Source organism: Maniola jurtina, chromosome 16 (genome assembly GCF_905333055.1).
Source record: "Maniola jurtina chromosome 16, ilManJurt1.1, whole genome shotgun sequence".
Lineage (NCBI taxonomy): Eukaryota > Metazoa > Arthropoda > Insecta > Lepidoptera > Nymphalidae > Maniola > Maniola jurtina.
Genome location: NC_060044.1, coordinates 8,826,934 through 8,899,022, shown reverse-complemented (window position 1 = coordinate 8,899,022; position 72,089 = coordinate 8,826,934). Strand labels below are relative to the sequence as shown.

Here is a 72,089-nt window from a genome sequence, read left to right as displayed (position 1 = left end):
CATTTCGTACTTATTATTATTTGTTCTTATAGCGGCAAAAATATCTATATATTTTGTGAAAATTTCAACTTATTAAGGTTCACGAGATACATGATAATGCTGCTAATATTTTTATGGAAGAGCAGTGTCTTCTGACACAGAAGTAGGTCTTCTACTCCTAAAAGGCTCCAAACTCTTATCTAGACACCTACTGTAAACATAAGTTACTACTTGAAATAAGTAATTTTTTTTCTTTAATTTATTTACTGATAGATAATATACAGACGGACGGACGGACAGCGGAAGCTTAATAATAGGGTTCCTTCGTGTACGGAACCCTAAAAAGACTGTCCGTTTAGAGTATAGCACTGTAGACTACAGTTAACGTATCCAATTTTTCATGGACCTGTGAGAGACATATATTGTGCTTTATGCGCTAGTTGCGAATGCACGTGATATCCATTTCAGCTTTTTGAAAAATGTTATGAAATGCCATACGCACGTCAACAAAATATGGCTTTGTGTTGGTCTGTGTTGACTGCATGGAGTTCACGTGTAGTGAGAGATAAGTAGGCACCTACTAACGTAACAGTAACATCAAGTGAGAGTACAAGCTGATGCCCGCGACTTCGTCCGCCTGGATTTAGCTTTTTCAATAATCCCGTGGGAACGTTTTGCTTTTCCGAAATAAAAAGTTGCCTATGTCAATTTCTAGGACGCAAGCTACCTCTGTAGGCCCCTTTCATATAAACCGGTTAAACGGATGGGCATTTAAGAACCCCGTGGGAACTCTTTAATTTTCCACGATAAAAAGTAGTCAATGTCCGTCCCCGGGATGTAAGCTAACTATGTAGGTACCAAATTTTATCAAAATCTGTAAAACTGTTGGGCCGTGAAAAGCTAGCAGACAGACAGACAGACAGACACCGTCGCATTTATAATATTAGTATGGAAGTATGGAGCTAATTATTTATTTTAAAACTTTTCTTAAACTTTTTTTGATTAAATAAAATCATAATTAGGCAATGGATACGATGAAGATATCCTTACTCACTAACAGAAAGATTAACTGGTAGAGTAGATATTAAGTTCACCTATGTAGGTAGTTAGATACATTCTATTTTTTAACCCCCGACCCAAAAAGAGGGGTGTTATAAGTTTGACGTGTGTATCTGTGTATCTGTGTGTCTGTGTATCTGTCTGTGGCACCGTAGCGCCTAAACTAATGAACTGATTTTAATTTAGTTTTTTTTGTTTGAAAGGTGGCTTGATCGAGAGTGTTCTTAGCTATAATCCAAGAAAATCGGTTCAGCCGTTTGAAAGTTATCAGCTCTTTTCTAGTTACTGTAAGCTTCACTTGTCGGGGGTGTTATAAATTTTTAATTTACACTTGTATATGGAATAAAGAATTCAAACAAAAACAAGACATGGACTGTCTTCCTGGTTGTGTAAAGCCATAGATGAATAATAAAAAAAATTGCTGTACTTATTCAACGCAAAGCCATCACCGCTGTATTAATTTAATTAACATATTGCTTTTGATGTACATTGTTGCCTTCATCGTAAAAATTAATAATCCACCGTTGTTTTAGCAACGTATTACTTTGAAAGGTTCACGACCGACTTTGTCAGCTCCAGTTAACAATATATAATACAAGTGTAAATTAAAAATTTTCAACACCCCCGACAAATCATTTTCAAATAAATAATTATGTATATCTAGGCAACGTCCATCTTGACAGCTTGACATTTGTCAATTGACACTTGAATATTATGAACCTAAGGGTTATCTAACCTTCTTTTCTACAAGAAAACTAGAAAATAGCTGATAACTTTTAAACGGCTGAACCAATTTTTTTGGATTATAGCTAAGAACACTCTCGATCAAGCCACCTTTCAAACAAAAAAAAAGTAAATTAAAATCGGTTCATTCATTTAGGCGCTACGATGCCACAGACAGATACACAGATACACAGACACACAGATACACAGATACACACGTCAAACTTATAACACCACTCTTTTTGGGTCGGGGGTTAAAAAGCAGTAAGTCTACCTACCTATCAACGAAAATACGGTGTAAGAGCTCAGTACGGGGAACAAAACATTTTGTATGTTCAACATAACAGCTAAAAGAAGCAGTCTGAATTCGTTGTGAAATGACTAACAAGGTCTTTACCATTGTTTTTTTAAAGTATTTTATTCAAAATGTTTTGGTCTGATACATCAGCATCATAAACCCATCGCCGACCAACTACTGAGCATGAGTTTAGGCCTTAGTCCACCATGCTCACCGAGTGTGGATTGGCAGACTTAATACACCTTTAAGAACAATAAGGGGAACTATCAGCCATGTGGTTTCCTCTTGAGTTTACCTCTACGCCTGAAGAAAGTAATATTTGAAAGAAAAGAAGAAAAGTTCGAGGTACATGCCTGGTATTGAACCCTGGAGCCCCACCCTCCCAATAAAAGGAACCTCCCAATAAAGAATTATTAATACCAATTTTCCATCCATCCATCCATCAGCCTGTAAGCGTCCACTGCTGGACATAGGCCTTTCCAAGAGCGCGCCACCAAACACGGTCCTCCGCCTTCCTCATCCACCCGCTCCCCGCCACCTTCTTCAGGTCATCGGTCCAGCGGGCTGGAGGTCGTCCTACACTGCGCTTACCGGTACGCGATCTCCACTCCAGAACACGTCTGCCCCAACGGCCGTCGGTTCTGCGACAGACATGGCCTGCCCATTGCCACTTCAGCTTGCTAATCCTTTGAGCTATGTCGGTCGCTTTTGTTCTCCTGCGAATTTCCTCGTTCCGGATTTTATCCCTGAGAGTAATACCCAACATAGCTCGCTCCATAGCGCGCTGAGCGACTTTTAGTTTGTGGACGAGGCCAACTGTCAGTGTCCACGTTTCAGCTCCATACGTCATCACAGGTAGGACACACTCATTAAAGACCTTAGTCTTAAGGCTTTGCGGTATCGACGTTTCGAAGACCTGACGTAACTTTGAAAATGCTGCCCAGCCCAGCTGGATTCTTCTGTCAGCCTCCTTGTCGAAGTTGTTTCTACCGAATTTTATAATCTGGCCGAGGTAGTTATATTCCTGAACAACTTCGATGCTGACATTGCCGACGGTGACGGGTCTTGAGGTAACGTGTTCGTTAAACATGACTTTCGTTATGTCTATATTCATCTCAAGACCTACTCGTCTGGAAGAACAGCTAAGCTCGATAAGCATTTCCTCAAGGTGTTGCAGCGATTCAGCCAGTATGACTATGTCATCCGCAAATGGCAAGTGTGAGATATTTTCGCCATTCACGTTTATGCCTCGACCATTCCAGTCCAATACCTTAAACACGTCTTCTAAAGCACAGGTGAAAAGTTTGGGAGATATTACATCTCCTTGCCTCACACCTCTCCGTATAGGGATCGGATTCGTTTGTTGGTCTTGAACTTGGACGGCCATGGTGGCGGAGTCATACAAACATCTCAACACTTGGATATAATGCCAGTCGACTTGGCATCGCTGTAATGAATCCAGAACAGCCCAGGTCTCGATGGAATCGAAGGCTTTCTCGTAGTCCACAAACGCTAGACTAAAATACCAATTTTGCTTTTGTTTAAATATTCCTGTATTAACAACTGTATTAGTAAGGAAAATGACTAAATACCCAATATACTTAGAAACATTCTGAATTGTGCTTGGGCCAAGGATCTTGCGGGAAATCGCGTACAAGAAACGCAGTCGGAATTCTTCCCGAACGTACGGACAAGATATGCTTTACTTCTCGGTTGACACAGTTTTGGCAACTTTTATTATTTTGGAACCAAATAACGTCGTAGAATGAAAACAGAATTCACGTCCAGATTTCTCATGTGGGTATCTAATGGTTGAAGCAAAATTTTATGCATGCCTATTTTGAAATCCATGTTAGGTACTTGGTAGTCATGCGTCTCGGTGACAAACAGCTCTGGATTCTGCAATAAAAATTATTATAATTATTGCTTTTATCTCAGCTTGCTAAATGTTTAGTAATTTGGCTTTTAGCTAATCATTTGAACTACATATTGTAGTTAGTTATACCTGTACTATTATGTATTCTGAGGCGTAAATTATTTAGAAGAATTATTATTGAAGTCGACAAAAGTGACATAATTTCGAAAACAAAGAGTAGCCGCGCAACTTTCATGGGAGTCAAAGCGAATTGGGAACAGCAAACAACACACCAAAATGAGGCATTAGCATTTATGCTAATGTACGAAATTGCTTAATATTTTACGTATTACGAACGGTTTTCCGTCTCGCGTTACATACTCGCTGTCATAAATATTAATTCAGCTTTACACTGGTTCAACTGAAGCTTTCTGTTTCGTTGCTTTGTTTAAATAGGAACGAATGTGTATTAAGTTTTAAGTAGTACTATTTTAGTATTGAAGCATTTAAATATCATTTGAAGGTGAAGGAAAACATCGTGAAGAAACCTATATGTCTGAGAATTCTTCATAATGTTGAGTTCTCATATTATGTGTGTGAAGTCCGCCGTTTTGCGCTTTGCCAAAACCCTTCTCATTCTGAGAGGAAACTCGTGCTCAGTAGTTGACCGGTGATGGGTTCATGATGTGTATTAAGTATATTTTGTGCTCACGTAGCTGACACTCAGCTATGACGGCTACCCTGGTTCTCCTCAGATCTCCTCATTTCTGATTTAATCACGTAGAGAAACTCTAAACATAGCTCTAAACTCCTTCGCCCGCAAAAGTGGCTCTGAGCTTTCTTATGAGACCCACAGATAAAGACTATGTCTCGGAACCATATGTTAACCAAACAAACACTAAACGAGTCGCAGGAAGCCGCTGGACCGTCCAGGGGGCGCAAGACAGCGGCGTGTAGAAGTCCCTTCAAAGGCCCTATGTCCAGTAGTGGATGTTGATGATGACGATGATCATGAGGTAGGTACATAATCAGGTAGCATACTTTTAAATTATTTTGTTCCTCTGGGAAGAGTTTAAAATTTGTTTCATTTTCACGCCTTTAACATTTTTATGAGATTAATGTTTTAACATTTCGGAGAAAGACGAATATTTTGGTCAAAATAAAAAAAAGGAAATCCGCTTGTTAAAGTAGAAAATGGAAAGTGCAATAATTTTACTTTAAACGAAAATCTGAGCTTTATTTTAACCAGAGAAACGTCATTTAAATGCAGCAGCATTTATTTTATTATTTTCTAGGATGAAATCTTTACAAAGAGCTTTTACCTACAACTTAATGTTGAACTAAAATATCAAAATGGTTTAAAAAGTAATCACTCAGCTCTATTTTTAACCCCCGACCCAAAAGAGGGGTGTTATAAGTTTGACGTGTGTATCTGTGTGTCTGTGTATCTGTCTGTGGCATCGTAGCGCCTAAACGAATTAACCGATTTTAATTTACATTTTTTTTGTTTGAAAGGTGGCTTGATCGAGAGTGTTCTTAGCTATAATCCAAAAAAATTGGTTCAGCCGTTTAAAAGTTATCAGCTCTTTTCTAGTTTTCTTGTAGAAAAGAAGGTTAGATAACCGTTAGGTTCATAATATTATGTCAATTGACAAATGTCAAGCTGTTAAGATGGACGTTGCCTAGATACATAATTATTTATTTGAAAATGATGTTTTGGAAAACTCAGATACCTACTTTGGATCGTAGGTGCGGAATAGTCCAAGAAAATCGGTTCAGCTGTTTGAAAGTTATCAGCTCTTTTCTAGTGACTGTAACCTTCACTTGTCGGGGGTGTTATAAATTTTTAATTTACACTTGTCTTAGGATAGGTATAGGTACCTGTCTGACTAAATAGTTAAATACGTTATATGACTGTATGTATAGTTACCGGCAATTAAATAATCGTCTCCGACCTGCGATGCGAGTGCAATCTCGTGCAGGCATTGTTCAACGCGCTCATGTATTGTGTACGGATGTAGCACTTACACTAATGCAGATGGCGAACGCAGGGTGCAGCGCGGCACGCGGTCTGGTGTGCAGTGTGCTTCTCTCCTTCATACGTTGCGCCCCACTAACGCCTAACAAATGCTATTGCGACGTGTCTTGCGGTTAAGTTTAGGGATGACTATTTATGTACTTACTTCTATAGGAGATTACAGCTATATAATTATTATGCATATAATATTATATAGCGTCGAATGATGCTAAGCGTTATCTATTAAAACAAAATGGCGTGATTTGATGAGTTTCCTTTAGGAGCTATCGGAAGACAAGCCCCTGCTATTTTCCAGCACTACTATCCTACGATGCTGCATGTATTTTCCTGCAAAATTTCAATGGACTCTAAATGCAATTTAGTCTAATTTTGGGACGCCACTAAATTTGAAACCATCGGTGTGGGAAATTATTCTAGTAGCTTGCTAATAATGCTATAACGGGCTGCTCTGTAGCTGCAATAGTACATAATATATTATAATTATTAATTAGAGTTGTGTGACCTACATTATACAATACAGTGCAAATTATTTTTAGAAAGTACCTTAGATCCATTATTCTGATACAGTATTTCCGTATAGTATTTATAAGATGAGTAATAAAACTGTTTTTCAGAAAGTGTCCTGGAGTTTTCCAAATTACAAAGAACTTAACAGGGCTCTCTCCGTCACTCGTTTCATACAATCGTAGTTCCAATTTCATTTGAATATTAAGCAACCAAAGTCCATGAAATTTTGCAGACATATTCTAGAAACTAATATCTGTGTCTGTGGTGTTTTAGATTTTTCTAAAAACCACTCGATTCAACTAGCCTACTTCTTCAATCTCACTTTTATGTATTTTCTTAGTCGAAATTCGATTGAAATAGTCTTCTTTCCATCACAGTTTCCATCAGAGTAGCCAGTGAATTTCTGCAGTATAATAATACTGATGGCTTCACAAAATTATTAAATTTACCTCACCGTTCAAAAAACATAGGGGCCTAAATGAAATGACCAAACAAACTTAAAAATGTTTACAAAATGTATCCCCTGTCCAAACTAAAACATAGCTACGAGTACTGTACGTGCGTAAATTGCAGTTCCCCGAACCATAACCACCGCTGATGAGGCAATAAACGTGGAGGGCTGAAAAAATAAAAGCATTTCGTGATTGTAGTACCAGGGGAGCAGAGCCGACCACCGCCCCTTCAATGCGTACTAACATCTGACCACAGAGTACAGACTCATGTGTACGCTCTCGACGGCAAAGTAGGATAGATTGCATCATTAGATTTTCAAAAGAAACTATCTTATTGTTATCATGAACGTACAGTTCAAACCACTGCATATAATAACTTGAGGTTTTGCATGTAGGTTCTCTCTATGACGTAGTTCATCAATTAGAATTAATTTTGAGAAATCCCAACAGGATTTTAAATAAAACTAAAATCCACCGAGTCGCGAGACTAAGCTACTTGGTCGTATAACTTGGCTAATGTCCTCCACTTTGTTCGCGTGGATTTAGTATTTTAAAAATCTCGCGAAAACACTTTATTTTTCCGTGATGAAAAGCCTATTTCCGTCTCCGGGATGCAAGCAATCTCTGTACCAACATTCTGTCAAATTGTTTAAACAAATAGGTCGTGAAAAGGTAACTGATAGACAAACATACACTTTCGCACTTGTAATATTAGTATTTAAGTACTAGATGATGTCCGAGACTTCGTCCGCGTGGATTTAGGTTTTTCAAAATCCCGTGGGAACTCTTTGATTTTCCGGGATAAAAAGTAGCCTATGTGCTAAGCCTGGATATCATCTATCCCCATTCCAAATTTCAGCCAAATCCGTCCAGTAGTTTTTGCGTGAAAGAGTAACAAACATACACATATACACACAAACTTTCGCCTTTATAATATTGATGATGATGATTGATGATGATGATGTGTGTGATGTGATTATAGTGTGATAATAATATTTAACGGTTATAGGCTTACGAGCAAAGCAGTGGTGAATTGTTTAACAGGGCTCTCTCCGTCACTCGTTTCCACTCGTTTCATACAATCGTAGTTCCAATTTCATTTGAATATTAAGCAACCAAAGTCCATGAAATTTTGCAGACATATTCTAGAAACTAATATCTGTGTCTGTGGTGTTTTAGATTTTTCTAAAAATATGTAGTTTTAAAATTACAGGGGCTCAAAGATTTGTATGAAATTTTTAAGACCGCGTAACTTTAAAACCGAATATTTTAACAGAAATCTGGAAAACCACAGACATAGATATTAGTTTCTAGAATATGTCTGCAAAATTTCATGGACTTTGGTTGCTTAATATTCAAATGAAATTGGAACTACGAATGTATGAAACGAGTGGAAACGAGTGACGGAGAGAGCCCTCTTAAGGATTTACGTGATTAAATGAATTTTAATCCAACCTTTATTTAAATGTTTTCTTCGATTAAGTAAAGCAAAGGAAGGGCCGCAATTAGCAAAATGAGCTAAGTTGAATTAAATATCCGCCTCATCAATATGCGAGCGGTGTAGCGACAAATCAACGTTTCACTCCACATTGTCTATTCGGTGCGCGTATCAACCCTTTCTTCTTTACAGTTCATTTCTTTGTCGGCCTGATTTTATTCTACTCCCCCCTGAACGCAATAAAAGATCAATGAAATGCCCCTCACTACAAAAATAGAATTTGTTTTATTACTTTACCACATACAAGGTTATGCCCGCGACTTTGACCGCGTGAACTACACTAATCTCAAACACCTATTTTAGTCCCTTACTGGTCGCTGCTTAGCGGTTTAATATTCAAAAATCCTTTAGCGGATGTCTACGTTATAATAGGCTATTTGCATGCCAAATTTTAGCCAGATCCATTCAGTTTGAGCTATGCGTTGATAGATCAGTCAGTCAGTCATTTTATATTTAAATTATGATGCGTTTAAACTTTGTATGATCTAGTAGGTATAGGTGCCTACAGATTTATTTGACTTTTTGGCGATCACCACTGTGGATCGTTTTTGTCGATCCATAAATCAACCAGTTGTTGGATAAGCAGGCATCACTTTGCGAAATTCCTTGATATACAAGGAACTACAAGATTGTGCCATGATCCGCCAAAACAGAAAAATCTGTCAACGTTCCATGCGATAAGCACCGCCCGCCATATCACTATACTACTAAAGAAGTAGGAAAAGCAAGCACTACCAACACACAATACCACAGATCTTCACCCTCAACGTACGTTTAACTCCGACGCCGAAGCTTCCTTAGGAGACGTACACTCCACAGTGCACAATTGCCAATCTTTGCAACTACGTTGGCGAACAATATGGAGAACTTGCAGGTTTCCTCATAATGTTTTCCTTCACTGTCAAAGCATTCACTAGATAAAAACACATTTCAGAAATTATTCAGTCTTCATTATTTACATAAACAAAATCCGTTATGACAGATAATGAAATGCGGTATTCGGGCGGGTTTCCCAATGCGCCCGTTTGGGGTTAATTATGAAGACGCAGACACGGGGTCGATCCGACCCCAGCATCCCACCGTCAGTTGCATTCGCTTGTGTCCCGTCCGTTGAAATGTACAGGCTTTATTATTCGTGAACGCTGACCCTATTGTGAAGAGATGGATTTAAACTAAGCCTTTCTGTAGAAACATATTGAAGGTAGTTAGATGCCTACGATACCTATCTTGAAATTTTGTAAGTAATTTAGTTTACAATCACGTCATCTCAGGTAACTATTTAATTTCTTATTAAAATCTACAGTAATCCAACCTACTGCCGCACGGGTCTCCTCTCAGAAAGCGAAACACTAGTCCACCACGCTGTGCGGGTTGGCAAATTTAACGTTTGACAACTTTATACAAACTTTCTTCCTTTCCATACGAAGTTATCCTTCACTGTTTAAGCATGTGATATTAAATTACGTAAAACGCACAAAACTCTGAGAAGTTAAAGGTGCCTTCCCGGGATCGAGTTCTGGAGTCTGGACCTTTAAATAGGAGGACTACATCCTAACTCCCAACCACTAAGCTAACAACTAGCAAAGTCTACGATAGGTACTTAGCTATAATTTTACATGCTATTTATGTTATAATAAATAATTTCCTACCCACGTATAACTTGCTATGGTATGGTCAAATCACATTTACATACATATTTACATATAAATGCAGCAAAGCCACTATTCAGTACAATAAATATCATATTAATAGAACCACAAATCATCGTATTCATCTAATCATATTGAAATGGAGGCATAATCATAATACTTGCATATAATGACGGTGGCTGCTCACCACAGTTATCAAGCGTCGACCGCAGTGTACTGTGTTCGTAGAGCCGGCCTATTGTTTGCAGCTAGTGTTATTTGGACTATTGTGGATAGTAATTAATTCACACTAATGACGGCCCATTATTAAAATACGACCTTCCTAGTGCTGAGTGATGTGGCCCTATTAGAGCGAGAGACAGAGTTTAATTCCTGGCAAAGGCTGTTTGAAATGATTTCTAAATTGTCTCTGGTCTGGTCGGACGCTTCTGTTATCATCCTACCGCCAAATAAGCTCAAAAAACTCAAACGTGTATGTCAAGATCATAATTGTGTGAAACTTTGTAAACATTCTTTTATTTAGGTAAATCGGAGTTGGTTCAAAGAATAGAGGTTTCTCAAAAGAGGTTTCATTTACTTTAATTGTAATCTAAAACTAACAAAAATCTAAAACACCACAGACACAGTTTCTAGAATATGTCTGCAAAATTTCATGGACTTTGGTTGCTTAATATTCAAATGAAATTGGAACTACTACGATTGTATGGAGTAAGTGACGGAGAGAGCCCTGTTAATAATTGATGTAGAGAAATCACTCGGTATAGTTTAAATGCTTTAAAATGTACGTACTAATTATTGATTATTTATCGTTATCTCGCATTATGTAAAAGCGCAGATACATTGTAGCTAGCAACATAATGGGCACGTGCGATCGCATGCAATTTGCCAGTATTGGAGATGATCGTGAGAGGTGGGACGTGCCTCCTGAGCTTTATCTGTCAGCTCTTGTGACTCGCTGCATCAGCCTATTAGTTCCTTAAATCATTTATTTGTAACTAGATAATGGCCGCGACATCGTCCGCGTGGATTTAGGTTTCTCAAAAATCCCGTAAGAACTCTTTGATTTTCCGGGGTAAAAGATTATGTCCAATTACCGGGATGCAAGCTACCTTTGTACTAATTTTAATATAAATCGGTTAAACCTACTAATCTGTTTCAATTCTTCTTAATTCCAATTTTTTCGCGTATTGTATTATCAATCTACACGCCAAAATTAATTCTGAAAATTGAAATACTTGAATGTTTCTGTAGCGATGAAACTAAATTGGATAAGACAATATTGAAGCAAGAAATGGCGGTTCTCGCGGTAATTGACCTAATATTATTATGGGTCAAGAATAATTTTAAGGCTAAAATAAAGAAGAATTTATAATAATATTATTCTGTGAAAATGAGTTTTACTTTTATTAAGAGCTTGTATCACCCCAACTTTGTGTCCCGAATTCTTTAATAATATCGACATCATATTTTTATTTAGAGATGTTGTATTTAAGGAATTATTTAAAGTTTCTTAGAAATGTTATCAATGTTGGCGTACAAAATATTATTTACAAAAATATTATTTTAGAAAAAGTAGTATTAATATTTACAATTTTTTTACATGTAACACAGAGCTTGTATTAATTATTAAGATTTTAAATTATTTTTCATCGAATCTAATGTCTGTTGCGTACGCGCAAGTAGAGTCAGTGTAACTATATTGTTACTTTTCCGAGTCAATTATTATTATCTCTTTCGCCCAAAAGTTCCAAAGGCACGCTTTAGTAGTAGACTTAGTTTACTACGAATAAATATCAAAGAAATTATGGGGTAAATTAATTAAGATAGACACTGATTCCGTGTAATTTTCTTCGATAGTTTACAGACTATCCCCTCGTAAAGGAAGATTGAGAGAGATGACCTTTACTTAGACGCCTTACACCGTGCGGTTTTGTGTTTAGCACAGTTACATGAAAAAGTTTTATACGTTTTCATTTTTAGAAATTGTTTTTTAGTAATTAAATGTTACAGATATTTTTCTACTTGACCCAACCTGAATACGAGCGTATAAATATAGTATAAGAAATCATGATTATTTTGCAGTTGGCTTGTTAAACTAAAGCGCATTGTAATGTGTTTACAAAAATATATAAGTAGAAAGACTTTTATCCAAATAAACTCTTACAAATAGGTAAATGCTTTTGAATTGAATCCAGCGTTGGTCCGGAATGTCCTTCCTACTGAAAAGGACCTGCAAGAAACTCAGCGATTCCCCAAAAAAAAATCAAAAGCACACACTTTGCTTTGCGATTAGTGCTTTACAAATTATAATATAATATGGTCATTCTTATGGTTTTAGCGAACTGATTAGAATTTCTATGGTATAAATAACTCTGAGAAAGAAGGCTATAGCAATAAGGCTGCCTTTGCACCATCTAGTATAGTTTCTTCTAATGTTTTCTGTTTAAAATGTTTGTGTGTGCAATAAAATTAAAAAATCTAAATAAATAAATATGGCTTGTTATAATATTATAAACATTCACATTCCATTTAACCGTTAAGCTAGTGCTGTAAGAAAGTACAACAGAAGTAGGTAGGTAATTAAGAACAAGTTAAAATGGCGCAGTTTTGAATATACAGTCAAGAATAAAAAGCGAGCAAGTTAAAAAAGTTATATAGGTACTTATGAAAGAATCTGAAAGACTCCGTTGTGGTATTTAAAAAACTTTTAAAAGCTTACTCGTACATTTCTCGGAGCGAATATTTTAGTACCTACTTTTCTCTTCGATTGCACTGTTTTATTTTTCCAAGTGTGAGTAGACATGGGAGATGAATCATAAAACCCTACAGTTTACGAGTGTGACGAATTTTACGGCTACACAGTTTTGTCCATTGGCTTTTTATCTATTGTTTCATATGGGACCACATGAATATAAATCTGTAGAAAAGGGTCTACGGGGTAGCGTTAACTTTCGCATGATATTAATTCCTATTATAGTTAAAACTAGCTGATCTGCCCATACTTCACACGATGTAAGTATTAGTAGGTATTAGGTATACCTACAGGGTGTAAGGGACATTTTAACAAAAAATTTAACCTAGGATTTAGGTCTACATGATTCTGAGTCCCTTTGCCATGGAATTTTTCACAGTGTTTTTCATGACTTTGTCGTTATTTTTTTGCATTTTTTAAAATATATGCAATTAATATAGAATCACCTATCTAATCTATCTCAACTTGTTTTTAAATAAAAAAATACCAAAAAATTATTGCGAGATTTCTGACGCGATTTGAACAAAATTATTCTTTTTTCGCAAATATTTATTAATAAAAATAATTTACGATTCTCGAAGATATACAACTTGGTCGTATATAAATTGTAATTGTTCATCAAAGTTATGGTAATCCCGGTCATGTCGACAAACGTCCGTCGAGACAAAGGGTGGCTTTATTCAAATAAGACTGAAACGTACAAGGAATTTCTAATCACGTTGAATATGCGCTATCCATTCTTTCATGCCTACTATACCCTACTGAGAGAAGTTTTATCTTTAAGTATACATGTATAATATATAGTCTGATTCTATCAAATAATTAAAAATTAAAACTAAACCATAAAATACATTATTTAGTGGAGTAAATAAAGCCGTAAAATAGCCAATCTTAGGAAGTCCTCAGAAACAGCTCCGATTTTGATGATTTTTTTTTTTAAATTCTTGTTTTTTATACATTATTAAAAATCAGAAACGTTTTGAAGCGGGGAAATAATTTTTAGTATTTTTTTATCCATATGTGCGATATTTATCCACGAAGTCCAGAAAAACGCTACCTTCTCTTTGAGAAGTTGTAGAGGAGGTCAAATGCTACAAATGACCTCTAAACGCTTATGGGCAAAAACCGCCCGTTTTTGAGTTATTGATCGTTTTCAGAAAAATACGTATTTGTTTCTTTTAAAAAAAAGTGAGGCATATTTCCGACTTTTTATTTAATTTTTAAGTACTAGACATCTCAATTAATGATTGTGAATACTAAAATAAAAATAATCTTTGTAGGTTCCCCGGTTAGGGATCCAAGACTGTACCAGTTTCATAACTTCTATTGGGTTACTTTGCCAAAAATGCTATTTTTTTTTAAGTTACAGAAATTTTTGGCTTGCAAATTATTTGCAAAGCTTTTACAGATTTTCAGCTATCTAATGACGTACAAAACATTAAAATAAGTTGAATATTAGCTAAAAAAACGATAAAACAATAGCGCAGGGAAGAAATTTCTTAAGGGGACGGTATATTCCAGGTATAATTTCAAATCTAGAGATGGCGATACACATTGTATCGGCATCTCTCTTAGACGCCCCTGAACCGGTTGCGCATCGCCACAGTGTAGATTATTATTTTCACATCGCTCCTGCATTTAATCATTACGTCACCCCACTTCAGTGTTTACGATGGAGTAAAAAGTCAAGTTATGTATAAGTTTAAAATTCAAAGTTATAGTGATAAAAAATATTTATTATGAAATAATTAAAAATTTATTTAAAAAAATTAATCTGTAGGTATCATCAGAATCGATTACATTCGACTTCGCTGGGTTACTTTATTGTAATATATAACATTGCGTATCTATAAAAAATATGTGTACAAGTTAAATATTGTTTTATATACTACTAGAGGATCCCTGTGGCTTCGCCTGCGTTGATTTCGGTTTTTTTGAATCCCGTAGGAACTCTTCATTTTTCCGGGATAAAAAGTAGCCTATGTCCTTCTCCGGGATGTATCCCAAGTCTGTACCAAATTTCATTAAAATCGGTTCAGTGGTTGGGCCGTGAAAACGTAGCAGACAGACAGACACACTTTCGCATTTATAATATTAGTATGGATTTTAATGCACACTGTTGCCAAATTACTATCATTAGTTAGTAAACAGTCACTGATAAAAAAAAACAACAATATTATAATGTACTTTTATTGTTTTGTCAACAACGAGAAATAATGAATGAGATCTATTTACAATCATGCTAATAGGTGTCTTTTTCAACCTGTATGCTTATTATAGTAGGAGATTTAACATTTCACCAACTTTCATAGAATGAGATCACACACACACAGTAACATTAAATTAAAATGGGCCTAAATAACCTTGACTTAAGGTCCTAAATTCAATTACACCGATTTTAATTTCTGGTTCTGTCTGACTGGCTATACATGAATGGATTAATTTGAGCTATAAAACAAGGCGGTTAAGGTCTATTTTACGTTAACGTTCTCATTATAAACCCCTATCTGCCAGTGTTGGTCATTACTGTGGTGACCATTACATTTGGCCTTGAAAGAAGATACTTCACGTGGATAAAAGATTATAGCATGGACAAGTCCAAGTTTCTGAAATTTTCACTTATTGATAATGATAATACTGTCATTCCTAATTACTTACATTTATAGGTAAATCTTATATTTTCTATATCTTATTGCTATTATAGATGCTGAGATTATAGAAATTACACTCAACTGAAATTCAATGAAAATATAGTTAGCACGGACATTACACAAGTAACTATTTATTGCATTTCACTAATTACCGAGATCGTAAAATCCTATTTTTTCATATTATCAAAACGTTTACAGTAAAAAAATATCACACGCGCTAGGCGTGCAAAAACACCTGAAAGAGATTATATGCACCTGCAGCCATAACAGGATAACATTATAATATATTTCGTGTTGTATAAAAAGCTGTTTTGTTTATAATCCTTGTTTTTGTTTATTCAATATGGTTACAGTCAAACCGGCCCGCTCGGAGCTAATAGCCATAAAAGTTAACTAATTAGGTGAAATATTCCAAAAGAGCATAAGTAGGTATGTACACATTCAATACGCTAACTTAACTGTTTACGTTAAGGTTCAAAGTCAAAGCGCTGGAGAAATGTTTTTATATGATACTGAACAAAGTCAAGACAGAGATTAAAATATTTTATAGCTTTTTTGTTATATTCAGATTCGGGCCATTGATTCAAATTTTAAATTTGTAGTAATTATTTTCTCTAATTCAGAAGCTGAGCTCTTTTTCTGGATGCCTATCATTAGGCATCCAGAAAAAGAGGTCATTACCTTTTCGCTAAAAGACAATTTTACGTTGACTGACATGAAAGCAAAGTGCCTAGTAAGCCAATAGACAATTCAGCTAGATGACATCAAAGCAGATTACCCAGTCAGCAGAGAGTCAACTTAGCTGTACGCCATAAAAACAGAATGCACAAGTAGCAAAACGTCTGGAATTGTGAATAGTTTGTATGATTAGAACACCTCATTAGCCAGACGTCAAATTACATAGTTGGATGACATAAACGCTGAATGAGATAGTATCTAAAACGTCTGGAAAAGTAAATAGTCTAAATGGTCTGTTGCTTGCTCCTTTTTTAATTTTTAACCAACTTCCAAAAAGAAGGTGGTTCTCAATTCAGCCTGTTTTTTTACCCCATTGCGGCAAAGCCTAAAGGAAGAGTTATGATTTTAGCAGTCTGTATATGTATGTGTGTGTGTTTGTATCCAGATTCTGTGTGTTCCACCGTAGCGCCGAAACTACTGGGCTGATTTTGATGAATGAGGTGTAAATCCGGGTAACATAGGCTACATTTTATACGAAAAAATTGACCTAACGGATGTAATATGAAAAAAAGTGGGGGTGAAAAGGTACTACCACTAACTAACAATTGTGCCAGGACTGGTCCTGATGGCATTTTGAAGTTTGAAAAGGTGCAGTTGGTTCTCTATATAACGTAGACCCGCACTAAGACAGGATTTTGAGAAATTTGATCTGTAAATTGACCAAATTATCATACAACAATACTACTTCTCACGAACCTATAAAAGCTACGAACAAACGATTTCAGTAGTTACATTTTATTACTGTTCTTACCTTTCGATTCAAAACAAGAAAAATTGATACACTGATTTGGCATTCCAAAACGAAGCAACTCTCGTCCTAATAACAATTTAATGTATACTTTAAGAATAACTGCATAAGGTAAGTTTTACAACGAATATTTTAACATCGATATTTTAATGTTAGTATACGTGAGTGAGAACACAAAAGCCACAAAGATCCTTTGTATTGACAAAGGCAAACACAATAGGATCTTTCATTTCTTGTAAATTGAACTAGTTTTATGAGAAAAAGTATTAAGTACGTATGAAATTTTGTTTTGCACATTTTCAACTTTTAAGCTGTGACAATAAGGTCTAAGTTGAAGGAATATTTAATAGTATGATTATTTTTTTGATCTATAAAACATTTATGACACTGCAATTTTTAGTCAAACTTATTATTGACTACTTAGTGACGTATATACATAAAAAAACCAGCCAAGTGCGAGTCAGACTCGCGCACCAAGTTTCCGTATCCGTACTCAGGTATTTTTCCGACATTTTGCAAGATAAATCAAAAACTATTATGCTTAAAAATAAATTAAAATCAGTTTTAGAATGTTCAGGTAAAACCCTTTTATATGATACCCCACTTGGTATAGTTATCTTACTTTGAAAATTGAAACACATTGTTTTTTAATGAACCCATAAATTCATGGTTTTTGCCAAATTTCATGATTCTAGGTCAACGGGAAGTACCCTATAGGTTTTCCTGACAGACACAACACACACGGACAAAACAGACTGACAGGCGGACAGATAGACAGACATACAGTTAGATAGACAGACAAACAGACAGCAAATTGATCCTATAAGCGTTCCGCTTTTCTTTTTGAGGTACGGAACCCTAATAAATGATATCATTGCATAGTAAGTGAAGAAACTAAAAATTATAACACCTTAGATAAACATCTCGGACTTGAAAGTGGATGTCATTTTCATAATAATCATGATCATCATCATCATCATTATGAGCCCGTGGATGTCCACTGTTGGACATGGGCCTTCCCTAAAGAGCGCCAGCCGCTTTATATCATCAGTCCATCGTGCTGGAGGACGTCCTACACTACGCTTGCTTATACGCGGTCTCCTCTCATCCTATTTTCATAATAATTAGTACTTTCCCCTAAAAACCTTTAAATTGATATCAATAAAGTTTTTTTTCCATCTTATCTTCTAATACTTATGCATTTTACAAGTTTGGTTTTTGATCTTTGAGCTACCGGGATAGAGCACTCAGATTAATTAATTTTTATTTTCAAATTATAAGTCCTGGTCTATAATGACCTAATATTAGCTTCACTACACTGCAATGTACTGTTTACTGCATTCTTTTTAAAATAATTACTTTTTTAATGTAATAAATGCACAATATAAACTTATCTTAAAATCTAGAAAAATCCTAAATAAAAATACTTTATAACATAGTACTGAATTTACTACTCTATGGCATTCTGTACAATTACAGTATGACAAAATGCTTATGAAACCCGAAACAGGTCCTGCCGCGCTGAGGCGACGGGTATGACTGACAAGATAACGTAATTACGGCCCATAAGACTCAACAATAGGGTCGAAAATTCTTTGTACTCGCTCTGTACGCGATTTGAAGAGAATAAGCGAGGAAGCGTGAAATCAAATAATTTAGAATATAATTTGAAATATAGCACTTACTGTGAAATGATCGGACCGAATTATTTATTTGATTGTTTTACACCTATGGTGAAAGTTACGTCTTTAAGAGCTTTGTCATTAAAGAGAAAAACCCAAAAGTCTAAGGTTTTAGACCAAACTTCTGATTTTTTTTCTATCGAGGAAAGTTTGTCCAATCATGTTTTAATCGGACCAAATCCAAGGGGATATAATGAAAAATATTATATATTAATTTCAAATTTTTCGATCCATGCGTTCCTAACTTAATTCCATTTTAGTAAACTTTAGTATCGACGAAAACGGAGACCGCCGCGTTAACGCTTAAATTTTAAACAAATCGTTTTTTCTTTGTTTAGAGGTAGTCTCTACTTAGAAAGTTTACTGTGAATATGTGATCTGGTCAAGTCTGATCATAAAATTGGCCACGGGATAGCTAAATTGATCGATAGGAACGATTTATTTAAGATTTAAGCGTTAAGAAATTTCTCCCTTGTGCTATTATTTTATCATTTTTTTAGCTAATTTTCAACTTATTTTAAAGTTTTGTACATCATTAGATAGCTGAAAATGTGTAAAAGCTTTGCAAATAATTTGCAGGCCAAAAATTTCTGTAACTTTAAAAAAAAATAGTATTTTTGGCAAAGTAACCCAATAGAAATTATGAAACTGGTACAGTCTTGGATCCCTAACCGGGGAACCTACATAGATTATTTTTATTTTAGTGTTCACAATTATTAATTGAGATGTCTAGTACTTAGAAATTAAATAAAAAGTCGGCAATATGCCTTACTTTTTTTTAAAAAGAAACAAATACGTATTTTTCTGAAAACTATCAATAACTCAAAAACGGGCGGTTTTCACCCATAAGTGTTTAAAGGTCATTTGTAGCATTTGACCTCCTCTACAACTTCTCAAAGAGAAAGTAGCGTTTTTCTGGACTTCGTGTATAAATATCGCACATATCTATAAAAAAATACTAAAAATTATTTCCCCGCTTCGAAACGTTTCTGATTTTAAATAATGTATAAAAAACAAGAATTTAAAAAAAAAAACATCAAAATCGGAGCTGTTTCTGAGGACTTCCGACGAAAATGCTTCGTTTACTCCACTAATTATCTTAATTGAAACTAAACTGTTAAATAGAATAATTAAAATTAAGAGAACTCAAATAATATATCACAGTAAGTGATTCATTAAAATTTGTGACAACAACTCTTTCTCGCGTTTTACAACAGTTTATCAATTCAAATTCAACGACAATGATAGGAATAGCCTCAATAGCTCAACGTAATAGCTCAACGTAAGCAGAATGAAATCAGAATGGTCGACGGCGTGCGATGTCGCGTCGTCGCGTCGGTTCAGTTTGCAGTTAGCATTATTGTCGTACAGGTACGACAATAGTGCAAACTGCTAACACGAACTTTATGCTTATTGGAGGGCAATGGGGAATATAAGTTATGATAAACATATTATAATTCTAATAAGGCTAATTATAGTCTTAACGAAAATTTAATTGTGCTTCGGCTGAGGGCATGGTTAATATTTCCTTATGTATTTTTGTTCTACCGTTATTTTCATATTTTTCAATGACTTTTGAGACCTCTTGATGATCTGATCTGATGATGTGTTCGCACTCAAGCACTAACTTTCAGTTAAAATACTAGATGGATCCACGTGGATTTAGGTTATTTTTAAATCCTGTGGAACTATTCAAATTTCCGGGTTAAAAAGTTGCTTATGTCAATTTTCGGGACTCAAGCTACCTCTTTAACAAATTTCGTATAAATTAGTTAAATGTATGGGCTTTTAAGAATCCCATGGGAACTTTTTAATTTTTCGAGATAAAAAGTTGCTTATGTTAATTTTCGGGATGTAAGCTAACTAAAGTTAGGCCGTGGAAAGCTAGCAGACAGACGGACACACTCGCGTTTATAATGTTGATAGTATGGTTTAATCTTGATTAAATAAATAAACCTCGCCTATTATATTTAAAAGCTCAATACGAATCTTATTCCAAAATAGACAGAAAAGAAAAGATAAGGAACGAAATAAAAAAAAAGCGAAACGCCACGAGCCACGACAATAGCTCAAAGAGAGCGTCTATTTGCTGACTTATTTTGTTTTATATTTCAATTTTATTTTACGTTTATCCAGGGCTCCTTAAAACGGTAGCTAAGGGAATAATAAAGCTCAGGCTTACACCGCGAAACATGTTTACAAACCCAACTTCGCCTCATAAAGAATTCAGCGGAGAGAATATTTGAAGAAAATCCTCTCGTTTGTTGCTTTTTATGCGCTGTACTTAACTTTCATGCTTTGACTTATTTACGAGGTATTTTAACATCATGTTATGGAGAGTCTACGACGAGTGAGATAGGAGAGAGAGACTGATGGAGACTGACAACTAACAAAGTTTTTTTTATTGGATTGAAGCAAACGTTACTCTGTCAACGATACATTAATCCGTATGCTAATGTGTTTTTTTTTCTTCTACACTGCAATAATATGATGTGTAGTATTGAAAGGGCGATTGTACATGCATGTAACTAATTAAACTCAAAATTCAACTCATTTATTCAAAGTAGGACGTAGGTACTATTGTATATCATATCTCTCTTTCTCATATTAGTTAGATTTACCTACACAAGAGCCGTCGAAACCGGTGAATGCTGGTGACCAAGTGACCACGGCCCGATATCACTTTGCATTATTTTTTTGGAATCTTCACGTTATCTTACCTTACCTTAATTGCAGTAGGTACACTAAGTAATCATATAAATTGATTTCTTAAGAAAATGATAATAATATGTACTTATTCCCCTAGTGCTTTTCTGCATTTCTTTTGGTTCCTTTCACCATAATGCCCCAGTTAATTAAAACATAACAACGAAAAGGATTAGTAAATATTTTAAATGTCATAAAACAAATAAAAGAACTAAAAAATTCTAGATTTATTTCTCCAAAAGTTTAAATTTCGCGGCGACCCAACGATGCGTAAAATCGGAAATGGCAGACAGTCCGCAAGCGCCCAATCGTTTGCCACTGAATCACAACTCACTATGAAAGTCCTATTGCAATAAAACAATAAATATTCCTTATGCATTTTATTGTGTTTTGGTGAGTCACAAATCTTTGAGACAATTTCCTTATAAATTTATTCATAGTGATAGAAATCGTAATAATATGTATATGTACATATTATTATATGGATAACGGACTGTTATTGCTACTATGCATTTTTTTATGAGTTATACGAATCTTACATCCTTATAAAAGTGAAGGTTGATAAAAGAATGGAGATAGCTTATACCCTGACTTAATAATTCCCACAGGATTCCCACCGGATTAAAAAAACTATATCCACGCGGACGAAATCGCGAGCATTGTCTGGTTATGTATAAAACAAAATAATATAAATAAATAAATATTATATTATAGGCCTGGATTCAATCCCCAGCTACTAATTAGTTGGGACGGGGGATATTTTCAGATATATTTTATTTAAATGTCGAATTATCTTTAAAAAAAGAGTAACTATAGTTCGCGACAGGTAGTTATGGCAATCGGAGTGGGGACGCACCGCACAGACACACAACCCCCGACAGCTAAAGCACCGGCCACACAGTTCGCGTATGCGTCGCGTAAGCGTAGCCGTAGCGCGTACCATTGCGTTGTAATTGTATGAGAGATGGCATACCGCTTGCGTGGCGTGAACGTTCGCGTAGACGTAATGTGTGCAGTTATGTCTACGGACTCACGCGCGTCACAAGCGCGTGTCACGTGTACGTGCGTGGTGTGTTGCCTACTTTCCCCTCACGAATAAGATAATGCTCTTTCATACTTGCGGCAATTGAATAGATTCTGAACCGTTTAAGTACTGAATATGAACATAATATGGACCATTATTAGATATTGCTCGTTAAACGTCAGCCTCGTAATTAGGTTCTGTCATAGTGAAATCCAGCAAATTACACGCCAAATGCAAGCATACTCTAATATAAACTATTTGCATACTGTAATAATTTCGCTGTAAATTCAATACGGATTATTTATTAGAATGTGATTAGCATTGTTTCGTGCTATCGCTGAATTATTGTAGTGTTATTGATATCACAGTAGTATATTATAAAGTTATTTACCTACTTTAATGTCGTTATTTGTAAGTTTTGGATGGATATATTAGGTTATAATATAGCGTAGGATTCTTTTTTTAAGCAACATAATATTACTTTGACATAGGTATCTGTAGTAGAACCGACGACGCGACAGCTGATGCAGCAGACGTGTCTTGGAGGGAAGACCGTGTATACCGGCAAGCGTAGTGTAGGATGACCTTTATCCCACTGGACTGATGAACTGAAAGTGGCGGGGAGCGGGAAGACAGGTTGTTTTTGTTAGTGTTTTATATGATACTAGAGGATGCCCGCGACTTTGTCCGCGTGGATTTAGGTTTTTAAAGATCCCGTGGGAACTGTTTGATTTTCTGGGATAAAAAGTTGTCTATGATTACAGGGACGCAAGCTACCTCGGTACCAAATTTCATACAAATTGGTTAAGCGGATGGGTTTTTGGGAATCCCGTGGGAACTCTTTGATTTTCCGGGATAAAAAGTAGCCTATGTCCGTCCCCGGGATATAAGCTAACCCTGTACCTCGTCAGAATCGGTTAAACTGTTGGGCCGTGAAAAGGTAGCAGACAGACAGACAGACACACTTTCGCATTTATGATATTAAGTATGGATTAAAATTTCAGCTATTTACCTAAGGAGTGGAAGGGGTCCGAGTCACGACCCAAACCAATGAGAATTAAGATGCAGAAATAATAAGATTTACTATGGGAAACATTGTTTTAAATGCAAGACTAAAATCAATTTGCCGAGACGCTACAAAGCAAATTATCTCTCTCGCTATGCAAATAGGTATCCAGGTAACTTCGCTCTTATAGTGGGGAAGAGACCTAGACGGTTAGTTGAACAACGCTTTTCCTTAGTACAAGCGTTCACGTAATGAGATTTAAAAATAACAGAACATTTCTTACAAAATTAACATTAAATGTTTAAGGGCCTTTAAATATTTGCTGTTCTAGATTGTCTTTATGACAAAAAAATGTATATAGAAATCTTTATATGGCCCATCTAGACAAAACTAAAGCAAATATATTAAAATTAGAGAGAGATTCCTTTTAATATGTTGCTATTTTGGAATTTTCTTAGCCCTTATTACAGCCACGCTCCTGTCTATTAAAAATGAAATTACTAGAGGCGTCAGCAAACTGTCTGAACTGCCTAAAGTGCTTACTAAGCATAAATGTTGAAATTGAGAAAAAAATCGCTTAAGCAGTTGGAATATTTAAGCCAAGACCGTTTTTAAACGATAACCTGAGAAGATGTTTTTTTTAATATTCAATTAATTCATTATTAGCTATTGACCACTACTTCATCCGAGTGTGTGTTTTGAACCCCCGACCCAGAAAGAGGGGTGTTATAAGTTTGACGTGTATATCTGTGTATCTGTATGTGGCATCGTAGCTTCTAAACTAATGAACCGATTTTAATTTAGTTTTTTTTTGTTTGAAAGGTAGCTTGATCGAGAGTGTTCTTTCTTAGCTATAAACCAAGAAAATCGGTTCAGCCGTTTGAAAGTTAACAGCTCTTCTAGTTACTGTAACCTTCACTTGTCGGGGCTGTTATAAATTTTTAATATACACTTGTCAAAAATCCCGTGAGCTAGGGACTAGAAAATGAGGTTATCTCAAAAGGCGAGTTTTTTGAATTGAAACAGTTTTGATTTAGGGATATGATATGTAAAATAGGTAAGTAAGTAAGAATTTTCAATGGATATACTCGTACTCCTATGAAATGATTTAATATGGTAATGGGATTGTCGTTGGCAGGCTGAGCGCTCGAAATGTATAATAGAATACTTCATTTAATGCGCTCATTTACTGTGTCTGTAGTCCGTTTGAGGTAAATAAGGCTTTGATATTAGAATAGAGGACTTCCTTTGTCTGATAATACTAAGTGACCTTTATGCTTGAACTTCTGTGAACCTAATAGGATACTATTTCTGTGGCTATTCCAATTTGCTTTGAAAGGTTATTAATCTAAAATGGGTACATTTTACACTATTGGCCACTAATTAATGAAAACTTCTGACTTCATATTGTGCTAATTCTATTGTAGGTACAAAATCTATATGTTTAAATCTAGAACTAGGGAGAATTAAGAAAGCGATAGCAATACATTTAGACATGTCATGTTAGTTTAGTTAGAGATTGTGTAAAACAGAATTTGCAACGTATTTTATTCTTACCCATAAGACATTAACGCCTGGTATAGAATATCCTGGTCGAAAAAAAAAACGACGAATATCAAAAGACCTATTGAGATTATTATAACAAAGTGTAAATTAAAAATTTATAACACCCCCGACAAGTGAAGGTTACAGTAACTAGAAAAGAGCTGACAACTTTCAAACGGCTGAACCGATTTTCTTGGATTATAGCTAAGAACACTCTCGATCACGACACCTTTAAAAACAAATAAAAACTAAATTAAAATCGGTTCATTAGTTTAGAAGCTACGATGCCACAGACAGATACACAGATACACACGTCAGACTTATAACACCCCTCTTTCTGGGTCGGGGGTTAAAATCATTTGTCCAATATTTTTCTGAAAAACAGAAAGGCTTGATGTTTTGGCATACAATGCAGCTGAAAGGTGCTGGATGCGTCACGCGTCGCGCCATGAAGTCGCGCCGTCGCGACGTCTCTCCCGTCGCGTAGCAACCACCCTGTATTGACCTCTTCGGGATGGATGACCTCCTAGTACTCATGGATTACTCATAGCCATAATTGGTGTTATCATGTTAGGCTTTTGCAAATAATGGGCAAGCTTAGGCAATTAAGGTCACGTAAAGACAGCTCAACGGTTAAAGGAGCGGACTGCGGAAGTTTGGCGGTTCAAACCCCACCCGTTGTAGTATTGCATTGTCGTTTGCACTCCTAGCACAATCTTTAGCTTAGTTGGAGGGGAAAGGAGAATAACATAGCTAATAGGTAGTTTTTTTTAAAATATCGTATAATTAGAATCAAAATTAAAAATAATTATGTATAAGTATAGGAATTTAATAGGATTTCCCCTGTTTAGTTTTCATCGAATCGTTCACACGTATCATTAGATTTTGAGCTTTAGTTCTGTATTACGAGTTTACTAAGCAATCTTTAACTAGAAAAAAATCAGTCAAGTGCGAGTTGGAGTTGCACACGAAGGGTTCTGTACTATTTGCAGAAGAATTTTTAATTTTTTTAAATCTTCATGGCGACCACTTTGTAATTTTTATTACCGGCAATTGAAATACACTTTCTATGAAAATTTGAATGCTCTACTATTGCAGTTCACAAGATACAGCCCACTGACAGACGGACAGACGAACGGACGGACAGCGGAGACTTAGTACCTAATAAAACCCCGCTGGCACCCTTCGGGTACGGAACTTCGTGTTCCTTCCTACCCATAGGGAGCCAACGGAACCCTAAAAACTAGGTTTTGTTCGCGACATAGAACTCGCAGATAATGTAGCTCTATCAATAAGTGAAAAATTTTTGAGAATCATACATCGATGGAATCAGATAATTATTTCCAGAGATTACCTATTTCATTTTATTTTAAATTATTTTCTTTATGATGTGAGTATAAAATACATGTGAGTGTTTTGTTAAAAAGTAGCTAAAAGCGGTAAAACCTTTGATATTAAATAAAACATTGAATAAAATATGAAATGTAATTCATGAAATTGCCCTATTTTCTTTTTCATCCATCTCAGCGTATTTATATATTCCCAGGCACCGAGAATAAGGATATTTCTTTGATGGATACATCTTAGGTAGGAATACCTTTTTATGTCTCTCTGAAATATTACTAGTCGTAAATAACTAAAACAATCATGCGAATAACGTTTTATTGGCGTCACTCAGAAAAGCAGGTATTATTTAAATATTTTTATCGAATTATTGGAATGTCCTCTCAAACCAACACAAAAAACATCAGGTTCAATGTGTAGAGGTTATCCGAGAGTTTTAATCTAAACAAACTAATGACAAAATAAATAATTTAATTAGAGCGTGATTGCTATCACAACATCTAATTATTCAGTTCACAATCCAAATACCGAAAATATGCGATATCGCTCCGAATCTCAGAAGGAGACTGAATTAAAACCTTCGAAACACCCGTATTTATGCAAGTTCAATCTTGTCGGCCTCCTAGTAACAGATTGTATGACATCGAATGAGCCAAATATCGATTTTATCAAACTACCTGCATTAGATAAATTAATAATTTTATATCATTTTTGACAACTCAAATCAATTTTTAAAAATAACCTTACAGTTCGGCCGTCCTGAATTTAACACGTCCTCGTGTTTCTAATCAATCTTGTCATGTCAGTCGCGGGCTTCCTTGCCCTAAGTCAAATCCAAATCATGGGCTATCCTGCCCTCCGTCAAATCATTAAAACCTACCCTTGAACTGCCGAACTCTCAGTTTTAATATCAAGTCAACAATAAATCCAAACGACTAACTTCTCATTCGATGTATACAAAATCTGAACCACTTATTGCAAATTACTTTCCACTTCACAAAAGACTAAATTCTTAAAAAAAAACTAAAAATTTTAATCACCAAATCAAACTCAATAAAAATTTTAATCAAATGTGGGTTGTTTACAAAAAGATACCAAAGCGAAATTAAGACAACGTGAGACACATCCCACTTCTGAATTATTGGCGTCACTCAGAAAAGCAGGTATTATTTAAATATTTTTATCGAATTATTGGAATGTCCTCTCAAACCAACACAAAAAACATCAGGTTCAATGTGTAGAGGTTATCCGAGAGTTTTAATCTAAACAAACTAATGACAAAATAAATAATTTAATTAGAGCGTGATTGCTATCACAACATCTAATTATTCAGTTCACAATCCAAATACCGAAAATATGCGATATCGCTCCGAATCTCAGAAGGAGACTGAATTAAAACCTTCGAAACACCCGTATTTATGCAAGTTCAATCTTGTCGGCCTCCTAGTAACAGATTGTATGACATCGAATGAGCCAAATATCGATTTTATCAAACTACCTGCATTAGATAAATTAATAATTTTATATCATTTTTGACAACTCAAATCAATTTTTAAAAATAACCTTACAGTTTTGAGTGACATTTTATTTATTTACTTTCTAGAGGTCTACATGAGTATGTTATGTAAGTTACCTAAATTATGTAAATTCTTGTAAAAAACTTTACACGAACTTTGTAGTACTTTATATTTATTTACAAGCTTTTTTCTTCAATTTCATTTACTTACGCGGATTTAGATTTTTTTATCATTCCGTGAATTTATTAAAATCTTTTCTTAGCGAGATTTTGTATTTAAGTATATGATCAATGAATTCACTAAAATGCAAAATCTCAAGTTTCAACATACAGCAGTTTGAACTAACTGTACATTGATATGTCAGTCAGTCAGTTTCTCATTTTATATGATTTTTAGATTTCAGTGCGGACAAATGGTGGTCGCATCAGCTCAGTGATGTATAAAGTTCGGACTTACGTAGGTATAGGTATTGTAGTCGTTGCATCCAACTACTCTAAAAAACTTAATATCAGTTAACCATCATAACAGTGTACGTAGTTGATAAGATAATAATAATTATAAAGTTTTCTTGTATTTTGTGCTAATTTAATTGGATACAAGTGTAACAAAGTTAAATTGAGTCGCGAGTTCTACTGAAATGAAACTGGGACGATGTTGTTTATAAAAATGTTTGAGTTTTGAAGGGAAACCAACTAGCAGTCTTTTTTTTTTAAGAATATTAGCCATGTTAAATGACTAATATTCCCCTTTCCTCTCCAACTAAGCGTCAGGCTTGTGCTAGGAGTAGGTACGACAATAGTGCAACGGGCGGGGTTTGAACCGTCGACCTTTCGGTTTTCAGTCCACTCCTTTACCGGTTGAGCTATTGAGCTATTAAGTTATTTTATTAGAGTCTATTCCCCTATTCTGTTATTCCCACAATATTATTATATTAGTAGTCCCCTATTCTACCCGATATAGGTACCACTGAAATTATTCCCACTAAGTACTACCACCACTACTTACTACTAGTAGGTATGTAGTATAGTATAACGTAATGTCAAGGTACTTATGTAAAATTCTTCAATATAACTATTTGTATAGCCTCAGTAAACACAGGTAAGTGGAGTTATATTTACGAAAATATATATATTTGCGATGTATTTACGATTCTGCGTCAATGACCGTCCAAATACAGTCTCAGCAGACAAAACCTATCAGATTGCGAAGGGGTGTTAGACAGGGGGACGTAATATCTCCAAAACTGTTTAACAGTGCACTGGAAGACCTCTTCAAAACGCTGGACTGGAAAGGACGAGGACTTAACATAAATGGCGAGTACATCTCACACCTACGGTTCGCTGACGACGTGGTTATCTTAGCAGAATCTCCGCAAGATCTCGAGGAGATGCTGTGTAGCCTAAGCCGCTCTTCCAGACGTGTCGGTCTCGGGATAAACATGGATAAAACAAAGATAATGCTCAATCAGCACGTTGTCCCGACACCGGTTCGCGTCGAAAATGTTGGCATCGAAATTGTTTCACAATACAACTACCTTGGCCAAATAATTCAACTAGGCAGAAGCAATTTCGATGAGGAAGCCAACAGAAGAATTCGGCTAGGCTGGGCAGCTTTTGGAAAACTAAGTCAAGTCTTCTCATCGTCAATTCCTCAATGCCTGAAAACAAAAGTCTTCAACCAGTGTGTCCTTCCCGTCCTCACCTATGGTGCTGAAACGTGGACACTGACAAATGGCCTTGTTCACAAATTCAAAGTTGCTCAGCGAGCTATGGAGAGGGCTATGTTAGGAGTTTCCCTGAGGGATAAGATCCGAAATGAGGAGATCCGCAGGAGAACCAAGGTCACTGACATAGCCCAAACTATTAGCAAGCTGAAGTGGCAGTGGGCAGGCCATGCCTGTCGTAGAGGCGATGGCCGTTGGAGCCGGAAAGTCCTTGAGTGGAGACCGCGTTTGAGCAAACGTAGTGTGGGACGCCCTCCAGCACGATGGACCGACGATATAAAGCGGCTGGCGGGAAGTGGCTGGATGAGGAAGGCTGAGGACCGGGTGTGGTGGCGCTCTATAGGGAAGGCCTATGTCCAGCAGTGGACGTCCACAGGCTGATGATGATGATGATGATGATATATTTAAGAGAACCTTTTTACATGAGGGCCATAAAAAAATAAAAGGAACACGTACGTGGGTATTTTGTTACCGCGTTTTTATCGTATCTATGAATAAAACGTTATTTACGTAAAAAGTTACTTTTTGATCCAATAAAGCACTTAACTTTCGATAGGCGAAGTTTATTGATATCTACGCTTATTGATTACTGTGACATGACATGAAAATCCGCACCTAAATTGCTGTTTGTAAGATAAATAGCGATGTAAAGCTTGATTTATTATCATCCCGAAATGACTAGACGCGATATCGAAACTTATCCTGAGTATCGATGCCATTATCGTTAGGTTTAAGGCTTGGCGTAGATTGGTGGTAAAGTAGGTAAGTGTTCAATAGACAAAATCATTATTTTGCTTGTAACTTAACTGGGGGGGCTTATATTATGAAAGCTAAGTCATTCAGCGGGCTATCGAGAGAGTGGAGACCTAATGCTTGGAGTTTCTCTACCTGACCAAATCAGAAATGAGGAAATCCGTAGGAGAACATAGACGACATGGCTCAGCGGATTGCGAAGCTGAAGTGGTATTTATAGTTCGGAAAACTGATTGACGTTGGGGTCCCATAGCGAAACGCCAGACAGTATTCAAATAAGTTTTAATAACATTTTAAATTCCAGGATACCGTTTCATGAGAAAGACGTTACAAAGCCCGAAATTCTCAGCAAAAATTGGAAAAGTCGATACGTTCGAGTTGAAAGCGGTAACACCTACTCTCACAATAGATTGAAGTTACCAAGATTACCACAGCACACTTCAGAAACAAGATACTTCTTTCCTTTATTACAGAGCATCGAAACTGTTGGAAACTTTCCAACACTTTGCGTCGGCGATAGTTTTAATCGATAGCTTTATAAAGCCAACAAACTTTATAGTGATTAACCATAGTATTTATTTAAAACAAAATTGTTATCGGGCCAAAGAGAATTCCTGTAGCTTTTGTTATGTTTTATAATGAGGAATACTTACTTGAATTTAATCTTACTTGATGAACAGACATGCAAGTCCCTAGTTTAAACTTTTAATTGACTTCTATCGTATTGGAAAGTTAGTAACACGTATCTGCCTTGTAGTACGGAATTAGATGTTGGTATAATGTTGATCCATACTATATTTAATATTATAAATGTGAAAGTGTGTCTGTCTGTCTGTCTGTCTGCTACCTTTTCACGGTCCAACAGTTTTACCAATTTTGATAGAAATTGGTACAGAGTTAGCTTACATCCCGGGGAAGTCCCTTCCAGGAAAGGAAGACAGACAGACAACAAAGTGATCCTATAAGGGTTCCGGTTTTCCTTTTGAGGTACGAAACCCTGAAAATCGTCAGGAAGTTAAAGTGTACAAGTACCTACCCATGCTACCCATCTATCAAGTGCAAACTTTGTAGTACAGCTGCTACGAACTGTGTTCTATCCATTTGGGTGCCCGAGTTTTCCCTTTCTTGCTTTAAACGTGATATATCAGTTTTCAATTTAGCATTTTTAGAGTTCCGTACCCTTACCATATTATGTTCCGTACCATATTATTTTATTATACTCTTCGACTTCAATAATTTGAGTAAATATACTGATGTATTTTAATTTCTGGGAACTTGTTTTAATTACTACTGTATTTAATGAAAACGTTGGTGCATAATAATATCGTTTTACTTCATTCAAAGTAAATCCTTTTCGGGTTGAAATTTTATAAAATTAGATTACGCAGTTTCGAAAATGTCGGTATTAATAACATTTTAAAACTATATTGAAAATCATATTTTGTCGAAATTATTCTCATCAGGAAAATGTAATTAAGTACAATAATTTACCTTCATAAATAAGTTTCTCTTTTTGAAGTACGTAAATGAATGAAAAACCCTCTTTATGTGAACACATACTAATAATAATTATGACCTAAATCATTCTAGGACAATTTTTGTTATTTTTTTTTTAGTGTTTTGCTCCGTTATATTGAATTTGTACAATTACTACCGTGAAGCCGTTTATAACGGATCACCAACACAGTAAAAAGGATTGTTCAGATTTTCTTGTTACTTTCTTTCAATACCAGCTTTAAGCTACTAAGATTAACACAATGCACTTAAGAAACAAGATATTTCTTTCCTTTGTTACAAAGCAGGAACGATTGGCAACTTTCCAATACTTTCCTACGACGATATACCTAGTTCTAATCGACAGCTTTCCAAAGCCAACAAAGAGTAAGTACCTAGTGATTAACTATGTGACGGTTTCAAGTCAAACTAAAACTAGTCTTTTTAACCCCCGACCCAAAAAGAGGGGTGTTATAAGTTTGACGTGTGTATCTGTGTATCTGTGTGTCTGTGTATCTGTGTATCTGTGTATCTGTGTATCTGTCTGTGGCATCGTAGCGCCTAAACGAATGAACCGATTTTAATTTAGTTTTTTTTGTTTGAAAGGTGGCTTGATCGAGAGTGTTCTTAGCTATAATCTAAAAAAATTGGTTCAGCCGTTTAAGAGTTATCAGCTCTTTTCTAGTTTTCTTGTAGAAAAGAAGGTTAGATAACCGTTAGGTTCATAATATTATGTCAAGCTGTCAAGATGGACGTTGCCTAAAAACATAATTATTTATTTAAAAATGATGTTTTGGAAAACTTAAATACTTTGGATCGTCGGGGGTGTTATAAATTTTTAATTTACACTTGTTAAACCGTTCCGTTACTGTAGTTAAAGTAAATAATATTTTAAGTTCTATTTGAATAGTAGGTACGGTATACCTACTAAATGCATATATTGTATGTATATCACAAGATACTGAATGAAGATTCTTCAAGAACAGCAACAAACACTCCTGTAAATAAATATGTTTAATCTCTCCAAGACACGGATGTAGGTCTATATGTAGGCTCTACCATGATGCTATCGAAACACCTTTACAATCATTTGTTACTGTCTGTGCCAATGCAGAAATGAGGTCTCCCTATAGAGAAACATAGTGCACCCGGAGGAGACGAGAACCTTTCCAGTCAAGAAACAACTGCTGTTCTTGGCGGCAATCAATATTGGATGGGAGCTATAGATGGTAGCGTAATAGATCGACAACAATCAACGACATGTACGAGTAGGTATGCAGGCCCTGCACATCCACCGATCCTGGGAAGAAGAAAAAGTCTATACTTATAAGAAGAGAAAGGATAAATAAAAACTTGAATTCCGTGGTTTCTATACTACGATTCGAACCAGGACAGATAGGAATAGCAACAATAATAATATTATCATGTTCGGGGAATCGTCGAATATACTTCTCATATGAATATTGTAAAGAGAACTAACTCGTTTAATGAATTGAATAAAATCGATCCAAATATAACACTTATTTTAATACTGACTGCAGCATCTTGCTGAGGCAGAACCCTTTTAGCTCACAGACACAATATTAGTCTTAGTATTTTCTATTTTTAAGTTTAGTTGATAATTTGTATGAATTGTATTTTTTTTTGTGATTTTATTGAGCTAAATAAACTTTTATTTATTTATTTATTTTAGTTATAGTGTTACTCAGTACACACAGCATTTAGCAATAATCATTTTGCAGTTTATTGAATTGAACTTTTCGCTTAAAAAGGTCAGATGGGCATTGCTATTAACTATGGAGTAAATTAATCCCATAGTAAAGCCAGGAAACTTTAAGGTTGAAGGAGAAAGTTAGACGAGAAACATACTTAGAACAAAGTCAGCGCACTCAATCTGCGGCTGTATTATGCGTGTTAGGCAAAACGACGTATAGGCACGATTTTAGTATTGTGACTCTCTATACAAAGACAGCATACTCCAAATACAGGAGACTCAAGAAATAAATAGTGACTCGACTTGTGCTACTAAACCTAATAAAGTGCGAAGCTCGTGCAGCGGCCTAAAATTGAACAAATGTCTCCCTTTCAACCGCCTAAATTCTTATCTCTTAACCCTTTCTCTCTCTCACGAGATAAGGCTGACGCAAGAGCCGTCAAAAGGACACAATGCCGTAGATATATTTCTCGGATTTTGTGATCAAGTGGGCCAGGCTTGATACAACGCGTAGCGTTCGGTCCTTGTAGAGAGTTTCAATTTTCAAGGGGTGTTAGATAAAACTACTATTTCATAGGACTCATAGTCGACAGTAGTCACGTGGTAGGGGTCCAAGTGTTTTGTTATAAGTATGCTTCGAGCCTTATGGTCAAAGTTAATAGCTATAAGTTTTCGCTTTCTCTATCCCTTGCATACCTCCCAACCGCGGACGTGGGAATGACTGCACCATCTGTGACCTTCCCCTCTTGAAAGTTGCAACTGTGAAGATTCAACCATCCGGAAATAAACCGATTAAGTAAATTTACAAAAGATAGCCGGATGAAATAGCAAGGATATAAAGTATAGGTAAGTATTTGCGATTGTATATGACGACTTGCTTCGGCCCACGGATGCCCCCGTTCTATAGTACCTATTTTTCAATTTTCGATTTTGATCAACATTGGAGCATTTGAAGATGTTATAATGTGATTTTTTTGAAGAACATTTTTGCTCCGTTCATTCCATCACAAATAGTTGGTATTTTCATCTATTTTTTAACCCCCAACCCAAAATGAGGAGTGTTATAAGTTGGACGTGTGTATCTGTGTATCTGTCTGTGGCATCGCAGCTCCTAAACTAATGAACCGTTTTAATTTAGTTTTTTTTGTTTGAAAGGTGGCTTGATCGAGAGTGTTCCTAGCTATAATCCAAAAAAATCGGTTGAGCTGTTTGAAAGTTATCAGCTCTTTTCTAGTTACTGTAACCTTCACTTGTCGGGAGTGTTAGGTATAAATTTTTAATTTACACTTGTAGTTTGTAAACTTAAAGTCAAATTCAAGTATTTTTTAGGGTTACGTATTTTACTATCTATTACATCCGTTTACTAAATTGATTTTGTTGGGTACCTAGTACCTACCTAAGTCCAGAGATAGCTTGCATCCTTGAGACTGACAGACGCTACTTTTTATCCCGATTTTTGAGAGTTTCCAATAGATTTTTAAATAATCTAAATTTACGCGAACGAAGTCGTGGGTATTACCTAGTAAATAATAATTATATGAGGGTAGAAAAGGCCTAGTCATTGAAATTGGATATAAAAAAATCGATCAACCCTGACCTAAATCGCGAATAATAATAGGCTTTTCACTTCAGCACGTTAAGTTAATGCCTACTTGCTAAATAGTATTGTTAACCTTCGATTTAAACTCATTTCAAAGTAAAGTATAAAAATAGTAGATACCTAGCTTATAATAAGTCGAAATTTCTCATATGGTTTTTCTACATAAATGAACCTGGAATCCATGTAATATTTAAATCTCTCCTTTATTGTATTCCTCATTACTGAGGGTCGGGACCACTTTTCATTATTTACATATTGGTAGGTTTTTACTTGAGATAATAATGCGGTGGATTCCCACCTGTAGTTCCCACTTCCCAGATGAAGGCTGTACTATTTTGATATGCATACAAAATTCTCTAAGCCCTAGAACATCTAAAGAGTTGTCTAAAGGGCTGCGAAATTTTTTATTTAGCCGGATCCACCACAGCTTCATTTATCGAGAAAATCCGACTTCCAGAAAACAAAATCGTTTGGGTCCCACTAGCTGCCACTCGAAAGTTTCTAGGAAAACCAAATATCAAATTACACCAAATACCTTATTCAAACCATCGAACACTACGAACGAAACGAATATAATATATTTATATTTTTTTTTTAAATACATACTTACCAAAAATTGCTAAACCCGTAGGATTGCAAAACTCGTGTCTTCCTGGGTGTCGCGTCCGAAGCATAGAATACTGTATCTTTCAATAACTAAGGTAAAGTTTTAAAGTTATTATGGTTTAAATACCTACCTACCAATATTTACAGTTACCAAAATTCTCAAAAAAGTAAGTAAAATTTTATTTAGGTATGCCTAGGATAAGTAATGATTTTTACAAAAAAAGCATTATTATGGAATCATTCAAATAATAATTTATTACAATCGATAATATTCGCACCCCCAAGAGTATAACATTGATACAACAGAAACGAGTCCATGACGGGGCGTCTCCAGAGAGCATCGGCGTCATTTATTCGTTCCAGTGTTCATTCGCTGCTTTTAATCTAAAAGCAATTTTGTGTTACCGCACACCTACCCAGCGGCCATAGGGAAATGTTCTCATTTATATTCCATCAATCATTTTCGGTAGGTAACTTGATTTCATTAAGTGAAACACTGGCGCAGCTCATTTTCAGATACGTAATGCGATTAGCATACCGGCAATGCGATTTCTGTATTAATTTCCATGATTTAATTAAAACATGGTGGTAGCCTAGTGGTTAAACGGTCGGCCAGGGGTTCGATCCAGGGCACGCACCTCTATTTTTTCGGAGATATGTGCGTTTTAAGCAATTAAATAAGTATCACTTGCTTTAACGATGAAGAAAAACCTCATGGGAAATCATTAAATTAATACATACTAAGAAGAAACAAGTATGCTTGAGAACTCTGCGTTAGGTGTGTAAAGTCTGCCAATTCGCACTTGGTCAGTGGGGTGCACTATGGCCAAAAAACCGGCCAAGTGCGAATGCCAAATTTCATGATTCTAGGTCAACGGGAAGTACCCTATACGTTTCTTGACAGACACGACGGACAGACAACAAAGTGATCCTATGAGGATTCCGTTTTTCTTTTTGAGGTACGGAACCCTAAAAGTAGCCAAATGTAAAAATAATCCATGGAATCCAGAGAAATGAAATACTAAAGTTATTTCAAAACCTGAGACTGAAAATATTGAAAAATTGTAGCGAGATACTTTTCCTGAAAATATGTGTAAATATTTCATTTCCGCTTATCTGTTTGGTAATAGATTTCTCTTTGGGACCGAACGGAAGAATCACTTGTTTACAAGAGTAAAAATTGTGTGAGAGTAGGTATCTATCGGCGTGATAACGCATATAAATCGATTGTGATGGTTAACCAACATAGACTCAAGTCGGTAACTAGACGAGTGCTCAGCTTTGGTGATCTGAATTTGGGCCTTTTCGTGCATTCAGAGTTTCGGAGGGCACGTTATGCCGGTTATTATCACTAACAATCTGATAATAACTGTAAAAACCTATGAGTCGAAATGTCGTTCTCAATCGAGTTGTATGGGTAACGATCTGGGATTCCACCACGTTATTATTCCAAGAAAATTCCTACCTACCACTGTATAAATTAATGGATAGGTCATTTTAGTGGTTTAGCCCTGAAATGTGAAAAGGTTACGAAGACAAAACCATTTATTAAAACTGTAAAATCGTAATCTTTGTGTAGTTACAAATAGTTATAGAGAAGTTTTGATAAATCTCTCACTTTGAGCGGTACTTGTTCACATAAGTTTTATCGTTAATTTTCCTACGTAGCAAGTTCTTGCGGAAGTTTTTACATAAGTAATGCAATCACAGGAAAGTTTGCGACGCGCCGAGTGGTTTTCCTATTTCTGTTAATATAAAACGCCGGACTACTTCTTTAGTGATTGATTTTTGTAGTAACTCGTATATGGAGTTTTTATATTGTTTGGATTTACATAATATGATGTAATATGTACCATTTACTATAGGAATTTTTACCTACTTATAAAAAGACTTGTTGTGACTGATTGATCTATCAACGCATTAAGAGGGTCTCTCCATCACTCGTTCCATACAAACAGACATATTCTAGAAACTAATATCTATGCCTGTGGTTTTCCAGATTTCTATTAAAATATCCGGTTTCAAAGTTACGCGGTCTTAAAAATTCACATACAAAACTTTGAATCAAATCACCCCTGTAATTTTAAAACTACATATTTTTAGAAAAATCTAAAACACCACAGACACAGATATTAGTTTCTAGAATATGTCTGCAAGATTTCATGGACTTTGGTTGCTTAATATTCAAATGAAATTGGAACTACGATTGTATGGAGTAAGTGACGGAGAGAGCCCTGTTAAAAACTTGAAATTTTGGTTTTAATTTGAGTATCATAACGTTGCCTACGCCTCACTAGGAAGCATTTTTTTAAAATTCCCCTCCGAAAGAGAATGGACACATTTTTCTAGTTACATATAACTCATAACTTAGGTATAAGTTGATATTTCGCCTTATGGTTAAAAATAAAAAAATATCTACATTTGCACCCTCAAGGAGGTTAAATAGGATATCAAAGTCTGTATGAAAGCATGTAATTTTTTCAAATTACATCCGTGATAAGTAGTCCAAAAAGTTACCAATTTCGACAGAATGACAACATACGAACTTTACAACCTAATAAAAAGCTTTTAAAAATTGACAATTAATTGTTGCTTTTCGTTGTTTTTAATAAAGCTCTATTACAACTATCGCCAAGGAAAATATTGGAAAGTAGCCAACCGTTTCTGCTTTGTAACAAAGAAGAGAAATGTTGTTTCTGAAGTCCATTGTCTTAATCACTGTGGCTTTCAGCTGGTGCTATATGGGAATAATAAAAACTCTGATCAAGTAAGTATCGATTTTACTTTGATTTGAATTGATTAGAAAAATCAAATAGTTTTACATCTACATTTAAACCTTACCTAGCCGTTCCCCCGTTAACAGGGACAGCGGGAATAACCAAGAATTCCTGACACTCATTGACTGGCTCATCATGTGCAGACCAATCCTTGGACCTTGAAAGCTGAATTTTTGCGCAGAGGCTCCCTTTATAATGTACCTAATAAAGACCACAAGAAATAAGCCTGGATTTTTTGAAATTCCCACGAAAGCGAAGCCGCAAGTAATGTAATTAAATTGTTATGCAAAAGTAGACCTATGACAATGAAAATAAAAATTTATTGTTTTCGAAAATAATTACATAGTTAGTATCTAGTAGTAATAGTTTCACTATGATAGTGTTGGGGACCTCTGAAGTACGTTTGAAAAAGCTGTATTTCAAGGTTCCCTGTATGTTTGCATGTTTATCTGTTTGTTTTTTACCTTTTAACAGCTAAACTGGAATGAATGGGTACAGAGATAACTTCCATTTTAAAGATAAATGTACCTACATATCTTTTATCGTCTATATTTTATTTCATATATTCTAAATCAACAGCATATTTTAATTCACACACCGGATCCGGAATAAAAACACCTGGGTTCGCTTGGAAAGAGGTTACTAAGAACTCCAGTCCCATTTATTTTCTAATAGATTGCTTTGGTGTGAAGACGCACATCCGGGCTTCGATTGCTATCTAAACACCTGCAGGTCGATTGCGAAAGTTGTGATTATATCATTTCGACAATCACAATAGTTGTACATTGCATAAATTTTGAATATGACACATGTCGTTGTCATCCTCTAAAGAAGCTCCTATCTTGAATATGAATTTCAGTGTAAATCTGTGTACATATTTGAAATCTCGAGGGTGTGGTAAGAGTATCAGACACTGGGACATGATACTACATAGTACGCTGGAAATGACAGTTATTTTTTGTGGAAAAATGATGGTGGTTGCTTTAAAAACAAGTCGGCAAGTCCAGTCTACTTGTTTAGAGGTCAGTGGCAACAGATGATTACGATGGTCACTCTATAGCCAGAACTCGGGCCTTCCGGCTTCGTTTAGTAGAACTCCCCGTAAGTTAAGTTAAGAGTTTAACTTCAAACACCTGATTTCCTCGTGACGATAGATAGCAACTCATTGCAACTTTGTCCAGAAACTAAGTCCGTCATAAATTCTCTATAGCCCGTAAGTAAACCTAGATGAAGTTTAAGCGGTCGTGAAACTTTACCTATAAAATATTCAAAGTTTAGTCCCATGGCTCATATATTGGTTATTTATTATACGGAAGCTTGTTTGGTGAAAAGGATTGGCATTAAGATAAACACTTTAATTTTATTGAGTAAAAGAATAAATAAATACTGGGGCTACTAAAATTATGGATGTGTGCGTAAGTGGATGGATGGATTTATTGAATAGTTGATCCTAAATATTACAATGAGATAAATGCGAAACTATGTCTGTCAAGTCAATCTACATGTAGGTATGATTGTCACTTGAATACCTAGGACCTATTGTTTAATTTTCACGCTTAGTTAGATCTTGATGATACTTTAATATCAATATTAATTAATGAAGTCAAACAATAATGTTAATATTTTAACAAATAAAATAGTGTTCCACCAGTTGCATAGCCTCGTAACATTTGAACTGGATGTAACATGCATTTTATTCCTTCATCTTTAGTTAATGGGATCTCACATTTTATTTGACGTGGTTTTAGCACTTTACCTATGTATTAAACCAGAAAATTTCCTAAAATTTAAGATGGACTTAACAAAAATAAATATAATTGACTTTTCAATATTCAGCTGATATAATTAAGTCTTAAGAGCCGTTAGTCGGTCAACTTTATAGTAACAGCTGGACGAATGTAAATCGAACAGATGCCGAATATTGATAGAGCTCTTGAAGATCTGTGGTTTAGGACTGGCCGTTTATTTTACGTTAATTACTCTAGATAATAGGATTTAATAGTTCAAATTTACTTCGTTCGTTAATGAAAAAAGCATATTACACAATCGAAGATTATGTAAATGATAAAAGGGCGTGGATTTAACCTGCAGTTCGTTCCAGCAATGCGCGGGACTGCAATTACTTTTATATACGGCATAATAAAATTATTGTATATCAAATCTTTAAAAAGAGCAACCTCCGAGTTTCTTGGCGCTTCTTCTTGGTAGGAAAGGCATTCCGAACCACTGGTAGATGCTTTTGGCGTAAAAGTTTAATTGAATAAAACTTATTTTTATTTATTTATTTATTTAATGTTATATTTATTCGATTCCAAGAGAAATTAAGTAACTATTTATGTGAACACTAGATGATACTCGCGACTTTGCCCAAACAGATTTGGGTCTCTAAGAATCAGAAGATTAAAAGTCATAGGAAAGTCACGATCATACAAGGATACAAACTATCTTTGTCTGCAACTTCGTCCATGTGCAAAACGAGCAGATGTGTATTATTGATAGAGCTCTTGAGGATCTGTGGCTTAGGACTGGTCGTTTATTTTACGTTAATTGCTGGGGATAGGAGTATTTAACACTTCGAATTTAGTTCGCTAGCGGTAATGTATTATTCATACGATTCTACTTAAAGATGCAAGAGAAATTAACTATTTATAAGAACAACTAGATGATACTCGCGACTTTGTCCACATTTTAGGTTTTTAAGAATCCCGTGGGAACTCAGATAAACACAAGAAGAGATAAATACTCAGTATATTTACCTATTATATGTACCTTGAAGCCTTGTAGATATTATGTAGCCAGCCGCTTACGGGCGTTTGCCCACAATTAGAGGGTAAAACGTGGTTTAAGCAACCCTTGTGGGGAAAATTGTTTTCCTGCCTAAAGGCTTGGCCCATATTATCTACTTTTCCATCCCATTTGCAATGTTGGCGCAATTGAGCTTAAGCTGATTATACGAGTACTTTTCTCTAGTGTTGTTTTGTTGGTATTAATGAAATCCATTATTATATTTTCTGTTCTTCATTTGGTACCTCTTCTATTGAAGGTTGGAGATCATATATTGACAACTCAAACTTTTTACCTACTGTTTGTGTTTGATAATCATAGATATGTAGATAATATTAAGTATGTAACAAGTGCATAAATTAAAAATTTACCCCCCGATAAGTGAAGGTTACAGTAACTAGAAAAGACCGAAAAGACCTGATAACTTTCAAACGGCTGAAATGATTTTCTTGGACTATTCTGCGCCTACGATCTAAAGTATCTGAGTTTTCCAAAACATCATTTTCAAATAAATAATTATGTATTTAGGCAATGTCCATCTTGACAGCTTGACATTTGTCAATTGACATAATATTATGAACCTAACGGTTATCTAACCTTCTTTTCTACAAGAAAACTAGAAAAGAGCTGATAACTCTTAAACGGCTGAACCAATTTTTTTGGATTATAGCTAAGAACACTCTCGATCAAGCCACCTTTCAAACAAAAAAAAGTAAATTAAAATCGGTTCATTCGTTTAGGCGCTACGATGCCACAGACAGATACACAGATACACACGTCAAACTTATAACATCCCTCTTTTTGGGTCGGGGGTTAAAAAGAGTAGTATAAGAAAAGGCCGCTTAAAAAGTAAATGTAATATCGTCTTCTTGTTAATTTATTCCAAGTTGGAATACATAAGTTTTTTTAAGATAATGGAGGGTTAGAGCTTTGCAAAACTATAATAGCTAAGTAATGGTAGCATGGTAGAAATTCAACTGCTGTGTTTCAAAATACATAATATTTTTCATCAAATATAGAAATCTAAACATATACAACTGTAAATTAAAAATGTATAACATCCCCGACAAGTGAAGGTTATAGTAACTAGAAAAGAGCTGATAACTTTCAAACGGCTGAACCGATTTTCTTGGATTATAGCTAAGAACACTCTCGATCAAGCCACTTTTCAAACAAAACGTAATTACTTAATATTTTTCTTCGTATAGAAATTTTAAATTATTTCCATCTTGTTTAATCAAGACAAATAACAAACGATTATGCCAAGATTCGTAAACTCAAACAAACGATTAAGCAACGTTGCAATTTTTCCACCACCCTTTCGTAAAACGCTTCCCTATTCTTAATGCTGTTCTTTTCACTAAAAAGGAGCGATTTATGTAAGTAGGGGGAACCACATTGCTTGTTCATTGCCCTCCATAACAAAATCCTAAAAAGATTCACGAAAGGGTGGGCACTTGCTTCGTAAAAAATACCTTCGCATTAGCTGAACAAAAGCACAAAGTTTGGTAAATAAAAGAAAAATAATGTTCCTTTAAATTAGTTCAGTACTAGATGATGCCCGCAACTTCGTCCGCCTGGATTAGGTGATGAGAATACTTTGATTTTTCGGGATAAAAAGTAGCCTATGTTGCCTCTCCGGGTTTCGGTCCGTTGCTCCGGTGCGGGGTGTTTGAAGGACAACAAACCAATAAACCAACAAACCCACAAACAAACACACTTACGCATTTATAGTACCTATGGGTTGTGATGTCCATCTATCCTACTAATATTATAGTTGCAAAAGTGTGTCTGTTTGTCTATCTGCTAGCTTTTCATGTCCCATCCGCTTTATCAATTTTGACTTTCGGTATCAGTACCGAAAGTCAAATAGAAATAGTAGAGCTTGAATCCTGGAAATGGATCCTATTTTTTGTCCCAAAAAAATCAATGAGTTCCCACGGGATTTTGAAGTAACGAGTATTTTATACGTAACTAGTTTTTCTCGAACTTCGTCCGCATGGTATAATTAACTTAGGACTTGTTTTATGAATATTTTTTATAAATAATTTTCAGTATCTAATTATTGTTTCCGGATTTTATCCTCTACATACCCACTAACTTTACCTCTTTATAATATTAATATAGGTAGATATATTAGATAATCACATACCTATTACCTTTTTAAGTCCTAATGGTAGGTCAGTCCTACTCGCTTGAACTACGCGTTTGAAACCAATCCCACCTAGCTAGTAAGTGATGATGCAATCTAAGCTGAAACTCACACCATGGTTGACATAGGTTTTAATAGAGACACTATTATAACTCACCTACCCTACATCACAGGGTTATGTTTTTTACGCCTGTCTGGTGGGTATGTGGGATTTCTATAATATATTTTGTCCTCGAAGCATCCCAACGGCTAGTTTGAATTTTATTCAACAAGGTGTCTATCGATACATCTAAATCTACTATGGCTATGGGCTAGGTCTGTTTTTATAAAAAAAAAATGGTGACACAGAGATCAAAAAAAATTTTAAGCTTTGTATTCGACCGCTGAAATTTCTGATTTGATCACGTAGTGAAACTCTAGCTCGCTCCATTGCCTGCTAACTGACTCTAAGCTTTCCTATGAGGGCCGTAGTTACTTAGCGATAGACTTAATATCTTTTTATTAATTACGTTACAAGCTAATTTTTCGTACAGGGTAGGTACATAGCAGTACCATCACATAAACTGTAACAACATGGCTCCGCTTTTACAAGCACCACGCACTCCCATTGTTCCAATCTATTTCTAGATGGAATTTAAACTCATAGAGCCCCATAAAGTAACCGTTTCGGAACCTTTTGCCATTAAGAATGACATTCCATTCTACAGCAAAAGACTGAAGCCGCTCTAAAAATAAGCGTGATGTTTACTTCAATATGCGTCCCGTTTTTTACAGGAGCTGGTGGAAAAATTTGGGAGGGTACTTGGACCTCCTCAAAGTTTTCCAATATTTTCAGGTTGTATCTTTAAAAACGTTAAAATAATTTCTTTCTTATGTAATATTTTTCTAGAGCCAGAGGGCGTGCACTACTAGGTGGACTACTCTGGTAGAGTGCTTCTGCAACAATACCAATACAAGTGAAGCATTGTGTGAAAGTCGGCGCCAAAAACCCAAGGAGGCCAATGACTACTGACATGTACTTAGATCATCTGAACACCGCGATCACTCTATCAAAAGTGGATAATTGAGAAGAACTCTACCTGAGTTGGTATCAAATGACAAGTCTATGTTTTATTTATTTTTATTTATTTATTTTCAACACATCTGCACTACCTACAAGTGTTCCTAATTCGCTATGTTATTGTACTCACGTAATACTCCCTTACGTAAGGTGCTGTTGTATGTATTTCAAACTGAGATGAAACTGACTACCAAGAAAGTTCTCATACCCAAACCTCTAAAGTAAGGCTTGCATATTCAGTTTGGCTAGTAAGAAATCAGAAAACCCCGTAATATTTAGCCAATTTCTATTTGGAATTCTATTTAATGTCGCTGGACCATACTACCACATGGCTCTAATGATACGTCCTCAAAATAGCCCACCAGCTCTTCGTCTATTTATGTGTCCCGTTTCCGAACGCAACGCGCGCTGAAGCAATAGTCAAACGTCAGTCGGTTAATGCCTAGTCGCCCGCATACATGGAGACAACCGCACTAATCAATTAGTTGAAAGCGTGTTTCGGAACGCATATTCTAATTTTAAATTTTTCAAATAACATGAAGTTTTCCGCCGCGTTTTATTGGCGTTGATAATATTTTTAGCACTTGTTCCAATTATTTAATAGGTCACTCAAATTTCTGTTATGGAGAAATTAGTTTTTGTTGCGTTATTATTTTGTGTTCTTTTACCAGGTGAGTTTTTTATTTCGATTTTTAGTTAATGCATGTCACGAGTATTTTATATTAAAATACACATCAACATTTAAATTAAAATACACAATAATTTTTATACAGAATATCGAATCTATGTTCAATTTTATTTTAAAAGCTCTTGTTTTGTTTTCAATATGTTATCGGCATCACTTAATTGGATTTCAGTTTCAGTGAGAATTTGTTTTTAAATTTAAAAAGTACCTACACTATTTTTTTTTTCAATTAAATTTATTTGAAAAATCAGTTAATATGGAACTGAATTTTTACTTAGGTAGTTGTGAGTAATAACAGTGAACTATTACTAATGTTATGGATACAACGACAATTTAAATTAAGTGTTGTATCCGTGTTAAAATTAGTAATTTGGACTAACTCTGTAATTGCGAATGACTACTTTAAAATATTCCCATATCACATTATTATGGTTACCGTAGTATGGCCTAAAACGCGTGAAGCCTTACTCGCCAGTAGTCATACCGGATTGTTTCCTGGGCGAGTACCTACCTAAACGATTGTAGAGTATGAATTTCCTATGGTATTGAAGTTTGCTTCATAATTTAAGTTTATTACTAAACTAACCGTCCTTTGACAAAGATGGTTGTTAGTTACTAGATGATGCCCGGGACTTCGTCCGCGTCTAATTAAAACTATCAAAATCCCATGGGAACTCTTTGATTCCGCAGGACAAAAGTGTCCTACGGATATGGGATACTTTTGTCCCGGAAAATCAACGATTTCCCACGGAATTTATGAATAACTTAAATCTACGTGGACGAGAGTTTGCCTGTTTGTACTAACAAATATATTTGGCAAGTATGAAAATTGCCTTTCCTCGCTAAATCAGCGTAAAGATTAAAATGTGGGTACTTCTTAAAAACTCCAGTAATAGCGCCTATCTCGGCTCTGCTAGGGAGGAATTCCTGAGATTCATTTCGTAATGGAGGTCTATGTTATGAAGAAAACCTTTATGCAAAATATCAAGTAGGGTAATAGATTACCAGACAGAATAAATTACCCAAGTATTTGAGCTGTACATCACTTATCAGTCAGTCTTTTCAGGATTCCGTATCAGAAGAGTGCCAATAGGACCCTATTACTTAACTCCGCTGTCTGTCCGTCCGTCCGTCCATCTGTCTGTCAGTGGGTTGCATCTCGTGAACCGTAATAGGTAGAAATTTGAAGTTTTGAAGTTTACAGACTAGACAGAGTTGTTAAATTTCAAAATGTGGCTATATTATGAGAAGCTGCTTATTTCTGGCTTTTTTGACCAGTGATCGAGAATTTACAAACAAACAAACTTCAAAAGTATTTCAAAAGAACCTATGTAGATTTATTTTACATAAAATGAGATAAAAAATATAATAATATGGTTTTTCCAACGATTTTGCAACACAAAACGTATATTTATACACAATCAAGATTACAACAATGCCAGTAAGCAACTGAAGACCAACGTTCAAGGTTCCCTTACACCTATGCCATACAATACTAGTATTTCCTGAACACGATACATCTGTTATTAAAAAGAGTAACGCAATACACATCAATTTGATGCGTTCGGTCACAAGCTAGTTGAGCTCGTTAAAGCAAATGGTACCAATTCCTGAAATTATGTGCGCCATATTGGTGTCATGATGATGGTGGCACTAATGAACGTAGGTACCTACTTCGGTTAAATATTCGGGTTGATGGTAGCTCACTCATTATGATGTAACGCGAAATTAGTACCTACCTCAGGGAGAGTAACTCAGCGAGAGCTGGACGTTGACACACGCTCCGCGAAAAAACCGGCCAAGTGCGAGTTAGACTCGCGCACTGAGGGTTCCGTACTCGGGTATTTTTTCCAACATTTTGCACGATAAATCAAAAACTATTATACAAAAAAAAAAATCTGCTTTAGGATAAATCTGCTTTAGGTAAAGCCCTTTCATATGATACCCATAGATACTTACATATCTATATATGTAAGTATCTATGAAAATTAATAATATACCTACTACGTTGCAGTTAATAAAATAAATATAGAGTGTAACTACTGTAGTAAAAAAACCGTATGTTTTTAAAAAGACAATTTTCAAGGATAATTTATTTTGGATCTAGTTTATGTTTTCATTTCGCTTTGAATGTTACGAGTAGTTATGTGTGTCATTGCCAGATTGCAGAGATACTGAAATAATGGGTAAAATCTGTTTTAGTTCCGTATAGCAAGAGAATAAAAATACCAAAGCGGCCTGGGATGGAATTTAAAAACCCATTCGTTGGCTTGCGGTCATCATCATCATCACCTGTACCTGCATTTTATTGAATAAATCATTCATCAAACTAATATTATAAAGGCTAAAATAAGTGTGTATGTGTGTACGTGTGTGTGTATGTTTGTTACTCCTCCACGCCAAAACTACTCGACGGATTGGGCTGTTTGGAACGGAGATAAACAGTATCCTGGATTAGCACAAGGGATACTTTTTATCCCGGAAAATTATAGAAAAACCTAAATCCTCGCGGATGAAGTCGCGGGCATCAGCTAGTTCATTATATTAGCCTACGAACGTCCACTGTTAAATATATGACTTCTCTAATGAACGACACCATTGACCATACCATGTCCTCAATCTTCCTCATCCAGCCGCTTTCCGTCACCCTCTTTATATCGTCATTTTATCTTGCGAGGGCCACTACAGGAATACACAGTCTCCGCTCGAGAACTTTTCGACTCTAACAGCCACCATCCCTACAACAAGCATGACCTGCCCTCTACCACTTCAGTTTGCTTACGGTTTGGGCTATGTAAATAACCTTGGGTGCCTTGGTTCTCCTGCGGATCATACGTTTTGTAGTACAGTAGTATAATAACTCAAAATTTAAAAAACTCCCGACACAAAAACCTCTAAGTATAAGAAAACTAGAAAAGAGCTGATAACTTTTAAACGACTGAGCCGATTTCTTCGATTATAGCTAAGAACACTCTCGATCAAGCCACCTCTCAAACAAATAAAAACTAAATTAAAATCGGTTCATTAGTTTAGAAGCTACGATGCCACAGACAGATACACAGATACACACGTAAAACTTATAACACCCCTCTTCTTGGGTCGGGGGTTAATAAATAAGATAATAATAAATGAATATAAGAATAATAATAGAAAGATAATAAATAAATGAACGCGTCCACTCGATATCGACGCGTCAATTACGTAACATTGTTAATCGGAATCTGGAAGCCATTCCAATTGAAACACACTGATGAATTAACAATCACTGACTGCTCTTATATTGAGCTGGATTGAAACTTGAAAGGGTTATTAACATGCAGTTCATATTTGTATACGATTTCTATACGATAGTTGCATTGTTTTCATTCATTACATTAATTAAATTAAAATTTATTTTTAATTCATTCATAAATTCTACGAACTTTTTAAAGAACTGTATGTTATCGAAACCATTAAATTATCTAGTTACCAATAATGAGATGGGCACATCATGTGCAACGTATGAACGGCACAAGAGTCCCAAAAAACTACTGGAGGACAAAATGGATGCCATTAGGGCGAGAAAGGCCTATAGAGGCTGGTGGATTGATGGAGTTTCTAGAAGGAAGCTTCTGATCGCTTCCTAGAAAAGTATGCTAGAACAAGCCAACATCTATATTCATGGTTGATAATCATGAGTTCATAATTATCTTTCATGGACCTAGGAGAAAGTTTAAGGTGTATGATATCTTTATGCGTAATAAGTAGATACCGAAGTATAAAGCTTATATTGAAACAAACAGGTATGACAAAGCGACAGATGGGATTTGAACTGACGCCCTTAGGGTTTTAATTTTCTTCGCTAACCAAAGAGCTATTGGGGTTGTCTATTATTATTACTGATAAATAAAGGAGCTGTCATATTGAACATAATAATTAAAATAAATATGGAAATCTAGATACACTGGACCGTGAATATAAATTGTAATTTGAGATCAATTCTATATCATTATACCGCTTGATTGCGCTCCTTTATACCTTCAAGCTATAGGTATATCAATAATGGCCTTTTTCACATTATTCAAGCATTCGTCATAATATAATATATGTTAGGTAAACTAACTATATAGCCGCATGTATCTAGTATGTACGTAAAGAGTAGATACGTGCGGTTATTGGGCAAAGTCTGCGTTTTCATTGTTGGTTTTAGTCAACACACAACGTTATTAATTAGGTATACACTCCGCTTGTTTTGTGAATATTCAGTTCAGTGTCTACCAGCGTGACGCGTTAGCTATTCCTGGTTTATTTAGATGGACGCTGATTAGCATTGCATTCAATGTCATGTTTCTAAAGAGCGTTGTAATATTTTTGTTATGAGGTCTGATATTTCATGTAAATATATGTATATCAGACTTTGACAACTTTCAGATAACTATATTATCGTACGAATAAAGATGTTTTCATGTAAAAAGAATTAAGGTACTTTACGTACATAGGCTTCTAACGTGAAGAACTATCACATCTTGGGTCACTTGTAGAGCGCTACTATTCTTCTACTCTCATGTGTTTTATATCTTCTGTCTCACTCATCAGCGAGCAGCATTTTAAATACGTCATGTAATATGAACGTGACTTGTTATCCATAGTTATGTTTGTAATGTAATATTTTTTTGGGAGGCACTTTTGAAAACATTTATCCGTAGGAGAGCGCGCCTCTGACATCCTCAACCACCCACTTCCCGACACCACTTTGGCCTCATTCGCACGAGCGTTAAAAAAGCGTTGCGTTAAAACCCGGCGTTGCGCTGAAAATACAAAGTGCGCGTTAAAAAAGTGTTGACGTGTGAACAGATACTTGGGAATGCATTTGTTCTATTTAAACACTTTTTTAACGGACGTTTAAAAAGCTCTCGTGCGAATGAGGCCTTGGTCGAATTCATACACTAACGGCCAAAGCAAACATGATGGTGATAATAAAAAGAAGACCCGGCTTAGTTTGTTGTAGGCTTCCCGCAGACCAGAATTGAATAAATGACTTTGACTGTGATACTGTTGGCGTCGGTGATAAGCAATTTTGTGACCACTCACCACATTAATGCAACATTTACGTAGATGGCGTAGATTATCCATAGGCATATGTGTTAAATCGTCATCCACCTTTCTTCAATCACCACTCTTAGGTATATCGAATTCCACATTACTGACATTATGTAGGCAATTTTTGCGATAAAAAGCAATATTGACAGGGGTGCCTTACCCTGGGTGTATCGAAATGTTAATTCCTCCGCTTGGGAGAAATAACATTAAATCGGAACGATAACGATATACCTATCGATACTTTTAACCTTTTTCTAACGAACCGAGAGGCTTTCGAACTTTATTATAGGGTTTATTTTAGATTGAATTGTGTACTTTTCCAATTTACCTTTTTTTTTTTTAATTTGTAGACTGGCGCTTGGCTGCAATCAGACCTGCTAGCAAGTGATGATGCAGCCTATAGTATATCAATTATATATTTACAAACAAGATTAAAAAAGAGGGGTTTTATTAATCTTCATAAAGTCAACCTCGCTGTTAGATAATAATTTTTCCAATAATTGTGCGATCATCTGAGTGTATTACTCACTTATTCGTTTATAACACTGTACGGCTAAGGGTTATAGTTTTATTACAATAAAGCTGCATATTCATTTGTATGTTTGTTCCTTAAATGTTATTATGGCACTCAATCTTAACAACAGCTTTTAAGACAACAAATTCTTCTAAATGAAAATGGCCTTGTTCTCCAATAACCACTAAGCTTGTGAAGAATGACAGAAACAAATTTAATCCCCGACATAAATTGTTATTATTTAACAGAGCTGCATTAGACTAGTTAAACTGTCTTGTCCATGTTTCGTAAAAAAAAAGGCCATTAAGAGACGAGGGGATTGTGTCTTCTTTAAAAATCCTAATTAATATATACTGTCAAACCTAATGAACAATGAGAGAAATTAAATGGGAAAAGTGTATCCCCTTGATTTAGCATTTTGGATAGTAGCGATTTAGACAAGATTACTTAAGAATCTTGTATGTTGAAAATTCCTTACGAGAGAAATTTAAGGAAATAAGTAAAAGTAGCTTCTTATTATATTTTTTTATGAGACTAGTATTCGGAGAAAATTTTCCCTGGATAATTTCTTAAACGCGTTTCGTTACGGAATTTTGTTTTTTTTTGTTACTATTGCCTACAGAGAATTCTTGAATTCACTGTAGGTAGGTATCAGCCGAGTTATTGACTAATAAAAATGAGCCCTAATTGTTAGAGTAATTAAATCCAATTATCGCATTCCATCTACGAACTATAACCGTAAAAATGTCGTAAATAAGATTAATGTGTATAAAAACCATCATCCCAGATTTTTAAATAGACATGATCTTCGCATCATTGGTTTGATTTGAGACGTGATCTCATAATTTTAAATCTTATGTGTGTTTGCATCTTGCACTCGGTTAAGGTTACGGACTAATCTGTATAATCTACGTGACCACATGAACTCATGACTCAAGCTTAAGAGGGCTCTCTCCGTCACTCGTTTCATACAATCGTAGTTCCAATTTCATTTGAATATTAAGCAACCAAAGTCCATGAAATTTTGCAGACATATTCTAGAAACTAATATCTGTGTCTGTGGTGTTTTAGATTTTTCTAAAAATATGTAGTTTTAAAATTACAGGGGCTCAAAGATTTGTATGAAATTTTTTAAGACCGCGTAACTTTGAAACCGAATATTTTAACAGAAATCTGGGAAAACCACAGACATAGATATATTAGTTTCTAGAATATGTCTGCAAAATTTCATGGACTTTGGTTGCTTAATATTCAAATGAAATTGGAACTACGATTGTATGAAACGAGTGACGGAGAGAGCCCTCTTAATGACACTTGAGGTTATCATCGAGTCATAAAGCCCACGTAACTTCCGCATTTATAAAAGTTTTAACAATGCGACTTCCTGATCTTCTATGAAATTACGGCGGCCAGACAAAACAATGTGATAAGTTTTACAAGTACCATTAAGGGACACCTCTGTACGTGATATCATCTGCTTTTGCGTCACATTTTGCATGCTTATGTCATAAACCCTGAGTCTCTCTTAACTTTTAAGCTTGTTACTGGGGTTTTAGATGACATTTTATGAAACTTTGCATAAGGGGCTTGATTATACTTAAGTGTCCTATTTTTTACATACGCACATGAGACCTTATGGTCTTTAAAATATTGTACAATACTAACATACTTACAGTCAATCTACCACTATTATAATATCTACCATTTGCTCTAAATACCGGTAATTTTCGTAAGTACGGACGCATGTTCTCAATTCACCTACAAGTCACATAAAAAGTCTAAAAATTGATGAAAGGAAGATCATCATCACTTAGTACAAAGTGGGTACCTACCTAAGAAAGATGTTAACGTTCAGGTAAAGTTAGTTAGGTCTAGACAGCATAAACTATCGTAGACTAAAATGCTTAAAACTTTCGAAGAAACATTTATGTTTCTACTTAGTTGTTAAATCACGATTTTTATTTTTATGTTAACAGCGATAGATATTTTAATAGGAAAACGTTGATCGCTAACTGGTAGTCTTAAACACTACTTTGTCTAGGAACTAGATGTTTATAGGTATCAATCCTATTGTATGTTTCTATCAAAAATCTAAATCAAAATTTACTTATTTCATGTGGTACTAGTGTCTCTTATGCTACGAATATTATGACTCTACCACCGGTATGGAATGCAGATTCTACTGATAAGAGCCGGCAAAAAGCTCAGCAGCTGCTCTTTTCAAATCATTAAAAAATCGGCCAAGTGTGAGTCAGACTCGCGCACTGAGGGTTCCGTACGCGGGTATTTTTTCCAACATTTTGCACGATAAATCAAAAACTATTCATAAAAATAAATAAAAATCTGTTTTAGGATGTACAGGTAAAGCCCTTTCATATGATACCTCACTTGGTATAGTTATCTTACTTTGAAAATTGAAACACATTTTAATTTTTTAAATGATGTAACCACAAATTCGCGGTTTTCCTGTACTTGTGCTATAAGACCTACCTACCTACCTTTCATGATTCTAGGTCAACGGGAAGTACCCTATAGGTTTCTTGACAGTCAGACAGACAGACAGACAACGAAGTGATCCTATAAGGGTTCCGTTTTTCCTTTTGAGGTACGGAACCCTAAAAAGTTACAATAATGTAACAATAGTTCTATCGGTTGCTTCTGTACAACTTTGTTTCTATAATTATAAGGAATTCATCAATTGTATATTAAACTATGTAGGTAGGTATACTATATTAACTCTAGATGCTACTACTAGTACTAATAGGTATCATAAAACAAATGTAAAAAAAAAATTATAATTGTATTAACATAAATATATCTTTTATTTACCAAAGTTGTACGGATTAGGTATCTAGTGATCAAAATCCTAAAGGATTCAAAGAGAATGTTATGGGTCAAATAAACCAATAACACAACAATGTAGCTCGCAGACAAGTTTATAAAGGAATATTCTAGTGAGTCTTACTTGAATATTCCTTTTCGATCTACGTGTTCGAAGAGCTAACTTCTAAGGGGTTGCATTTCTCTTTGTAATGCATTCCCTGTGGAAGGTAAACTATCACGCGGCTTGCTGTTAGGTACCAAGATTCCTTTGGTGTAGTTAATTAAAAAGTGGTGGAGATGTGGCATTGGTACTCAGGTCACGTTGGAATCCCTTCCGAAATTATCGAATTATTCGAAGTTTTAACTGGTGGCTTAAACATATACCTGCTTCTAGATCCCGCACCCGTGGTACGTACGGTTGATACTATGTCATAGCAATATTTTACTGTTATATACTATAGTATAGAAGAAGATGATTGTTTCTACGCACCACCTCTCTCAGCCACTTCTGTATAAATAAAAATACCAAAAAATAAAGACTAAAACAGCCTTGTTTCAAATATGTTATATAAATTTATCACCTTAAAATCTAAGTAAGTAGATAGTTAAAATTGGTTAGTGTTCATAATAATTATTCTTCAAATTCAATTTATTTTAATTATTTAGTTATTAATACTTATTACGTTCCTCGTTTTCTTTAGTTCGTTGCTAAGCTTTGTTTTCTTTCCTTTGAAAATTTCCATCAAACATACCATGATACCAAAAGATTTACGTCAGTTTTTACAATTTTTCGTTTGGAAAGATCAAAGCTGCCTCATCTGACAAGCGTATCGTAAACACTTTTGATACCCTTTCCTTTATTTGAGAACTGAGTGGTTATTTTGTGATAAAAATCTTAATTTAAAATTTGGTTCTAGATATAAAAAAGAGAACCATTAATATTTTCAAGTTTTTGAAGTGAATACTGTGTGTTGAAGCGAAGGCATGTTAAGCAATTTTGAGATCATGTTTCAATATAATGAGGGCAGGTGCTGGTGATAACTAAATTTAGCAATGGATAGTATTATTAATTTCTAAAATAATATTAACAAAAATGTCACACAATAGATGCCCGTTATTTCACCGAAAAGTTTTATGACTGTTGCATTAAAGTTATATTTAACGGAAGTTTATTCCTCCAGTGTTTGAATTATTTACAACCTGTAGCGGTTTCTAGGTAACAATACAATATAACATTGAAGAACCATCAAGCACATAGCGGCTGGTACTACCTACTGGACGGAATATGAATGCTACCAAATACCTATTGACTCTTCTTTCTCTATTGAAGTTCAAGCACTATAAACACTATATTTTCTAACTACTATAAGTGATTAGATTAGACCATAGAGATACGATCATCATGACCGTTATCATGAACACCACTACTATGCAGGGGTTTTCTCTAAGAGTTTCAGACCATAGCCTGCCCCGCAGTGTGGATTGGCAGAATTCAATACACGTTTGAGAAAATTATGGAAAACTCACAAGCATACAGGTTACCTCACAATGTTTTCGGTCACTATTAAAGGAAGTGATTTTAATTGCAAACTGTAAGGTTATTTAAAAAAAAGTTGATTTGAGTTGTCAAAAATAATATAAAATTATTAATTTATCTAATGCAGGTAGATTGATAAAATCGATATTTGGCTCATTCGATGTCATACAATCTGTTGCTAGGAGGCCAACAAGATTGAACTTGCATAAATACGGGTGTTTCGAAGGTTTTAGTTCAGTCTCCTTCTGAGATTCGGAGCGATATCGCATATTTTCGGTATTTGGATTGTGAACTGAATAATTAGATGTTGTGATAGCAATCACGCTCTAATTAAATTATTTATTTTGGCATTAGTTTGTTTAGATTAAAACTCTCGGATAACCTTACACATTAAACTTGTGTTTTTTGTGTTGGTTTTGGAGAGAACATTCCAATAATTCGATAAAAATAATTAAATAATACCTGCTTTTCTGAGTGACGCCAATAATACTAGTGTAAATTAAAAATTTATAACACCCCCAACAAGTGAAGGTTGCAGTAACTAGAAAAGAGCTGATAACTTTCAAACGGCTATAACCGATTTTCTTGAATTATAGCTAAGAACACTTTCGATCAAGCCACCTTTCAAACAATAAAACTAAATTAAAATCGGTTCATTAGTTTAGGAGCTACGATGCCACAGACAGATACACAGATACACACGTCAAACTTATAACACCCCTCTTTTTGGGTCGGGGGTCCAAAACACACAGAACTAAGAAATGTTAGACGTGCGTGCCCGAGATCGAACCCCTTACCCTCTCGAATGGCTATCACCGCTTTTTATAGCGATACGATAGTAATAATAAAATATTTCTATGGCTCAGATGGACTCCTGTGTAATAGCTTAGGCAGGCATGATTCGTAAGCATCTGCTACAAAGTAAACAAACAACACCATCAATCTTCAAAGTACTATTAGCTGATAAATTAGCACAAAACTTCAATATACCTACGGTGTAAGAGTAAGCTCCATATTGCGATCTCTCAAACTTTTGCAGAACTTAAATAAGATTCGGACAAACTCCACTCAATCTTTCGCTTGCCATTCGATATTATGATAAGCGATAATCTCAGCGCACTGGAGTGGCATATTGATGGTTATTATAACTTTGAAAAACATTTCTAAAGCTGACTATACAGCGCTGGTAGGCAGGCTTAACAGTTCTTTAGATAAAATAGGAATATGTTTTACATATAAACATTCATCAAGTTGGTCTAAATGATCTTGAAACCTACGTTATAGTCCACCAAAAAATGTAAAATTAAGTAGGTATAAGCATTCGTTTAAGTACTTATAATTTTTTATAAGGTTTACAATTATAGGCATTCGCTCATAATTTTTTCGCAACATAGAAACAAGGGAGACAACATGAACAGAAGCGCAAGAATTGTGTACTGTTAACGCAAAAGAAATAACGAATTATACAAAATATTCTCTTATAGTAAACAAACAAAACCACTTAATCCAATATCCTAGCGTCTTATTCATATGACCTATTTATATCATGCCCCCCGAAAATATTAGCTTAATTGATGGATGAGTTAGCGTGGGTGACATTAATGGAATCTTTTTAGGGTTCCGTAAGTGCCAACGGGACTTACGGGCTATTTCTAAGACTCCGTCCTGTCAGTGGCTTTGAACTGTACTTAATGTGGAGTTGAAATTTTCAAAGAACGTGTAATTCTACTGCCGCTATAACAACAAATAATAAAAATTTCAAAATGGCTGCTATGAAAATTAAAAACAATATTGTATTATTTTTTTGTACGATGGATAGTACACGGAACCTTCCTTGTGTCAGTCTGACGCACGTTTGACCGGTTTTTTTTGTTCCAGAGAGCTACGCATGCTTTACAAGCAATCAAACACACTTTACCCGAATGAGAATTGGAAGTCGGTTTTACCAGGAATGTAAATGTGATGACCCGGGCAGTGAAGGAGTCAAACTTATGTGGTTGGATCCACACGACCAAGAAATTCTACCATTAAGGTAATATAACGTACCTACATTATTGTAGTGATTACAAATGTACCTCCTTTAAAGTCAAAGTTAGCTGTTTAATTTTTGAACGAATTAAGAAAGTTAGAGATGTTGTAGTAATCTGAATACTTAAAAAATAGCTATAAATGTACAAGATTCTTCAGTCTTCATATATTCATGTTTAAAAAGACCATTTCCCTATGAAAGGCTATAGAAATTTAATTTTATGTTACCACTGGATGATGCATGAAACTTTGTTCGCATGATTTAGGTATAAAGTAAAAAATCCTGTGGAACTATTGATTTTCCGCGAGGAAAAATAGCTTATCTCCGTCTCCGAGATACTAGCTATTTTCGCACACAAATTTCGTCAAAACCGGTTCAGTGAAAGCCGTTAAAAGGTAACGATTTTTTTTTTTTTTTAATGCAATAATAGGCAAGCGCTTGACCACAATCACACCTGATGGAAAGTGACGATGTGGCCTAAGATAGGATGCGTTTACCTAGATTCTAGAACAATAAAACTAGTTTAGAAAATAGTACAGATAAAAGGCGATAACGATTTTAACTTTGTAACTATTAGACTATTATTTAATAAATTGCCTTTGTTCCTAAAGTAAATAATTACTTTCACAAGACCAGGTATAGAATCGAACGTATATTCAGAATGGGTGGATGAAGACACATATAGGCTGTTCATATCGAGCCTTGGCAGATCAATATCTGGTGCTTACAAGTGTGTGACCGTGCACAATGGTCAAACGTACGCGCTTACGTACAACGTCGAAGCGTATGGTGCGTATAATCCGATTAACGATATATCGTCCATTACCAATAATTTGGTATTAATGTTTAATGTAATGTATATGTAGCAGTCAATGTAATTAAAATTAATATTGCAACACTGCCAATGATCTTGACTTGAGCTCTGCTAACCTAACAGTGAAGTTTGATAGCTACAACATTGTGATGATGATGAAATGTGATATTGTGATGAAATTTTGTCAAAATGAGTTAAACAGATAGACCGTGAAAAGCTCACAGACAGACACACTTTCGCATTTATAATAGGTATAGTAATGGAGTCGATCTCCTGAGACTAAAACCTGCGGCACGTATCAAGTGAAACCTATGAAAGTGAAGTTACGATCAAATGCTATTTCTACTTTCTTTTAATTGAGGCTATTAAACAGTTTTCTTTGTAGAAAAAATTAAAAGAAAACTTTACTTCCTTCGGCAGTTTTCCAATCCTTTGTAGGTTTTGGCCTCTTTTGAGGTTTTCCTCCAAATTGTTCTGTCTTTGAAATATTTTTTCACGATGTAAAAAATCATCACAGCGCTATTCGCTTGGGGCTAAAAATGAAAATAAATGGTTTTTACGATATTATAAAACCAAACTTGATAACAGAGGTATAGTTGTAAATATAGTCGTAGATATATATACTTCTATATATTCATCTAGTTAGTGTTGAAATAACGATTTTTTATTTGTAGTTATTAGTATTATTGGCGTCACTCAGAGAAGCAGGTATTATTTAAATATTTTTATCGAATTATTGGAATGTCCTCTCCAAAACCAACACAAAAAAACACAAGTTTAATGTGTAAGGTTATCCGAGAGTTTTAATCTAAACAAACTAACGCCAAAATAAATAATTTAATTAGAGCGTGATTGCTATCACAACATCTAATTATTCAGTTCACAATCCAAATACCGAAAATATGCGATATCGCTCCGAATCTCAGAAGAAGACTGAACTAAAACCTTCGAAACACCCGTATTTATGCAAGTTCAATCTTGTTGGCCTCCTAGCAACAGATTGTATGACATCGAATGAGCCAAATATCGATTTTATCAAACTACCTGCATTAGATAAATTAATAATTTTATATTATTGTTGACAATTCAAATCAATTTTTAAAAGTAACCTTACAGTTCGGCCGTCCTGAATTTAACACGTCCTCGTGTTTCTAATCAATCTTGTCATGTCAGTCGCGGGCTTCCTTGCCCTAAGTCAAATCCAAATCATGGGCTATCCTGCCCTCCGTCAAATCATTAAAACCTACCCTTGAACTGCCGAACTCTCAGTTTTAATATCAAATCAATAATAAATCCAAACGACTAACCTCTCATTCGATGTACACAAAATCTCAATTACTTACTGCAAGTTACTTTCCATTTCACAAAAGACAAAATTCTTTTAGAAAAAAAAAAGTAAAAATTTTAGTCACCAAATCAAACTCAATAAAAATTTTAATCAAATGTGAGTTGTTTACAAAAAGATACCAAAGCGAAATTAAGACAACGTGAGACACGTCCCGCTTCTGAATTATTGGCGTCACTCAGAGAAGCAGGTATTATTTAAATATTTTTATCGAATTATTGGAATGTCCTCTCCAAAACCAACACAAAAAAACACAAGTTTAATGTGTAAGGTTATCCGAGAGTTTTAATCTAAACAAACTAACGCCAAAATAAATAATTTAATTAGAGCGTGATTGCTATCACAACATCTAATTATTCAGTTCACAATCCAAATACCGAAAATATGCGATATCGCTCCGAATCTCAGAAGGAGACTGAACTAAAACCTTCGAAACACCCGTATTTATGCAAGTTCAATCTTGTTGGCCTCCTAGCAACAGATTGTATGACATCGAATGAGCCAAATATCGATTTTATCAAACTACCTGCATTAGATAAATTAATAATTTTATATTATTGTTGACAATTCAAATCAATTTTTAAAAGTAACCTTACAGTAGATACTCGTAACTAACATAATGTCGACTTGTCGACTTCAATTTCAGATCGTCCTTACTTTATTAACACAAATGAAACTCAGTATGTTGTGAGTGGGAAGAATGTTACCATATTTTGTGAAGCCCGAAGCGAGACAGATCCTTTAATAATTTGGTACAAACAAGACGGCTTAACTAAGGTGAGCATAGCTAGGTATTTACTACTTAGGTACATATTCCTCATTGAAGTTCTTTATATTACAAGAACCACTCTTGATTTATTGATATGAATATCAATAATGTTATAAAGTGTGTATTATATAAAGAGAAGACCTAATAACTTTGAATTAGATAAGGGATGGTGACAAATACGAAACTTCATCACAAGGGTTGATCATAAAAGGAGTAACAAACGATGATAAAGGACTATACAGATGTGCAGCGTCAGATCTCAAGACTGGGGAAGAAATAATCAGAGATATACAAGTTGAGGTAATTTTTTTCTTTGTTTGGATATTTCTATCTTTATAATTTAATCTTTTTTTATAAATCTCGGCCTTTATTTTGTAAGACCTCTCGGTTTTTATTTTGTAAGACCTTCATTTTGCATATTTTTTCTATTTGTTATTCGGATTTTCTGAATGTCGAATATTATGAATATTAAAAAGAGCTTGAATATAAGTGGATGCTGAACGTTTGACCCAGTTTTGCTTTACATTATTTGCTGAATCGGTAAAAACTTAAGTCGAATAATTTGCATATTTTGTATCCCCACTAAATCGCAGTTCAATAGGTTTTACGACAAAACTAGGAGGGAAAAATCCAATTACTTAATGTTGATACTTTAGTATAAATTCTGTTTACATGACTATCAAATTGCCCGTAACAACTACACAAATGCGATGTAGTAAGATCATCGTAAGATATATATTACTTCTATTATGTCTTCGTCCTGTGGATTTAGATTTTTCAAAATTCCCGTCTTTGATTTTCCGAAATAAAAAGAAGCCTGGCAGATGTGGCTCTCCAGGTATACCCATGCAAAAAATCACGTCAATCCGTTGCTTCGTTGCTACTTGATTGAAAGACAAACCAACACAACAATAAACAAACAAAGACACTTTCGCATTTATAATTTGGGCAGTTATTATTAGTAATTCATTTAAATTATTTTTAAGGTTAAAATTAAGTTACTGTGATGTTGTTTTTTTTGTAATTACAGGTGATATCAGTACCAAAAATAACAGAAATTGTAGCGTCTCCAGACAGCAATGTGGTGGCTGGTGGCATATTAGAAATCGTATGTATGGCTACTGGTAGCCCTCACCCGGAATACGTATGGAGAAAGATTCCCAAATATGTAAGTAATTTTGATAGTAAAACCCATGTAAAACCCCGATTTTTTAAAATTTATATATCAGATACAAGTTTGCGCTTGACTGCAATCTCACCTGGTGGTAAGTGATGATGCAGTCTAATATGGAAGCGGGCTAGCCTAAGAGGCAATAGTTGTCTGTATGCCTGACTATGGTAAACCATATAAATAAATAATTTGAACGCAACCTAGCAACTTATAGTTAATATTTACTCTGGGTATATAAGGATAGATTTTATCCCGACAAACGATAAGGACCATTCGGGATAGGGTAATATCTCTGTTAAAACTTAACCGATTTTCATAGTTCTATTTTTTACGAAGGTCGTATGGTACGCGATAGGTCAAAATGACAATCGGGGCATCCCCCCGCCTCATACCCCGACTGCCGCCTCGCCTGTCGCGTCCTATTCCTATTGTAATTTTTTTATTACTTCTTATACAGTCTCAGCCAATTGGGAATCACACTTTCCCGGCGCAGTACGCTCATTGGAAACAAGAAGCTAATAGAATAACAATATACGACGTGAATGAAAATGATGCTGGGGCTTATGAATGCACAGCTTCTAATGTAGCTGGCTCTTCGTCGGGCAGTATTAACGTAGATGTAAATATTCATGTTTTCTTCTAGTGCTTGCTAGCGTTTGCTTTCATTATACCATTTAGAATTGAGTCTACGTATTCTTAAAAAAAATTAAGCAATTAAAATATCACTTGCTACAATGGTGAAGGAAAATATTGTGAGGGAATCTGTATGCCATTACCATTATGTCTCCATAATGTTCCTATGGGTTTGTGAAGTCTGCCAATCCGCTAGGCCACTTGAGAGTTTTCCATGTTCTCAATCTTTCAATGGCGTGTGAAGTCTACCAATCCACGCTGGGCCAGTACAGTGTGGCAAACTATGGCCTAAACCCTTCTCATTTTTAGAGGAGATCCGTGCTCAGTAGTGGGCTGGCGATAGGATGTTCATGATGATTATTGATGATGATACTTTAAATTTAAAAGTACCTATCTATGTCCTTGTAATATATTGCTTTTTCGGGATGCATTTTTCGCCAAATTCATTTCAAAAGTTGCCCGATAGAAAGAGTCTTTCGCATTTATAACATGTGTAAAGTTCTATCCTAACGTGTTTTAGGTATATTTTATGCCAGAGATAACAAAAGCTGATAGTTTAGTAGCTATAGAAGGAACGACAGTACAAATAGTTTGCAGATCACAAGGTCTACCAATTCCCCAGATGAGTATAAACTATTTGGGAGATGAAGTCGATGAACGAAGGTGAGCTCCGCCAACTTCAATGCCTTGTTTTAAAAAAAACCGGCCAAGTGCAAGTCAGACTCGCGCACTGAGGGTTCCGTACCTTGACAAAATATGTCCAACATTTTGCACGATAAATCAAAAACTATTATAAATAAAAATAAATAAAAATCTGTTTTAGAATGTACAGGTAAAGCCCTTTCATATGATACCCCACTTGGTATCATATAAAAGGGCTACATCTTACTTTGAAAATTGAAACGCATTTTTTTAATGATGTAAACACAAATTCACGCTTTTCAGATTTATTCCTGTACTTGTGCTATAAGACCTACCTACCTACCAAATTTCATGATTCTAGGTCAACGGGAAGTACCCTATAGGTTTCTTGACAGACACGACAGACAGACAGACAACAAAGTGATCCTATAAGGGTTCCGTTTTTCCTTTTGAGAATTCTAATTTCATGTGATCCAGCAAACTTTCACTTGCCACTTTGATGAAATTTTGTAATTACTTTCCAGCATAGTATGGGACGTGAAGAATATTAGTAACATCGAAGTGGAGTTCTATTTGACTTTCCTCAGAGTCAACAGAACTCACGACGGGTTTTATGTTTGTAACGCGACCAATTTCTGTGAGTTCATAGTTTTATTTATTTACTTTATAACATTTGCTCGGCATTTCGATACTCAAAGTTTCTATATTTTAATGGTTTTTTTTTGACATATTTTAGTATATGCTGATAAGAATTTTTTTAGGTCTGGATTCGTTCTATGCTTAATGTGTAGTGTTTTCATTCTGGTAGTGTGTACTGCCTAAATAGGCAAGCTTAGTTCGTTAAATTAGAAGCGACATTTTAACCTTTTGACAAAGGTACCGCCAAACAATATAAGTAATTAACATTCGGATAAGATACCACTTGAAAACCATTAGTAGCTCGTTCACACAGGCTGCGTAAGCGTAGACGTAGCGCGTTCCATTGCGTTGTAATGTATGAAACTGTATGAAACATGGCACACCGCTTGCGTAAAGCGTGGACGAATGCGTAACCCAGTATATTAGGGGTTTACGCGCATCACTATGCACGTGTCGCGTGTACGCAATTGGTGTGACTCAACCTTTAACCTAATTAGCTTCGAAATTTTTATTTTTAGTGTTATAAAGTTTTATCAGTAGGTATGTATATCTTCACTGGTGATCAATTAGATACTAGTAGATTTCTTAGTTAGTTAACAATAGGTATTTTTAAAATCTACATAAACCAGCAGATTTTGATAAATTATCCCCAGATTTGAGCGATTATTGATATTGTAAAGTCATTCTATTTTACTTACTTGTTCGCAGTGGCCACTGATCAAAGAGAAATTAATTTGGCAGTATTGTACCCGCCACATTTTGATGAAAAATTCGAGGAAGCCTGGGGTTGGAGCGGGCGTAATACGAACCTGAGTTGCGACAATCACAGCAGTCCACCGGCGAATATTACTTGGAAGTAAGTTTTTTTTAAGAATAGACTAGCCTTTGGTTGCAAGCAAACCTGCTGACAACTGATGACGGAGCCGAAGGTGGAGTGCGTTTGTCTAGAATCTAGACAAACGCCTCAAATAAATGCCTCAAGTTAAAGGTAAGTACTTATATTAAAAATTGAGGGGAAAATTGAAGCCAGAAACGCATTCTTATACTAAAGGTTGGAATTAGATATAAGGAAGCAAACCGTTTCGTATATTTCCATGGAGTTTTGACTACGTACGGATGCAAATCTTGACGATGCCTTGCGTTGCGATACTTACTTGAAAGGTGAGGGTAAATTCTCATGGGTGTGAATAAATTAGTAGCAGAACCTGAAGTCTCAATAAGTACCTCTTATAATTATCCATCCATACTTAATATTATAAATGCGAAAGTGTGTCTGTCTGTCTGTCTGCTACCTTTTCGTGGCCCAACAGTTTAACCGATTCTGACGAAATTTAGTACAGGGTTAGCTTATATTCCGGGGAAGGACATAGGCTAAGAGTTCCCACGGGATTCCCAAAAACCCATCCGCTTAACCGATTTGTATGAAAGGTACCAAGGTAGCTTGCGTCCCTATAATTGACATAGGCAACTTTTTATCCCGGAAAATTAAAAGTTCACACGGGATCTTAAAAAATCTAAATCCACGCGGACGAAGTCGCGGGCATCCTCTTTATATTATAAATCTGTTTTCAGTTATCAAGGCAATGATTTAACGAAAGAGGAACAAACTAAAATCAACAACATCATGGCCGACAAGATACACGACAATCCATTAATAATTGAGAACGTATCGCTTTATGGAACTTATCAATGTATTGCCAACAACGGATTCGGTGAAGACAAAAAAATTATTGTATTGAGACAAGGATTTGTTCCAGCAGCTATTAATAATGTAAGTCATATTAAATACTTAACAACTTTACACAAATAAATGATTAATTAGCATGAAAATGATCTACATAATTTTCAAACGTACCTAGATCATACAGAAAATTGGGTTAAAATTTTACTGACATTTTTTTTATATTTAACTTACATAAGCCTATTGAGGCTTATGTAAGTTAGATTAAATACTTAACAACTCCACACAAATAAATGATTAATTAGCATGAAAATGATCCACATCATAATTTTCAAACGTACTACCTAGATCATACAGAAAATTGGGTTAGTATTTTACTGACTTTATTTTATTTTTTTATATCAAACTACTTACCATCAGATATGATACGTGATGCGGATTTTTAATTCTTTCTTTCTGGTAAATGTGTAATAATATTTTCTGTGAATTAGAGTTATAATGCAATTTTTTGTCAGTGTTATTCTAAAACTTACCTACCTACTTATAAAACGTCTGATCTTTGATTAAAATTTGCAGCTATATTTACTGATATTTATTTCAATTCAAGGATTTAAAGGCTTAATATATTTTTAAGGTAACAATCACAAACGTCACAGCAACATCCGTCACATTTTCCATCAACGGGCCAGAATTCATCAACGGACCTCCTATAAAAGCATACAAAGCGGAATACGACGAAGCTGAAAACTACAACATAACAGACATACACATAAATAGAACTTGGTCTATTGATAGACCGTTCAGAATAGATAGACTGCGACCCAGTACGGTTTACTATATAAAGTTTGCAGCTATTAATGATGTCGGTGATGGTCCTTGGAGTGAAGTCTACGATTTTGACACACTTGAAAAGTACGTACTGTTATAATTTAAAATAATTGTATAAAGTTTTTCTGTCTTTGGTGTGTTTCTTGGTACACTTGCATAAAATTAACAATGCAAGTTTTCTATTCTATCAAGTTAACTTTCTCATGTATTTTAATAAATTAGGAGACAGAATCATGATGACACCGAAAATCATCACTTAATAGCTCGTTCACACCGGCTGCGTAAGCGTAGACGTAGCGCTTCCGTTGCGTTGTAATTTATGGAACTGTATGAAACATGGCACACCGCTTGCGTAAAGCGTGGACGTATGCGTAACCCTACTAGTCACGTGTCACGTGTACGCAATTGGCGTGAATTGGCCTTAAGTAGAATTGCTCACTCACTCTTCAGAAACTGTTTATAACGACTGTACGCTTTAGACTGAGTACAGCCTAAATATTTACGGTCCAAGGACTCATAATATTATTACCCAGTTTAAATTTGAAACCTTACATTAGCCAACTAACCGGCCTGAACGTAAATAAATTCATGAATTTATGTTCATGGAGCGAAAATTTGAGGCTTTCATAGAATCTTATTCAAGTTTCAATAAATAGACCTTTCAACTATTTTGATTGATGTTTATAAACGCATATAATCCAATAATTACATCCTTGTTGAGTACCTAGGTACTTACTGATATATTTATTGGAAAATGTTCAACAATAACAATTAGCAAAATCAAAAGGTTAGCACATATAATATTTCTGCATAGAATTATTTTTCTGTATACAGGTACACCCTCAAATTTTCAAAATCATGTTTCAATCTAAGTGTGATATTTTCTTTATATTTCTTGTCTCAGTGTAAATATCTAAATGTTTTAACAGATTGACTGCCAAGCAATCATTTTACTAGTTACTAATGTGATACATTATCACCTAACGCCCATACATACTCACATAACGAACTTTCTCGACCGATTTTCCAGCACGAATTTCAGGTCAGTGCCACTAGAGCCTGTTTGGGAGACGGATGTAGAGGAAGTTGCTGCAATGGAGCGTAAACTGAAGTGGAAGCAAGAGGAACTCGTCGATTCCTATAACATACGACTTTGCCCAGTAAGTTTTATAATCGTAAATTATTATTTTTCGCACCCTCTATCCAAAGTTTGTCTACAATAATTACTTACTAGTTTGGTATTAATTGTTCAAGCATCTGCAATACAGTCTTAAAGAAATAATAGCATAAACTGATCCACACTTCATTTTTAACCCCCGACCCAAAAAGAGGACTGTGATAAGTTTGACGTGTGTATCTGTGTATCTGTCTGTGGCATCGTAGCTCCTAAACTAATGAACCGATTTTAATTTAGTTTTTTTGGTTGAAAGGTAGCTTGATCGAGAGTGTTCTTAGCTATAATCCAAGAAAATCGGTTCAACGGTTTGAAAGTTATCAGCTCTTTTCTAGTTACTGTAACCTTCACTTGGCGGGGGTGTTATAAATTTTTAATTTACACTCGTTGTGAACATTTTGTAAAAAAAATCTTACCAACAGTTTTAATCGTTGCCAACGATATCTTAAGTAAGAAATGGAAAGTACTAAGAAAACACCGAGTTTGTAAAATAATTCAGCATGAAAACCTATTCACTCTGTTCCTTAAGGCGATTAAAGCAAAGCAGAAAACAGAACAAAACCTAGATTAAAATCCTTTTATATCTAGACCAACAGAGTGAAAGTAAATCCTTTTATTATCCTTCATAATACAGCGAGCGGAAATTGAAAAGATTTTTCTATGACACCAAGATAAATATAGTAAAAAATCATTCAAACAGTTCTTTAATTTGGCTTAGGTATACATTTTCTAATGAATGGCGAGAAAATGAATAGGCGGCTCTTCTAATGTTTATTTATAATGTTCCTCGATTAGTTCTCCCTATGAAATGCAAATTCTTTGCAGAATAACAGAAATAACAACAATTATTTTATTTTTACCCGAAACTGCGAAACCAAGAGATGTGTTTTTAACCTATATGTATGTATGTCCGTACTCCGTACCTATGTCCACTCGTAAGTACTCAACGGCCTAACCGATTTTGATATAATATGGTACGTCATTAGATTCGTCTTGATGGTGAGAATGTTACGACTTACGACTAGAAACATAAAATTATGCACTTTAGTGCAAGCTGAAAAAGATGCAGTGCAAACTGCAGTTGGGTTTTTCACAATAAGTTACTTGTTTGAGGAAACACCTACAGATAAAACTGGTTGCACACTAAGTACAAAGGTATTATTCGTGATACTTACCTAATCGTAATTGTATGTTTTTAGATGAACAATGGTATTATCGAGGAAACTGTGTGTACAGACAAGACTATCGAACCAGCGGCAGAATTTCAACTAAACGATTTAGATTCCAACACTACTTACTATCTTGAATTGATTGCGCACAATTCTAACGGGTCGTCAACTCCTGCGCATATTATGTTTACGATACCAGGTAAGCGCAAAACTTGTATTTAAGTATATTTTAATAAATGCTTAGATTTTTATCTTTCAAAAGGCTATCGTAATAAAATTAATATGTCTGATAAAATTTTCCCGATTTCATTATTGCACACAGTAGGTTTCGGTAAAAATATCGACATTCTGGTTTATGGAGAATGGTACCAAATAAATTTTAAACAAAACACACAATAGGTATTTAAAGAAAACATTACCACCTTTTTCTTATTGCAAAATAGCCTTGAGCTTGATGATAAACATGCTTTCTGGAAATCAATAATGAGGTTTAGTTAGACCGACCGTTGAAACGCGCTTGCCAGAATTTTTTTGAAAATATAAAATTTGTGGGCAAATTAAATTTGCGGTCAGGTATAGACCTATTTGTGTCCAAGTCAATCTCAAAAACCGCTTCATTTTAAACTCTGTAACTTAGGTTTTATTACAGCCATAACTTGTACTTAAATAATTACTAATAGCAGTTAGTTAATTCTATTTTGCTTATTAGCTATACGCAAAAGTAAATAAGTAGGACCTAACGTTTAAGTTCAGGTTTTGATTTCAGCTGAAGAAGAAAGGCTATTGTCCGCTGGAGCTTTAATCGGGATATCAATAGTAGTAGTATTCTTTTGCCTAGTGTTATTGGATGTAGTTTTATTGCTGTGGCGAAAGCAAGGCATTATCGCTCATTGCTGCAACAAAAAGAAGAAGAATAAAAGAGAAGTGAGTTTAAATTCAAGGTTAGTTTGTTGTATGATTACTTTAATATAACAACACTTCCCTAATTAAATTACCTACTATGATTTATTCATGGTTTAACCATTAATGCTAAGATATTTGTATGATAAAAGCTTGAATTTCCGACCTGGTAAGCTAATTCCTTCATTAAAACAATACCTTGTGGTATCTAAGCTGATTCTTAACTCTTTGGGTATAGCCTAGTTACGACTAAGTACACAAAGTAATCGATGGTGCTGGCCAAGCAACATTTACCAAGTTGATAACTGGTGGGATCAACTTAGGAGATTATAACTTGTAATATCAGTTAATATTATAGAAAGAGGCGATTTTGCCCCATTTTATTTCATCTTAGCGAAATCGTATGAGGAAGGCCCTGAAAGCCCTGGAAGCATTAATATCTTACGAAAACCCGTACCTTTATATTATGATGCCCACAACTTCGTCTACGTGGATTAAGGTTTCCTAAAAATCCTGTGGAATCTCCAGGATAAAAAGTAGCTTATGGCCGTCTTCGAAATACAAAGTTCCAATACCAAATTTGGTCAAAATCGGTGTGGTGCATGCACCGTGAAATAATGACAAATAAACAGACAGACACACTTTCGCATTTGTCTTTGTAACGAAAATGTGTTCGTTTGAAAGAAAGTGACTAGAGCTTACGTACTGTTAGTTGTTACTTGTTAGTTGTAGAGCATATGTACTGTTTACCTATATGAAAACTATAATAATATTTATTTTAACAGATCCCTAAATGAAAACGTAAATGGTAAAAAAGAGGACAAATTCTTGTTAGGTAAAGGGTTGGGTTTGGGCTAGTATAAAATATACTTATTTGAATAATTTTAATGCAAAAATAACTATGAATGTTTTTAGTTTGTTTATTTGATAGTGCTTTTGTTCAATTTAACCGACTTCTTTAACATGGGTTTTGGTTTTTTCTTCGTAACCTTACTATTAAAGGTAGGGTCTCAACAATAGACGAGAATTTTGTCGCAAATAGCTTGCTGTATCTGTATGCACTACGGGTAAGGACTGCGCGCCGCGTCCATAAGTAATATTGAGCACAAACTCGGGAAAATTTAGCCAGCTACAAATAAAGGTCGCTGCATACGTAACGTGTTTTTTCCGTCCCGGACGGGACGGGAGGATTTCTCGAACTACTATTGGACAACTGGAACGCCCCGCCCCGTCCGTTTTCTAGCTGTCCAATAGTACTTCGAGTAACAGTAAATCGTCCCGTCCGGGACGGGGAAAAACACGTTACGTATGCAGCGACCTTAAGACTCGTAAAGGCGGATCCACACCTGCACACAAGCACGAACCGTGCACATAACTTGTTTTATAAGAACTTAATGTCGACGTGGAGCTACGAGTGGTTTGCGAGTGGTTCCCGTGCGGCATCATATTATACAAGTCACGGCGTGTACATGTTTGTGAGTTTTTGGGAGTGCGTAAAAACATGATATACCTACGTGTTCACCTGCCAGTGCGCACAAAGACTGTAATATAACGTGACAGTAAAATACATCGATATTTGTTGGATGCACGTTGCGTGCAAGGTTCGTGCGTGTGCGCAGGTGTGGATCCGCGTTAATTAAACCATACCTTTAAGGAAACAGTGGGCCAAGTTTTCTTTTGACTAACAAAAATGTTTGAAAGTTTTTTGGGGCTTTGAATTTTTTAGTCTCACATTTTTATGGAAATAGTAGGCAAAGTTGTTTCTTTTAACAAAAAATATTATTTGAGCATGCTTTTGAAAATTAACGTCTTTTTTGTTTGCTTTTCACTTCGCATTTTATTTAAACACTTACAACAAACAATTGTTTTATAGAGATAGAAAAGGCCTTCTTAGAGACAACCCAGAGCCCGTCAACGACGTACAAAAGCGGGCGAGCAATGGACACAGAGAATATGAATACAACAAGACGACCGGCGTTATAACCGGGAAACATTCCGCCGTATAGTAATAGAAAGTTATTTAAGCTGATTGAACATCTATCAACACACACCGTACGCGCTGCAATTTTTTTAGTCATTTCTAGTGATAGGGTGCCAAGGGACCCTATTAGTAATACCTCTGCTTAGGCTTACTTCCGTTGCTGTCCGTCTGTTCGTCTGTCAATTAGCGGGCTGTAATTTCGTGAATCGTAATAGGTAGAGTTTAAATTTTCACAGAATGTGTACTAATTTCTTTTGCCGCTATAACAACAAATAATAAAAAAAATCAAAATGGCTTCCATGAAAATTAAAAAAAATTCAAAAGTATTATTTCTTATGTGACGATAAGAAACCCTTCGTGTGGGAGTCCAACTCGTACATGACCGATTTTATTTTTTACTTTTCGAGGAATTTGGAGTTACAGTAAACTGGTGACGTCATTTAAAATTGTGCTGTATTCAGCACGTATGGTGCGTGCGGTTAGATGTGCGGTCAACTTAAATATATGAATAATAGTTGTATTGTAAGTTCGTATTGAAAGTGGTCTCAAGGGAAACATGTTGTCTAGTGTGGAGGATGCCTGTTGGTATATATGTATGTATACTGTTCAATAGTAATAGAAGAACCTATGTTAAATTAAATTTGTATGTTAAGACATAGGGTACAACCAGCCTTTTAACTTACGTTTAGTTTATTCTATTTCAACTTTCAAGTTTAATGCTTTTTAAATTGAATCTTATTGGAACATACATATATGAGCTTAAGTTTTTGCATTATCTATATAAGTATTTCTTTTATTTAGATTATATTTTAATAAAGTGGACCTGATCAAATTTTATGATACTAAGAAAAAACTAAGTATTTAGATAATAGGTATGCGGTCAGATATTGTGTATATTTCAATTAATTATATTATTAGTATAATTTAATATATTATTTTAGCAGTTACCTACATTTAGTCATTAAATTAAATATGTTTTAAAAAGTAATGTACAGAATATTATTTTCACTTAGTAGTAATTATTATTATTTTATAATTTACTTACTTATAATTATTTTCTGTATTTTTGTAAGTATGTTTTTTTGCTTTTTTCAATATTTATATGCCAAAGATTTAAGAATAAAATGTTGAAAATACTAATGTTCATTTTGTTTTAAAAACCAAAACAAATAACATAAAAATGGTATACCTAATAGTAACTTGACTTTATCTAGTAGGTACCTACTTGCAGAATATTATAAT

The 72,089-nt window shown here is 35.2% G+C and overlaps 1 protein-coding gene across 4 annotated transcripts; it reads left to right on the top strand.

Annotated features, from left to right (window-relative positions):
- The first annotated feature begins 44,863 nt into the window (after nucleotides 1-44,863).
- Nucleotides 44,864-71,113, top strand: LOC123872985 (fasciclin-2-like). Of its 4 annotated transcripts, XM_045917617.1 has the most exons (17): nucleotides 44,864-45,105; nucleotides 56,951-57,104; nucleotides 57,733-57,890; nucleotides 59,907-60,037; nucleotides 60,189-60,329; nucleotides 61,060-61,197; nucleotides 61,658-61,819; nucleotides 62,354-62,496; nucleotides 63,000-63,112; nucleotides 63,823-63,970; nucleotides 64,687-64,885; nucleotides 65,430-65,707; nucleotides 66,654-66,783; nucleotides 67,997-68,165; nucleotides 68,733-68,907; nucleotides 69,652-69,674; nucleotides 70,740-71,113. In XM_045917617.1, the coding sequence occupies exons 1-17, from the start codon at nucleotides 45,057-45,059 to the stop codon at nucleotides 70,847-70,849; spliced, it is 2,421 nt and encodes an 806-aa protein (XP_045773573.1). In that variant the 5' UTR covers nucleotides 44,864-45,056; the 3' UTR covers nucleotides 70,850-71,113. The 4 variants fall into 4 exon arrangements, with proteins under 4 accessions (XP_045773573.1, XP_045773574.1, XP_045773571.1 ...); XM_045917618.1 differs by lacking the exon at nucleotides 69,652-69,674 and having other exon boundaries at nucleotides 66,666-66,783; XM_045917615.1 differs by lacking the exon at nucleotides 69,652-69,674.
- The last annotated feature ends 976 nt before the right edge of the window (nucleotides 71,114-72,089 follow it).

What these genes read in the sequence shown, in the direction of transcription:
- LOC123872985 (XM_045917615.1), top strand. Translation starts at nt 45,057, where the DNA reads ATGGAGAAATTAGTTTTTGTTGCGTTATTATTTTGTGTTCTTTTACCA. An exon ending in GATGAAGTCGATGAACGAAG is followed by an intron (nt 62,497 to 62,999) that starts GTGAGCTCCGCC and finishes ATTACTTTCCAG; the next exon opens with CATAGTATGGGACGTGAAGA. An exon ending in ATAACATACGACTTTGCCCA is followed by an intron (nt 66,784 to 67,996) that starts GTAAGTTTTATA and finishes GTATGTTTTTAG; the next exon opens with ATGAACAATGGTATTATCGA.